At 44.4% G+C, this 70183-nt stretch overlaps 4 protein-coding genes across 7 annotated transcripts in view; 1 reads left to right on the forward strand and 3 right to left on the reverse strand.

Moving 5' to 3' along the window:
- Positions 1 to 2342: 2342 nt before the first annotated feature.
- On the forward strand, positions 2343 to 33512 carry KATNAL2 (katanin catalytic subunit A1 like 2). 4 transcript variants are annotated; one of them, XM_050328849.1, is made up of 16 exons: positions 2343 to 2466; positions 9963 to 10033; positions 10420 to 10586; positions 12634 to 12676; positions 13108 to 13228; positions 14234 to 14329; positions 14826 to 14924; positions 15535 to 15612; positions 18627 to 18725; positions 19273 to 19336; positions 20621 to 20739; positions 22832 to 22923; positions 24358 to 24468; positions 29880 to 30042; positions 31090 to 31192; positions 31522 to 33512. In XM_050328849.1, the coding sequence occupies exons 1-16, from the start codon at positions 2416 to 2418 to the stop codon at positions 31659 to 31661; spliced, it is 1617 nt and encodes a 538-aa protein (XP_050184806.1). In that variant the 5' UTR covers positions 2343 to 2415; the 3' UTR covers positions 31662 to 33512. The 4 variants fall into 4 exon arrangements, with proteins under 4 accessions (XP_050184806.1, XP_050184807.1, XP_050184808.1 ...); XM_050328850.1 differs by having other exon boundaries at positions 15535 to 15603; XM_050328851.1 differs by lacking the exon at positions 9963 to 10033 and having other exon boundaries at positions 2361 to 2466.
- Positions 33513 to 33586: 74 nt separating this feature from the next.
- Positions 33587 to 47929, reverse strand: HDHD2 (haloacid dehalogenase like hydrolase domain containing 2). The gene is made up of 8 exons (XM_050328853.1): positions 47910 to 47929; positions 47521 to 47587; positions 44937 to 45079; positions 42790 to 42998; positions 40342 to 40426; positions 36471 to 36687; positions 35649 to 35712; positions 33587 to 34695 (listed from the first exon to the last, which is right to left on the reverse strand). The coding sequence occupies exons 3-8, from the start codon at positions 45035 to 45037 to the stop codon at positions 34592 to 34594; spliced, it is 780 nt and encodes a 259-aa protein (XP_050184810.1). The 5' UTR covers positions 45038 to 45079; positions 47521 to 47587; positions 47910 to 47929; the 3' UTR covers positions 33587 to 34591.
- A 1581-nt stretch (positions 47930 to 49510) lies between these two features.
- On the reverse strand, positions 49511 to 53524 carry IER3IP1 (immediate early response 3 interacting protein 1). Its single transcript, XM_050328854.1, has 3 exons — positions 53345 to 53524; positions 51754 to 51855; positions 49511 to 50993 (listed from the first exon to the last, which is right to left on the reverse strand). The coding sequence occupies exons 1-3, from the start codon at positions 53433 to 53435 to the stop codon at positions 50938 to 50940; spliced, it is 249 nt and encodes an 82-aa protein (XP_050184811.1). The 5' UTR covers positions 53436 to 53524; the 3' UTR covers positions 49511 to 50937.
- A 15655-nt stretch (positions 53525 to 69179) lies between these two features.
- Positions 69180 to 70183, reverse strand: part of SKOR2 (SKI family transcriptional corepressor 2) — a 16252-nt gene continuing 15248 nt past the window's right edge. The window contains exon 5 of the mRNA XM_050328855.1: positions 69180 to 69931. The gene's annotated coding sequence lies outside the window, so the exon portion shown is untranslated. The remainder of the gene's footprint in view (positions 69932 to 70183) is intronic.

A 70183-nucleotide genomic window follows, 5' to 3' on the forward strand; every position in this document is an offset into this window, starting at 1 on the left:
ATGTTTAAGCGGTGGTCAGTGCCTACAACCCTCTTGTGTGAGGTCTAGAGCTGCCAAAGCACAGATTAAATACATATTTTGCTTGCCCACCCTAAAGTACCAGGGTGATACACCTATAATTTGATTATAAGGTCAACAGGGAAATATTTAAATTTTGCTACAACGTTGTTTACTTGAACATTATTATTTTTTATTTAATTATGTCTATTAACATGTGCTTAGATTTCCCAGTCTTGAACACAGCCTCACTGACTGTAGGTGGGCATTTGCCTCCATGGACAGTTCTTGTGAAAATTACCCTCAGGTTTTGTTCCGAGGATTTGAAGAATCTCTCTCTTTATCCATCAAAACAACAGAAATCCCTGTATTAAGATACCACTACTCCTTTAACACTCATGGTGGAAAACTCTCTCCAGTGGAGCACAGCCTCAAACCGAGGCTATTCCCCCGACAGTAATGATCTTGGAAACATAATTGGGATGGCTTGAATCCCAACTTTAATTGTCTTCACCTTTCTTTCAGAGCCATAAAACAGAAGCAACCAATAACGGAAACCCAAACTTATTACCCACTCTACTACCATGATAAGGGAAACTAAATTAAAAGCAAATTTCTGGTAGGAGGGAACCCGAGTTAGATGCAGGAACATTAATCTGATCCACTTTGAAAAATCTCCATGTTTTATGGGACAGATTAATAAAAGAGATACATTTAATTAGATGGGTGGAAGTACATTACATTTGCAGCACAACCATCTGAGCTGTGAACATACACCAGAGTCATGTTTTTGATTAGGAAATCCTGGGGATTGAGGCGTACTGAAAGGAGGGAGGGAAGGATTGTAAGAAGTATGTGCACTGGGAGATACTTAGTGAAGGGAGCTCAAGGGAACACAAAGCCTGTCTTGGCCTATACTGGAATGTAAGAGTTTAAGAAAAAGGCAGGGGAAACATCCTGAGTGGGAATAGAGTGGTACCACAAGGATAAGGGGCTACTGACAGTGGTACTAAGGAGTGTGTTTGGAGGAAGGTCTAGATGTCCGCAAAACATGTTTTTGAGGATGAGATGCTAAGCAAGCATTGGTATGGAATCCCAGAACAGTTTGGGTTGGAAGGAACCTTAAAGATCTCATTTCAAACCCCCTGCAGTGGGCAGGGACACTCTCCATTAGACCAGGTTGCACTGCATGGGTGTGAGAACCTGGTAGTTATGCTGTCCAAGAACAGCTGGTGAAACTGGGTAGCTGTTGGATTTGGGAATAGGGATGATAAAAGCCTTTTCCACAAAGCTGTTGGGTGCAAGGCACGCATATACCAATTCCTGTGAGTGGAAAGCACAGGATTTCTTATAAAAGATGAGTTTTGGGAGAGGTCTTGAGACAGAGCTTTAGGTTTTGTCAGCCTCTTGCAGGATCATAGGTTCTTCTCCAGCTGGACTGAAGCCGGACAGCATCCAACAGGCACAACTAATCCCTCCAATAAATCAAACCCTGAACCCTGGAAGCTGCAGCAACCAGGCAGCCAAGTTGTGCTCCAAAGAGGGTCTTTCTCTCAGCCCTGTGGACTCCCTCAGAGTGGTAGTCTCCATTTTAACACTTGTCGGCATCCTTGACGTGAGGGACCGAGTGGAGTCTTTGTCTGGTTGGACACATCTCGTCTGTGTCAGGTGAGCCTGGTGTATTTAACAGCGAGGTGGGCAGGGCTGTGCTGGTTTGGCTTGGCTTGCGATGTTCGGGGCTTCGTTTTGGCTTGGTTTGGCTCCGTTTGTGTTGCTTTTGCTTGTTTTGGGTTGGCTTGGCTTAGTTTGCGCGTTGTGGCGTGTTTTGGTGTTGGTTTGTCGTGTTTTGGGCTGGTTTGGCTTGTTTTGGGTTGCTTTGGCTTGATTTGGCATATCTTGGGATGGTTTGTCTTGTTTTGGTGTATTTTGGCATGGTTTGGGTTGGTTTCACTTGGTTTGGGTTGGTTTGTCATGTTCTGGAGTTTTTTTGATTGGCTGGGTTGGTTTCACTTGGTTTGGGTTGGTTTGTCATGTTTGGGGATGTTTTGGGTTGGTTTCGCTTGTTTTGGGTTGGTTTGTCGTGTTCTGTGGTGGTTTGGGTTGGTCCGGCCTGCTTTCTTTCCGCTCCGCTCCTTCCCCTCAGACCGATCGCCCCCGCTCCCCTCACACCCCCTGCCGCTGAGGCGAGCCCAGCGGCCATTGGTCACCACCGCTGCTAGCCCCGCCTTCCCCCACAGAGCTTCGCTTCTGATTAGTCACCTTTCCTGCCAGTCTTTCACTTTCCGGCGTTTCGATTGGCTGTGCCGGGGAGGCAGGGCGGGCCTGTTCCCCGGGGCGCCCGTGGGGCTCGGCGGGTTTGGGGCCCGGGCATTCCCGGGGGCATTCCCGGCGGCGTTCCCGCCGGCATTCCCCGCCGCCATGGAGCTCTCTTGCCAGGCCCTGAGAACCACCTACCAGGCGAGAGAAGCGGTGAGAGCCGGCAGGGCGGGTGGCCGCGCGTCGCCGTTGCCATGGCAGCGGCAGTGCGCATGCGCAGGGCGGTGCGGGGTGTCATGGCGGCGGGGCCGGTGCAGGCCGTGATGGGCAGGGACGGGCACAGATTTCCCCCCACAGCCCCTCTGTTCGTGGTCCTGGAGCGCCAGGCACAGCCAAAGCGGGCAGTCCGTGCTCCTCCCTTCCTCGACCTCTGTTTTCATCGGTCACGGCTGTATTGCGCCGCTGCGCCTCCACCCTATCAGCCCCATTCCTGGAAGTGTCCAGAGCCAGGCTGGACGGGCCTTGGAGCAGCTTGGGATTGTGGAAGGTGTCCTTGCCCATGGCAGGGGTTTGGAACTGCATGATCGTTAAAGATCCCTTTCAGCCCAAACCATTATGTTATTCTATGATTCTTCCCCCAGGAAGCCCAGAAACAGCAGGATTTAGCTAAATTTTGTAGCCTGTTCTTTTGCTTCCATCTGCTGGTCAAATGACACTGGAGTGAGGGCGACTGCAGGGATGCTAAAAGCCTTTCCTGTAGTGCTGTTGGGTGCTGTGCATGCATACACCAATCCTTGTTCCCACTGTGGCTGGAAAGCACAAGATTCCTCCAAAAATGAGCAGTTTTTCCCAAGGAGGTATTCTGGTGTCACCAAAAATCTTGAGGGGGAAGAGAAAGCCTCCAACACACCTTTTAAGTGTTGGTGAGCCAGGCATTGCTTCATTCTGGCCAGAGACACCTAGTGAATCATTCCAGCCATATAAGTCCCTTGCAGGATTTTTCACGTATTTATACATTTTAGCAAACAAAGAAAATAACGTTAATTGGTTCAAAGTTACACAATTATCTTAATTTATTTGGTCTTCTGTCCTTTGCTGTCTAATTGGATCCACATTCTTCGGTTCTCTTATCATTCTTCCTTAGACAAAAAACTCTGTAACTCTCAGGCCATAATGTCTTTGTTAATCTCCTCTGTATCTTCTCGTTAGTCCAACATATCTTAGAAGGACCATAAATTTAAAAACCCAGACATCCAATCCTCACCTCCCTCAAGCTTTGTTTATTGGAGCTCATCAGAGCTAGTTCAGAGAAACTCAAAGCTTTGGTGATTTAAAGATCAAACTGACAAATCCGTAAGGAGAAAAAAAAAAAAAAAAAAGAGGAACACAGCTAACAGCTACCATTAATTAAAGTTTTAGGAAAGTTATGTCATATTGAACACTGAGCTTTAGGTTATGTCAACCTCTTGTGGAATCACGGAACAGCCTGTGTTGGAAGAGACCCACAAGGATCATCAAGTTCTGCCCAGGACACCCCAGCAATCCCACCCTGTCCCTTTAGGGGACGTTGTTTGGCATTGTCCAAACACTCCTGTCAGCCTTGTGTCCGTGACCACTGCCCTGGAGAGCCTGTTCAGTGCCCAACCACCCTCTGGGGGAGGAATCTTTTCCTGAGATCCAGCCTAAACCTCCCCTGGCACAGCTCCAGCCGTTCCCTGTGTCCTGTCACTGGTCACCACAGAGAAGAGATCAATGCCTGCCCCTCTGCTACCTCTCCTGAGGAGGTATTAGTGGGCTATATATTTACCAGGAATGGAGTCCTCCAGCACAGTCTCTTTCTGAGCCCTGAAGTGGATTCAGGTCCCAGCCACTGGGAAAGGAGCCCTAAGGTGTGGTATTGAAACAGCAGTGAGGTGCAGGAAGAAAAGAGGAGGAAAAAGGGTCTGATGTGTAACCTCACCAGTTGGTATTTGGGTGCCCTTGGTCCCCAGGATGGTGTTGGCTACTAAATGAGGAAACGTGTGTGGGATGAGGGCCTGGAGCTCAAGCTCTGTCAGCTGTGCCTCTGGGTTTGGGTTGGTGTGCTTTGTGAGCTGGCTCCTCCACAGCCTTTTGGCAGGATGGATGTGAAGATAGCAATCTACAGTTTGGGTACAGAGGGAGTTGTTTGTGTTCCGCAGAGGAGCAGAAGTTTGGAGCCCTCTTTTTAATTAGCGACTTGAAATGAAACTGCCAAGGGGATTTTTTTTTTTGATTTGTGCTCTAAGGTTTTGCCTCCCTTCTGTGGAGGGAGCCTTGCTACTTAATGTCTGGTTTCTGAATTCCAGTATTCCAGTGGAGTATCTCTGAGTTAGACTGTTATATGTTTAATCTGTAGCAGTAAGTAATTAGTGGGATTTCTAATTCCATAGTCCTGCCCTTATCTGTACCGCATTTTTCCAGTAATCTGTTCTACAGAATGGAAATTATTGGGGAAATTCTGGGGAGAAGTGTTTTTAGAAAAATTCCTATAGGCATTGCAATTCCATAGCTGTTCACAGCTACACAGTGTAGTCTTACAGTCAAATAAATTTGTCTTGTGAGGCATTTAACTGGTGTTAATTGTAAAATATTTCCTTTGTTTGCTTTGTAAATGCCCCTTGACAAACAATATTATTGTGAACTGCAGTAGGACTTTGCAAATTCCTGCAAATGAGTGGGAGTTAATGCTTTATTGATCAATGCTTTATTGTTAATTGTTCATTAATTTGTAAATTCATCATCCTTAATGCATATAATTCACCATACTTTGTGTCCATTCATTTTTATGCGTTCATAATATGCATCACTTCAAATTAGTGAGGTCTGGGCCTCAGCAGTGTTCCTGTTAAAAGAGGGAGATTATAGTGTTCTGGAGCATGAATTAATGAAAGACAACATTGCAGTGGGGGGAGAAATTGGAAGGTTTCTGTTTTCAGTGCACCAAACTCAACCTGTAAAATATCTCATGATTTTATAACAGTCCGGGGTACATCCTACTGCTAGGACAGCCATAAGTTCTGTGGGGAGCTTGCTGTATGTCTTTAATTATGAAAGCTCTTTGTAATCCTTAAAAAACTTTGCCAGCTCTATTGTTTGCAGCAGCCGTGTGTGATTTGGAAGAGAGAAGAGGGCAAAGCGCCCTTTCTTTGTCCTGGGAAATTCTATTCAGTGGCAGCCAAGTTATACATTGTTTAAAACTCACCAGTTCCCTCCTCTGCCTGTGTTTCTCAAAAAGTACTGTCAGCAAGCCAGACAATAACTGAACATTCAGCCCTCTAAAAAGCCTGTCAAGGCTGCAAATGTCCAGCGCAATAAGGGGGAGGGAAAGCTGTGGGGATACAGGGTGGTGGAGAGGGGAGGAAAACTGGGCAAGCCCATAAAGTCTCTCTCTCCTGGCACACGGTGCCAGCTTGATCTCGAGGAACCCTGCACTTGGCAGCGTCCTGGAATCCTAAAGACAGAGAGGGAAGGGACACTGCATTTGTATCGTGGTAAATTCTTTCCCTGTGTGATGACAGCCTGAATTCCTGACCACAGATCCCTCTGAACTCATCCTATTGACTGCCCCACTTGGATGTACGTGGACACAATGCTAAAGCAGTACAGTTCTCATTTCCAAGCTCCCCAGACCATGACTTACACTGCAACCCTTTTTTTTTATCACCCTAACAAATATATTAGTGTAGAATACATAGGGGCAAAAGATAATGAAATGTTATAGAGTTAAATTAATCTTTTAGTAGGCCCATTAATTTGATGGAATTACCCAAGAGACTCGGTTGATTTATAATGTAAATGCATTTTAGTAAAAGGTGTGGAAATGACTAAACAAACAATTGCATTTAAAGATGCACAACTCTATTAGAGTTTAATTTCAAATGACTCAAAGAAAGGAGTATGTAGTGCTCTTTTGTTAAGCTAGAAATAAATAAAATAGCACTATAAATGTTGGAGCTAATTAGTTAAGTGCTCAACTATTTAGTTTTTAAAACAAGATCACATTTAAGTGCCTTAAGCTTTTATTAATTTCAGGGACCCCAAAATCCCCTATAGTAATTGAAAATTTAATTACATACATTTTTTTGTTCTTTTAAGAATGGAAGCTTATTAAACTTTAAACATTTAAACATCTATTGAAATACCAGTGGCTATAAACAACATGCAATTCTAAATACTAATTAAACAGGAAGGCTAAATCGCTATAAAGCTAAACTGAATTTTAAGTAACTTTGCACTCGTAAGCACTCCTGTTTTTTTCATGCTGTGTTAAGATTTACCATTTCCTCTCTGAGCACAACGGAAGCCCTGGGCAGTGTTAGTGTCTGTCTGTACGGTGGCCATAGTTTGTGGACATGTTTGCAGTGGGGGTCAGTCCCTGGAGGGTAAACTGGAGTTCAGGATGGCAGACCGGGGTGGGCAGAGAGCTGTTCTCTGGTGGCACTGACACCAGGCATCTGGAAAGAGTATGTGGTAAAATAGGACTGCTGAAGGCAGGAATTGGTGAAGAAAGCAGTGATCTGTGCACCACTGACTAACCAGAGGCATGATCTTGTAACAGTAACACGATGTAAGGTCCTTGATTTTCCTTTTGTAGAAACCTCACCGAATTGGGACCAGAAATGTCTCTCTTTTGTGTTTCAGATCCAACCTAATGCAAGTCTTTTTTAATGAGTTAAAGGTAGAATTAATTTAACCTTTCAGTCTAAACTCTTCTGATTTTTGGATGAGGCTCTTTCTGGATGTAAAGGTTCACTTTTCCTTCTCTTGGTCAGCACAATCAGAACATTACTATGTCAAGGTTGAAGTAAGTGTCTCATATGTAGGCACAATGCTGTACTATACCCAAAGCAAGGCTCTACACGGAGTATTTGAGATCCTGCCAATCACTGTATCACTAGTTATACTAGAACTTAAAATGCTTTAGGGATAGCAGAAGTAACCCGGAGGGATGAACAGCAGCAGAAGACATGCCAGAATGCAAACTCTTTTCAAGGGAAGTTCTGAGCATCGATAGTGAGCCCTGTCAGTTCATCAGGCAGAGGCAATTCCTCTCTTGTCAAGAGTGTCCATGTTTATTACACAAAACACTTGATGTGTTTGTCTTCTGTGGCAGCCACTGTGTTTGCATACTGTGCTTTAAGTATTCAGAGGTAGCTGTGACCTTGCCCTTTGATATGTGGGCAAACACAACAGTTAATCTTTCTCAGCATAAAAACCATCTGGAGCAATTGCATTTCGAAGAATGTGCAGGTGGGATTCTCAGCTTCCTTCTTGCACCTCCGACCGTGTTTCAGAAGATTCAGATTATCCAGGAGAAACGGTAAAACGGCCACAATTCAAAATCTGTTTTTCGAACACCGGCACCTCAAAAATTAAGAAGGAAAAGATCCTTTCATCCCAGGGTGTCAGTGTTTTCTCTCTCCTCATGACAGTTCTCAGAATTGGTTCATTTCTTGTTGCAGCAGCTCACAGGTCTGCTTCATTCAGGTGTTTCTAATCTACCAAGCATTTGCTCAGTTTTCTTTCCTCACCAAAACGGTTCAGAAAAGTTATCTTGGTACCTGCACTGAAGTGCAAACAGTATTGTAGCTTCCTTATGGACCCTGAAAAACTTCATCAAGACGGTATCGAAGTATCTAAAGGCTAGAAATGGGGTGTGGTTTCTTCAGTTTTCACCAGCCAGTTTTATTCTTCTTTATAGAAAACCGGAATGAAGAGTCTGTGAATCTTTTTAGTACTATGTGAATTGCAACTTTTGCTCTGCAGGAGGTGTTTTAAGAGCAAACCCCAGCCCTTTCTTAGTCGTGACACTAGGTGGCCCCTGAAGCAAACATCCCAGGAAATACTTGCTGTGCTGAGATACCTTTTCCCTGCTCTACCCAGTACTTTTTAGAGGCTGGCAGATTTTATTTTAAAATAAAGAAATAGCTGACTGTGCTATCCTAAGTGTTTAAATTAGCAGCAGAATGCTGTGTGATATCAACTGTACAGAGGAGAGGGAGTAGTTAAATCTAATCTGGCAAAGGAGCAGCATGCTAAAGAGGTAAATTGGTTTTGCACGACCCAAAAGCACCTTTGATTTTAGGAATAAATGATTCTCCAGTATCAGCAGTTTACTGTAATGACGTTTCCTTCCAAGAGACCCTGAAAGATAAGAGGAATTGCATGTTTGTGTTCATATTCCTTCTGTGCATATTGTGAGGTTTGAGAACATAAGCCTTGGCCAGTAGTAATTCTTTGGCATGTCAGTGTGCCAGGCACAGGCAGAGCAGCAGAAGTCACTGACACAGATGCTGGGACTCTGCAGTATGAAGGGGATGGAGATCTGTGGGTCTGTCACCTGCAGGTCACACACACAGGCTGGGCTTTTCTTGGGGATGGATGTTCAATTGGAGGCAAACTGGGGGGAAGTGGGAGCCTGTGCAGCATTACTGTGCAGTGTGATCAGGAATGTTTCTGTGCTATGCAAGAAATTGCTGCTCTTACCCCATCTGCTAAGTAAGTGCCACTCTTTCAGCTCACACTGGGTCCTTGTAAGTAATCCTAGAATCATAAAATACACAGAATATCCCAAGTTGGAATGGACCCATGAGGATCATCAACTGCATCTTCCAATGCTGAATACCAGCATCCTAAGAGAGAAAGAATTTATATCCCTAAATGTGGGTTTGGCCATATCTGCTTTTCCTGTGGTCCCAACTTGAAGTCCCAGTGAGGCCGACCAGAGTCAACTCGCTGATTTCTAGCAAAAACTCATGTAGCAAATTCAGTTATGACCCTAAAATCTCAGGGTTTCTCTGCAATCACTCAGCAGAGACAGCATGTTTCATTGGAGTTAGGCCTTGTTCCAGCATCTGGCATGATTTCTGTTTCCACCACCCCTTTTTCCCTATTTGATATTGCACCTGGTGCTCCCCCAGATGCTGCTTCACTGAATGAAGATAGAGGTGTTTTACACTGCTTTGTTTTTATTGCTGAACTTTTTGTGAATGACTTTGGGTTCTCCACTCTGTGCCAAGAAATCCATGGGACTGACTGCATATTGAAATTTCTGTGTGTTTAGACCTGGTTTTGGTTGCTCCTGTGTTAAAATCATGCAAGTTTGTTGTTACCCCAATCCACTACAATTCTACAAGTGTCTGTGTTTCACTTGCTGTGTTTATATGTCAAGCCCCATGAAACGGGAGGTGCCAAAAGTGTTACAGCTGGTCTTGGTAGTAGAGCCCTGCAAGTCCCAGACCTTGTTCTCCAGCCCCCTCCTCCAAGCACTCAGAGAACAGGTTTCTGGTTGCAAGGGAAGGACACAGCCCGGCTGGAGCACTAGATTTCCTTGCATTGCCCCTGGAGACTCTGGGCATTGATGTCTGCAAGAGTCCTGCCCTGGAATTTGCAGCAGCCTGAACATGTTGGAGATCCATAACCATAGTAAGGGAAGTAAGCTATTTGTTCAACCTCAAAGGAATTTTCTCTTCTCAAGGAAGAGGCTGCTACCCATCCAGTAGCCCTGATAATGTGTAAGAAAAATTAGATTGAAAACCACTTTCCTTGTCTTTATTAACAGTGAGTTGTTTTACAGTTCCTACATGCTGCTGTCTTAATTTGTTTGTTTCCACAGGCTACATTTAGATGCTGTTTACAGCAATAAAGAGAATATTACATTTGATCTAGAGTTCTGTCTTAATTCACAGGAGGAGATGCGAACAGAAGCTCGTCGGAAAAATCTCCTCATTCTAATTTTGCATTATTTAATGGAGGAAGGGTATGTTTTTTAAATAACAGGGCTCTGCTTTGTGGGACTGTGTGTGTCTGACCTCCTGTACTATGTCCTTCCGTTGGGTAGATCAAGAGTGTGGGCCTTTGGGCTGGTGTGAAAAGAGGTGAACTACTATTACTATCTTGGCATTTAACTTTGCTAAATTGTTTCAGTTTCTGGAACAAAAATGTCCTCTATAATTAAAAAATACTTTAGATCAACCAGCAAAGGTTTTTTTAAATAGAGTTTATACTTCTATAATACATAGAGTTGTGGACAAGTTAAAAATACCATATAGTTACTAATGCCATTGTTTGCTTTTTCTCTTAAAAATCAGAGTAAGATCATGACTCTCAGTTTTTTGATCTTTGTTCCTTTTTTTAAATTACCAGATATGTCGATGCTGCAAATGCTTTGGAAAAAGAGACAAAATTAAGTTTACGTGGCTTTGAAGTTTGTGACAACGTTGATCTTGAGACAATTTTGATGGAATATGAAAGCTATTACTTTGTAAAATTTCAAAAGTATCCTAAAATTACCAAAAGGGTGCTGGACACTGGTATGTGACTCTGTTCCAAAAAGAAAGCTTTTGTTTCCAAAGCCTAAAATGTATGTTTGCCTGCTATGCTAACAGCCCTTTTTGTGTATGTCAGCATTTAATGTTCCAACCCTTACAGTTACAGACCTATAGTTCTAGCACAGAAGACATAAGAATCGAGAGATGGGGTTTTGAGCCCTTCTCCTCTCCCTTCTCTCATTATGCAGAGTAACAAAAAAGTGGCATTCTTCTGTCTTTTAAAAACAGCTGTGATAGTGGAAAATGTCAACTGAGCACAAAGCATTATGGAATAGATATATTTATTCACTTCCTTCTCATGGAGAGAGAATAGTAAGGCTGAGGTATAAAAAAATGATACAGAACAAGGCAAGTCAGAATAGGAGCATTCTGTTATGACCCTGAGAGCCTGAATGGTTTTGCACTTGAGCACAAAAAGTAACTTAGAGAAGCTATAAGAACAACTTTGTAAAAATCAGTGATGAAGAGCTTGAAGGATACAGATTTGAACTGGATATTGGGAAAATTTCTTCATGGAGAGGGTTGTCCAGCCAGCCCTGCCACAGCTGCCCAGGGCAGTGATGGAGTCCCCGTCCCTGGAGGGATTTAAAAGCCCTGTGGAAGTGGCAATTGGGGACATGGGTTAGTGGTGGATTTGGCAGTGCTGGGGGAATGGTTGGACTTGATGGCCTTGGAGGGCTTTTCCAACCTAAAGGATTCTGTGATTATTTGCATGAAAAAGGTATGTGCATCTAGAACCTGTTGATTAGTGTTAGTACAAAAAGGAACAGCCTTGCAGGACAAAACCGAAGGGATTTGTCATGAATCAAGAGTGAAAATGTATTACAAAGCATTTGTTCACATCTTAGTCAAACTGAGTGGTAGTCAAGGCTCAATCCATGACTGAAGAGAAAAAACCCAATTCCTAGAAAGCCACTCTGGGACATTTAAAAGCTCTCAGTAAGCATTTTTTTGTCAGTAAAGCTACTCAGACTTGGAGTACTCTGGCACTACCCAAGCTCAGAGTTGTGACTGTGCTGGCAGGGAGGCATCATCGTTTTCCCCTGAAGTGTAAGCAGCCTCCTCTCATGCAGTTTGCAAGTTTGCAAGGTGCCCTAAATTGTGCCCATGGTCAGATATCTGTGTCTAAACAAAAGGCTTAGTGTGGTGCTCCTTCCTACTAAACTGTTTGCAACACTCTTGGGAAGTCCTAGAGAACTTACATGGTCACTTCCATGCTGGGTTCCAGTTGGAAGTATTACAGACAAACCCCCAGGATCAGAAGTTTATCTGTGGGCTTTGCTGCCTCTGTGTTCCCAAGCTCTTTGAGTGAAAGAGCTGTTTGGGGAGGATTATTTTATGTGAGCGTGTGAGAATCTTGAGTGGAAGAGTGTTGTACAGAAAACACTGATAGGAGACATGTTTTGGAACAACCAGGGCTGTGCTAGTAGGGCACAAACCCTCGGCTTTATGAGTTCATATCTGGGCTTTGAGAGTTTGACATTTTGTGAAAAAAAGCTTTTCTTTGGCAGAATTTGTTTCAAATTATATAAATGCAAAAAAATAGCATAGTTTAATAACCACCACTGCAATGTGACTTTTTTTCTGTCTTGTTATGTTGAACTTGATTATTATGAAGAGGAGTAAGGAAAATTCATATTTCCCAGTTCAGCAATGAAAAAATTATTAGCATTAAATAAGCATTCAGTGTGATATATTAAATTATTATGCTTAATCTAATTTCTGGTAGTGCCCATGTGAACATGATACTGGTTTTAAAATGTAAGTAGAGAAGCCAAAGACTGAATGAGCTCAACCAGAACAAGCTTGAAGCAAAACTGCTCTCACCAGTGTCAGTTTGTTTTCAAAAAGTTTTTGCAAGCTTGCAGTGCTTATATTATCATGCTGATCCTGCTTATGCATTGTTATTTCCAATGTCACTAATGTATTCTTACAAATATTTTTGAAGGGAGAAAAAAAAAAAAAGTCAAATTGCCTTTTTTTTTTCTATCCTTAATTGTTTTCCATTTCGATGTTGATTTTGCCACAGCCGAAAATAAACAACAGCTGCGAACTGGGGGAAGACCAAGAAGGTAAGAGAAACATGTGGGGTGTTTTTCTGGGCAGAAAATTTTCCTGTAAAAACAATATGCCCCCTGGTTAAAATAATGTGGTGATACCTCGGGAATATTAAAGCCCAGGGCTGTGCTGCTGACTGTGAGATGTGTTACAGGCAAATAGAGACTTGTTTCCCAAATGGAGAGGCAGGCAATTTGCAAAGTTTCTGCAGTGTGGATAAGGTAGGGTGAGGTGTTTGTAAGCAGCAAGCATTGAACTCTGCTGAGATTGAAATTGATGCCATAGCTTCAACTGGAGCAAAGTTATCCCAGAACTGCTTTAATTGAAAACTTGCCTTCTTTTGGTATTTGTAAGGAAAAAAATAAGTTGTGAAAATGTTTGTGTTGTTGTTGTTTTGTTTGTTTGTTTGGGGTTTTTGTTTGTTTGTTTGTTTTTTAAATTCTAGGGCAGCAAGCTCTTCTCAAAATATACCAAGGCTCAAGGTACAGACAGTGCACCACACTGCGTCAAAAACTTCTGGGAGTACAACAGAACCTAAATCATCTGCCAAGGAGAGCCCCAGACAGGTTTGAACATGTTTTAGCTTGATACCATTACAGTTGAAATTAATGTGATTTTATTTTTGAGAGTCTATAGGCAGCAAGTGTATGGGAGTCACACCATTAATAACTGTGCAACTAGTGGGCTTTTTTGATTATGTAATTCAAGGGTTATAGGTGAAAGACTTCAAGACTTGTTTTCTGGCTGTGAGTTGGGGGGCAAGTCACAGGCAAAAACTGGAGGAAAAGGAGTGATATAATCCAACTTACGGTGAAAGCAATCAGAGTTTTCCCATTAATATCAGCATATTCATCCTTTATTGCCAGAAAGCAAGACAAACAAGTCAAACAGAAAGTCTGGTGTGAGTTCTAAGCATCTTCACAGTGCATAAGGTGTTTGAGACTGGGGGAGTAGTTTGGTCCTGTAATTTTCAATTTTGGGAGTCTCATTTGGTTAAGGTAACTGTGAAATCCACTTTATTATCATCCCTTACAGAGGGTGGTCCAGGAATAGCAGGTTGGTGGGCAAGCACTGTGTCTGTTCCACCTTTTTTTAAGGGCTTGTCTATATTTCTGCACCAAGAGGAATTAATCTCTGACCTGTTTTTACCCCTAAAAACCCCAAAACATTACCTTTGGGATTTTACAGCAATAACTTCTGTGAAGTGAATATGTAATAGCTCCTCATCTCTGAGTTGATGTTCTATACATTACATTTGCCTGTAATTTCTACTGTTCGTAAGTGTTGCCTCTTACAACCGTATAAAGTGCAGTTTTCTGCCCTGTATATGAAATAAGTGGACTGCTAAGCTCTGGAGCTGTGGCTTTCACTGCTGTCACCAGTCAGATGAAGCCTAACTAAATGTAAGTGGTGTTGGTCTGACAAGTGTGGGATTACTCTTGGAACTTCCATGTAATGATACAGTTCACCTGGGCGTATATGAAGAGGTGGGATGATACCTATAATGTAATATCTTCAATTCATCTACTTGGCAACACGTCTTTTTAAAAATTTGTTTGGTTTTTTTTTAGAATAGTGACAGTGCAGTTACTCTGGATCAACCTGACTTTGGCTTAAGCATCTCAGCAATCAGCAAACCTGGAGGAGACAGCCCTCACCCAAGAAAGGTTGGTGGAAACCTGGTATGTGATTTATCACAGAAATATCTACGGATTAAAACCCACAAAGGTTTTAAAAAATATCAAATGTTAGCTTTCTGAGTCTATTTTTATATAAAATGTTCCTGTATAATCAGTTGAAGGGTCAATTTTATGATTTGGGTGACAATTCTTTGCATAGGAAGCTCTGTTTGCATTAAATACAACTTCAGACATACTCAAAAAGGAAGAATATTTTTGTTTTTAAAACCCAGTGGTAATACCTAAAGTTGAAGATAAATTTTGAATTCCTGAATGAGATGATAAGAGGCTCTGTAGTTAAATTGTTTCAATGGCTCAGATATGTGTTCTACTCCTGTTGCTACTGCAGATTTTGTGGTCTATTTTTTGCCGTAATTAGGACTGTATATGCAGTAAGGAGACCCTGTAACTGCAAACAAAATTTGGTCCAGTGTAGGGCTACCATCGTGGGTAGAGCCTATTACAACATTATTTTCTCCTTTAGGGCCAAGTAATTGACTTCCATGGGATGATTCAGGATGCTGTCAGAATGTCACCAAATGAAATTGCCTTGAACAGCCTTAACTGTGATCCAGATCCCTCAGTAAGTGTTTCTGTTCGTGTTTCCATCCACTAACAATAAAATGAGTTTTACATAATCGGGGGAAAAAATAAAATACTGCAACAAAGTTATCTTTGTTCCCAAGTGCTAAAGAGGGGCTTAGATTTCTGAGAGGGGTATTTCCTTCTTGAAAGGACAGTCATACATGATACTGGCTTCATTTGTTGACAGTTGCTTACTTTTTGAACATGCAACAAATAGAAATTATATCTTATGATGAAAATAATAATAATAATAATTGCAGAAACTCACAGAACTTCTGAGGGTGAAATTCTGGTTCCTTTGAATGCAGTGTGGTTTTAGCATTCACCTCAGCTGAGACAGCAGCAGAGTTTAGATGGTTGAGGTAAATTTTCAGTAATCACTCCTTGACACAAGCCAGACTTCTCAGACAGTGCACCCAGCTCACATGCCAGCCAGTCTGCCTTACTGCAAAAATGGCTTACTTCAAAATCTTCATTAATATCCAAGTTTCTGCACCTGTAACAGTTGATATTACTACCACACACCAGCTTTTAAAGAAGTATTTAATAGTTTGTCTGTCTAAAAATATTTTTGAAGTCTGACAAGAACTTATGTTCTTCTTTTTCAGGAACGATTATTGAAACCCCTTAGCGCCTTTATTGGCATGACTGGTGAGATGAGGGAGCTTGCAATGGTTGTAAGCAAAGTAAGATCAATCTCCATGTTAGTTTACTGAGGTGTTGGTTATCTTTGTCATCCGAGAATGCTGTTTTTGTTTCTTTTTACTGTCAGTGAGGGTGCTTATTCTTGAATATGCAAGCTAGTTTTCTTTCCATGCACCTCCCAACAAGTCACTTCTTTACAAGTTGTTTCTTTTTGATACACAATGGGAGTAATTGAGACCATTCCTTTCTAATAGGGAACATGTAATCTAATCATGCTATGGAGACTGTTGTGGCTTTTCCCTTTGTTCTTATTGCTACAGAAGAATTACAATTCTTCTCTGAAAAGAGAGATTTAAATATATTAGTTAATAGTAACTGTCATCTGATGTATTATTTAATTGTGATGTAATGCTGGGAAAAAACTTGAATCAAGCCTGTGGGTGCAGCTTCCATTCAAGGCATTGAGCTTTTGGCAGTGTGGCAGTGTCACATCAGTATCTGAATCTGAATGTATCTACTAAACAAAAATTATTATTAAACCCTGCTGTTCCTGCATTATTTAGAATCACAGAATCACAGAATTTTTTAGGTTGGAAGAGCCCTCTAAGACCATCAAGTCCATCTGTTCCCCCAGCACTACCAAGGCCACCACTCACCCATGTCCCCAGGTGCCACATTCATGTGGTTTTTAAATCTCTCCAGGGATGGGGACTCCAACACTACCCTGGGCAGCCTGTTCCTAGACTTGATAATGCTTTTCAGGAATAAATTTTTCCTGATGTCCAACCTAAACCTCCCCTTGTGCAACTTGAGGCCATTTCCTCTCATCCTGTCTCTTGTTCCCTGGAAGCAGAGCCCGGTCTCCTCCCAGCTCCCTGCTCTTGTCAGGGAGTTGCAGAGCCAGAAGGTCCCCCCTGAGCCTCCTTCTCTCCAGGATGAGCCCCCCCAGCTCCCTCAGCCGCTCCTGCTGCTCCAGCCCCTTCCCAGCTACGTTCCCTTCCCTGCACACGCTCCAGCCCCTCAGTGTCTCTCCTGTCTGAGGGCCCAGAACTGCCCCAGCACTGGAGGTGCCTCAGCAGGGCCAGCACAGGGACAGGCACTGCCCTGGCCCTGCTGCCACCCCACAGCTGGGACAGCCCCGGGGACATTGGCCTAGCACTGGTCCTGTGCTTTGCTTTGAGCAGCTGCATGATCTGTTCTCCTGTCTCTTCTCAGCTGGTGCAGCTGAGAGGTGCTGTAACTGCAGACTCTGTGAGCAGTGCCCTCATCCCAGCACAGGAGCTGCACGAGCAGCATCAGCGATGCACCCAGGGCAGATTGGGGATTCTTCCAGGATGGGAAGTTTGACACCATTTCATTTCGCTCGTGGGTTGAGGTGTAGTCTAACAAACAGTCCCTGGGCTGCTGGGGATCAGTGGCTACAAATCAGCTTTGCATGCATCACCTTTGGATGAGGCATTCATCCAAAAGGCTTCTTAGTATCACAGTATGTGGTAGTGTTGTGAGTCTTTCTGGATATAGTCATCAAGAATGGTATCAGCTGTTGCTCCCATGTACTTATATCACCTGTTTAAAAAAAGCCTGGAATATTTTGCTGAGTGATTTGTTCATAGCTGTGTATGGCCCAAATTCTTGGTCTGCAAGTCTTGCATTTGAAGTTTGGTAGAATTCAAGTGTTAAGAAATTTCTGACCTTAAAGTAAGAAAAGTCTCATTCATTTCAGTTCCTGTCTGGTCTTTTAATTTGTGGTAAACCTTTAAAATAGTGATGTTCCTGCTGCTGTGTTAGCAAGAAAGCAATACAGTTGCTTTCCCTCCATTATGTTATATTTTTTGCATTGTGCTTCATTATGGTATGTTCCTAGTTGCTGTGGTAATTGACACTGTATAAATCAATAAAAATAAAGAGCATGTAGTATCTATTTCATAACACAATCTAATTTAATTTGGAAACAGTTATGGAAGCCTCTACTTAATATCAGAAATCTGATTCATCTTAATTCGCTGTTAATAGAAAGGGAAAGTACAGTCTACTCTATATAAATAATTTTTTCTAATTGTATTAAATCAACTTTTCCCCTTGGATACAAGCACATAATCCTTCAGTCTGCAGGGGCTGTTATTATTGGAGAGCAGAATTTATCTTTAGTATCTGTATTGAGGATAGGATACTTTTTGCAGAACAATTAGCCTCTGGAACAGAAAGCCACAAAATATTTCTAAGGCAAATGGAAAGATTCATAGAAGATTTGGAAAGTTTGATGAATTAAATGAAATTAATTTAGTGAGTGCTTCAGGGCATAGACTAATTACCGACTATCTTTTGATAGAAGCTTGGGGGAAAATTTTCCTCCTGTTGCAGAGTTTCGCACAGCTTATAAAATCTTGCATAGTGTGGGGTAAATAGCAGTTTTTCAGTGTTACTTATAACATGAGTAATAATGTAAGTAATCGGTGCAGCCATAAAGTTACTGAGCATCAAGTTTAGAAAAACAAAAGTGTTTTCACATTGCACAGTGGTTACAGAATAAACACATTGTAAAAAGAGGGAAGAGAAATTTGCTGAAGAATGAATGTCAAAAGGTGTTTGAACTCAAAGACTAGGATGGAGTTTGAATTATTTAAGTCCTGTTGAAGTACACTTGTGGATATAAATTTGAACCAACATATCAATACTATTGCTTATACTTCTGTTTTTTAAACTTCCCATACTTGCCAGCAACAGAGGCAAAATATTAGGGTTGGTGACCCTTCATATCATGGTAGTTCTTCATATGTTGGGTGGTTATTGAGCCAAAGTAACAGAAAACATATCTGAGAGTGAGTACATTTGGCAGGAATACATCAGGGAAACTGGGGGCTGGAGGGGAAGCTTGAGGGAAATGATTGCTGTGTGTGCTTTCCTCCTGGGAAGTCCCTGGCATGTAGGGTTAAATAATACAGCTTGTATCACTTAACAGCACTTTTATTTTATCTCTGAGTCAATCCTTTTACTTTGCCAGAGGTCATTATCCTGGTGCAGGAGTTTTACTAACAAGATGTGATGTGTGTTGCAGGACATTTATCTCCATAAGCCCAACGTGAAGTGGGATGATATTATAGGGCTGGATGCAGCTAAAAGGCTGGTCAAGGAAGCAGTTGTTTATCCCATAAAGGTAAAGTCCTAAATAGTTTTGGGAAAACTGGTGTTGGGCTCCTGAGCATTTTCCTTGCAATTGCCGTGTTGTTTTAGAGTTCTTACTATTTCTGTCCTTTTGTAAGCAGTTCATGTTAGAACTACTCCTGTTCCTCTTAGAACTATTCCTGCTCCACCTGAAATTGCATTTCCTATAGAAAAATGACCTTTCGGTATTAAAATTAACACATTAAAATGTGTTAAGTCCAATTTTTTGGCACCTTTGACTATGTAAGAAGTTCTGAATTTGGCCTATATTAATTCCATGAAAAATGGCTTACAGAAGAGAATATGAAATCAGTGGCATTTGAAAAAAAATCACTTAAAACAGATTTCAAATCAGTAAAGGATTTTTATCAGTATTCAGATCATACATACTACATTGTTTGGTGTGTTTTTATGTCTCTTTTCAAATTTTGTGTGTTTCCTGAAAGTGTTAAGAGCAGTGAAGGTGGGGACTAGAATCCCTTGCAATTTGTTATAGATGATGTATTTTTAATCCCTGAATTACTTTTCTGTTTCCACAGTACCCAGAGCTGTTTACTGGCATTCTGTCCCCTTGGAAAGGGTTGTTGCTCTATGGACCACCAGGTATGGAGAGCTTAATACCATATCTCTGTGTTCATCACTGCTTCTGGTTTTGTCCCATGCATAAATCATTGATGCTAATTAGATCAAGTATGTTAGAAAAGAACCTGTTCTGTGATGTGAGTTAAAAGGAGAGAGTGTTGGATGGTTATGTCCATCTCTAGCACTCAAACCTGTCCTTTCTCGTGAGCCTTGACTATTTTTTACACCTGAATCATCCAGAAACAGTGCTTATACTAACAATTCAGAGGCCTGAAAACTCATACTCATTTTTACTCGTCTTGGACCATATTAATCAAGTCTGGCATGACCTGATCCTCTGATATGTGAATAGATCTGTCATGGACTCATATCCTCAGTGAAAATGTCCTTCCTTTCTTCTGCTTTTAGGGGTTGTTTTGGGAATAGGGTGGAAACTTTTCCCTCTGTTGGGCTAGTTGTGTGTTTTCCTGGGTGTGCCAGCACAGCTTCCCTGCTCCCTCTGCCCCTTCTTGACACAAGCACCACCACCATGAGGGTGGCTGGAAGGGGACACAGGGCATAAGAACCACTTGAGTCAGGATGCAGAGGCTGCCACTGCAGTGAACTCCATTTGTTCCTGTGAATGTTCAGATGTACTTGCCACAGAAGGCACCTGACCATATCATCACGTCCTGCTTCAGACCTTGGGAAGTGCATTTGCAGTGCTGTATTACCTGAGTTGCCCCAGAAAATCTGGAAGGGCCACAACCTGCTCCCAGGGCTGGAGCCCCTCTGCTCTGGAGCCAGGCTGGGAGAGCTGGGGGGGTTCACCTGGAGAAGAGAAGGCTCCAGGGAGACCTGAGAGCCCCTTCCAGGGCCTAAAGGGGCTCTAGGAGAGCTGGAGAGGGACTGGGGACAAGGGATGGAGGGACAGCACGAGGGGGAATGGCTCCAAACTGCCAGAGGGCAGGGTTAGATGGGATCCTGGGAAGGGATTGTTGGCTGTGAAATACTGATGCAATACTAGTGGTGAAATACTAGTGGTGAAATACTGGCACAGGTTTCCCAGGGAAGCTGTGGCTGCCCCATCTCTGGAAGTGTCCAAGGCCAGGTTGGACACAGCTTGAAGCAACCTGGTTAGTGGAAGCTGTCCTTGCTCATGGCAGTGGGTTGGAATGAGATAAGCTTCAAGATCCCTTCCAACCCAAACCATACTATGACTATTTTACTGATTTTACCTGACTGGTAGTGTGAGGAGGGGAATTATTCAAATGTTTGCATTGTCTTCCCTTAGAGAGTGAATTTCTCAAACACTGTTGTTTGTAGGTACTGGAAAAACTTTGCTTGCTAAGGCTGTTGCCACAGAATGCAACACAACGTTTTTCAACATATCAGCATCCACCATTGTCAGCAAATGGAGAGGTGATTCAGAGAAACTTGTCCGGGTAAGAATTATTCTCTCATTCATTATAATTTACAAACATCAGGTTCCCTCTTGAAGAACTGGGGTTGGACACAGAACTGGAAAGCAAATGTTCCTCTGGTGCTCATAATCTGTCCGGACTTACTTAGACAAAACATGACTTTGATCATACCTAGTTCTTAAAATGGCAGTAGCGTCACTTCTACACAAGTCTCGCAATGGATTCTTGCTGTGGCACTTCGGTTCTGTGATGTAAGATGAAGCAGATGTTCTGAAGGCAGCAAAGATCTTTGACTCAATGAAGAACAGACAGACAAGCAGAGTTCCTAACTAAAGTAGTGTTTGCTTAGTGACCCCTTCAGACCACTTCACATCCTTTTTGCAAGTGTTGTCTCCTAGGCTTCCTACAAAATGTTACCAAGTTCCCTATTATTCTTAGTCTTCATGGCACAAAATCGGCAATTCCCTTGTCACAAAGATCTTACACTCAAATGCACATGTAATGTTTTAAGGAAGGTAGTTTAATGGTAAATAAGTAAATGTATTTTTTAATATAGACTAGGAAGAAGTGTTCATAGCTCAGCTGTGGTCCAGAAAAATTCAGGTGTAGCATCCTTGCCCTGGGATACCCATCGGAATCACTCCATAATGTCCACCATTTCTGTGTAAGAAATCCACAAGCCCTTAAGACCTTCCTTTATGGTCATCTCTGATTCTGTGATCTCTTAGGCTACACCTTGGACAGATGCAGAGCTTTTGGGAATAAACAACCATAACGAATTGTACCCTGCAAGTGGCATTCCAGGCATTGTTAATCTTTCTTGAAATGCTGGCAATGTCTGCAGCACAATTATTCTTCTTGCCTTCTTGTACCTTTAAAACGACATTTTTCTCCTGACATTCCCCTCCTGTTACTGATCCTCTTGACACCTGTTTCAGCAGCTTCCTGGACTTTTCCTTTCTGGCAACAGTAGGGGTGGGACAGTCTGTTTTTCGACACCATTATCCGAAAGGTATTTGTGAACATGCCGCAGCACTTGCATTTATATTGAATTTGTGGCATTTTACCCTTAGCTGAGTTTTTGGCAGAATCAAAAAATGAAATGAGATTGTGGATCAGGAGAGCTCTAAGAAAAGTATTGTGTGTATTTATATCCCAAGATCACACGAGGCTGGTGCAGGAGTTTTCTGAAGTTGTGGGAAGGGTACGTGGGTTTTGTGGTCATTTGGAGGCATGTCCACTCATCCTGTTTTCCTCAGTTCTACACATTATTTCTGTGATTTTAAATTTTAGATTTCTAGTAAAATTGGTCATGGTCTACTTGTGACTCTGGGCAAATACTTTAAACCCTGTGTTTCATATTCAAAGTGATGAATATAATACAAATCTTTTAAAATTTGCTTTGTTTAAGTGTTCAGATTAAGAAGTGCTGGATTAATATGTATTGTTATGTGACAGTTATTTAAAAACTCAACACTTTAGTCTAGAAGAATTGGCATTGTGTTCTTAGTGCTAACACAGGCCTCTCCATGTTTATGGAAAAACATGATGAAACTTTTTCTACAAAGGGCAGATCCACATTTTTTGTCAGCTTAATAGTCCATTTTTTAAATCTTGGTTGGTCAAGCAATTTATGCTTGTTTTCACCAGAAATAAAACCAAAATAACTGCTTGATTCTTATAAAGAGAATCGGTCCATTTTCTTTCATTATGATTCAGCTGACTTATATTTTTTTCTCAAATCCTTATTTAAAAAAAAAAACTAAAATGGAGCAACAACAAAAGGCGCATGTTTAATCTCTGATAACAATTTAGGAGTTCCCAGAATCCTCTGATGGATCATTTTCTTCTATCCCATTATTCTCAGGGTACTCTGATAGGATTTAGCCAGAAAGATTTACACATAAAGACAGGATTACAAGGCTGTGTTCTTTATATCTCCTTTACAAACCTCTCAGAATTCGAGAGTATTCGGGGACCCTCAGCCTACCCAGAGGTTTTTCCCAGCAGACATCCCTTGGAACTGTGGGTGCTGTTATTTATCTTGCGTGCCAGTGGTCCTTGATGCCCTTTTGTGCCAGTTTCCTTCACATTTGCTCTTCTCTCTGAACAGGTGTTGTTCGAGCTCGCCCGCTACCACGCTCCTTCCACAATTTTCTTGGATGAGCTGGAGTCAGTTATGAGTCAAAGAGGCACTGCTCCTGGGTAACTGATGGGACCACTTTGGGGGATTTGAAGAGTGGGGTGGAAGGTTTTTTCAGTTGCAGAAGAGAAGCAAGAGTGAAAGGCAGGTTGTGTGAGGATGAGCAAGGGGCTAGGGGGGCAGCAAGTGTGTATAACCAGTGCTGCTGTATTTTAAAATCAGGGATTTGGAGTGGAAATAAAGGCAGTGGTGGGGGAAACAACAGATGAATTGTCAGGTGATTTTTTTACACTTTAGACAAGCGTAGGCATAGCAGAGTAATATGGAGTGTACACACTGGAATGGCATTTTCATTAATGGAACAGATTTTGGTGGCATTGTCAGAACTTCCAGTTGCAGGAATGGTTGGATATTACTATTTTCACCCAAGGCATAGACAGTTTATAGTTAAAAAACTGATTGAAAAGGTTAGGGATGGGAAAGGAGCAGGAGAAATGTAAAAGTGTTGTTATAACCGTTAGGAACCCATTACAGTGGATTTTATGTACAGTGAATTACATACTCAGTTTATATTATATTTCTTGTTTGCCATTTATAAATAGAATATGCCCTATTTTAAAGATACTACTTCTAATCATTCTCAGTTAATAGATACTAATTATGACCCAAATTTTGCCTTCCTAGATGTATTTTTACATATCCTTATTAAATACTGACTTGGCACTGATGTGTGGATGCCTTTGCAGAAATAAGCCATTAAACCTGAAGCGCAGCTCTTGCCATCTAAGGCCCTGATGTTTTCCCTGGGCTCAATCCAGGAGCTTCCAAGAGTTCCACATCTGGAACCAAGAGTTCCAGCTGGTTTTCTACAAAACTGATTACCTGGATCAGGGCCAGAACTCTTAGGGCTTTGCTTAAGTTCTCCTTTTTTTTTTGAGGAAGGATCCTTTCTGTGTGGTCTCTGCCCCATTTTTAAATTCATGTCATTGAGGCATATTTTCCTGCTTGCTCTTGGTAGAACATTTTGCAGCATGCTGAACTCAGTAGTTAGTGTGTCTTCTTGTGGACACTTAATATTCACTCACAGAAAAATGCCACCCTGAATAGGTAGGCGTGTTAGTTATTTAAATGGCAACTATCACATTGTAAAAATTCCCTTGTATAGATCAGTTAATCAATCAATCAAAGCCTTAGCTGTTGTCCAGTAAACGTCAGTGTTGAGTGGAGATTAATATGAAGGGAAAAAAATAAAAATTAATATTTTCTTTGGATTCAGTAATAGTGAATTCACCTCACTTTAATGCACTGAAAAGAGTCCATTTAAGTAATCATTAGAAAGCTTGATTTTAATGCTTAGATGTTAGCTAATGGAGCTTAATCATGCTTTGAACTGGGGCAAAACTGTGACGGGGCTCAGTTGCTGTGAATGACACTGTATAAATAAAGATGATTACTTTAATGCACTGAGCAAATAATATTTCTCTGAATCTTGGTAGTGGTGAACATGAAGGAAGTCGGCGGATGAAAACAGAATTACTGGTGCAGATGGATGGCTTGGCCCGATCTGATGATCTTGTATTTGTTTTAGCAGCTTCCAATCTGCCATGGTAAGAGATCCAGAGAGTACATTTTGAATACATTTTCATGAGCTTCTAAGCACAGATAAAGATTTTATTTAGACTTCTGCAGGAAAAGCCTTGATATTTGGTTAAAGCATTTAAAGATTAATTTGGAGCTTTTACTTTTAAACTCTTCAATTCTTGCTATTTGTGTCACATGAGAATAATCCATAATAAAGTCAACATATGCTGGTCCTACAGCTGCTAATATTTAAAATGGAGTATTTGAATTTATAGGCAAGTTATTTACTATGTTTTAAGCTAAGAAGGGTTTCAGCCTGGAACTCTAAGGTGCTTAAAACATCTGGTGCTTAGAAGGATACTCCATAAATAGGAATGTTGGATTTTATTGATATGAAAAGGGACTTTTCAAAGTTGAGGGGCACAATTCCTCAGTTTTCTTAACATAATTTAGTATAGAAGAATAAACAATTTGAGACTGGAACTAGGGCATTTCATCATGTTGGTTCTCAAACTGTGCTCAAAGGCACACAGACATATTCCCGTATCCAGTGCAGAGCTATGAGCTGGGAGTCAGAAAAGGAGAAAACAGCAGTCCTGTTTCCAGGGAACTTCAAACCATGGTCTGGGAGAAGTTTGGGGTGGCCCAGTGGAAGGTGTTCCCAGGAATGACCTGTGTGAACAGTGGATCAGCAGCTTTTCAAGTGGCAACACTTGGAATTTGACATTAAAGGCACTTTGTTTGTTGAGGTGACACCCAGTTCTGCCCTGTGACAGCCACAGAACAGGGCACCCAAAACCAGCTGGGAACCAGGCCAGAAGGGGCACTGCACCCACAAACCACAGGCTTCATTCATGGATAGTTTTTCATGATTAGTGATTTTTGGCTCATTCTTAGGGGGTTGCCATAGGGAGAAATGCTGGAAAAGCCTCTCTTCGTGACTGGAGGGCTCTGGGCTCTGAGCAGTCTGATGGGTGTGTCTGAGTCTGAGTGACACAGAGCATGTATCCACATCTTGCTTTTGAATACTTCAACTCCTAGTGCATTTTATTGTATTTTATTTGTTTTTTATTTTATTTTATTTTGTCTAGGACACAGTTTTACCTGTCAGTTACGACACACCACCTGATGTTCTCTCACAATGTCTGTGCTAATATTTTATTCCTCTCCTCAGCTGATCCCCTTTTTGTCAGGCCTGGATGAAAGGCCCAGGGAAGAGGAAAAGAAAGTTAAAACAACAGAAATGATGTTGGTGCCTGAGAATTGAGGCCCAGAGGTAGTATTTTCCATCAGTCCCATGTGGCCTGTAAGCTTGGCCTGTTGGGGCTGAGAAGCCTCAGTCCTTCAGAGAAGCAGGAGGATGTGGATCCCAATTCAAGTGCCAAATGGCAGCATATTCAGAGGCTGCCCCTCTGTCTGTGGTTTGCCCGAAGCATTTAGGGCTCTTTAAGTGGTAGAATGGCTGTGTGGACACCTAAATTTTGTGTAGAAATTAGATGTACAAGTTGGGCTGGTTCCTACCCAACAGTGTGAGTACACAGCCATAATAGCTGAGTCTGTGTGCTGGTTTGGGGGATTTATGCCTTGGACAAACTCATGAATTTAAATCAGTACAAAATCCACCCCATTTTGTGTTTCAGTATCTACGTGAAAGGAACAGAACAGAATTCTAATTGTGTTCCAGTTATGTAGGAAAATGCGGGAAAAGAAATAACTGGACAGTTAAGTTTGAAAGAGAATTAAGACATTAATATACGTTAATAATCCATTACACACATTAATAATTTTGTATCTTTATGGTTTGTTACTAATACACTGTAAATATTTATGTTACTGCAGCATCATTGCCCTTTTAGAAGGAGAAACTCTGAGCAGTGCATTGCACCTTTCCACGGACTGAACTTAATCCTGTGAGATAATTATTCATGCATAGCGATTCCTGCATGAGTCTTGTTAGCCTGTGTCTGCCTTACACAAGCAATAAACTCTTCCTGGGAAGTCATGCAGAAACTACAGAGTTCAGTTTTGAGTGTTTTACACGTTTGATTTGGGATCATTTTTACAATACTGAAGTGCAAATGTCTGCAAAATTGCTTCTTTGAAACAGCTAAATTGACACAGCATTTTTTTTTTCAGGTCGATCCAAAATAACAAGACTTCTATTTTGCAGGAACTGCCCCAAAACAAAGCAAGCAGTCTGTGGCAGCTGAGATGTTGTGAGAAGCCAGCTCTCACTTCTGAAAGTTTTACCTGAGAGCTTAGAACTTCCTTTTGGACTTTCTCTCTTTTGGGCAGGTTGGATTTTGCTCTTCCTTAAGCAAATCCAAACTATGAATGTACTGACGAGGTTGTCTGGCAGAAATGTCCCTACCACAGAGAAAATGCATTAAGGAGTGGCTGAATGTGTGCTTAGCAAGGTGTCTTAGGGGGATGGAAAGCTAGTGAAAGTCATGAGCATCTTACATCATCACTGGGCTCAAGGAACTTGGGAGTATCTGCCTCCAGAGAGGTCAGCAGGGATTGAACCTCTCTTCAGATCTCAACTATATATATATTTACAGATTGGTTTTATGAGTAATAGATGACATTGAGTCCCACTGTCAGACCCAGAATTCAGCTCCACAAGAATATTTAACAACAAAGTTTCAAAACACCTAGTCCCACCGTGGGAGGTTGTGTCTTCACAGCACAGCCGTGTGCTCTTGCAAACATTTGGTGCTGAGCTGGATTTCAGGAGATTTGTTTAACTTGGATATTTATTGATCATGGAAAAAATTGGTACCAAGCTGCTTTTAGACAAATGAAAAGAAGCCTAAACAAAGCTCTTTACGCTGTCCTAAGCTGCACTGCAGCTATTGATCTTCCTCTTTAGCCTCTCCTTGCTGCCCAACCCCACTTTCAGCTACTTGTCAGCAGAGCATTCCTATTGACAAATAACTTGCTGAAATGATTCAGTGCAATTAAATAAAATAAAGGCCTCATTAGTGAAGGAATAAAAGGATCCTTAATCATGTAGTGAATGTTTCCTAATGAATTAGCACATTTAATTCAACTTCCATTGCAGTGCTGCTTTCTCCTCCCTCCCCACCCTCGGGCTGGGTGGTTTTGGGGTGGGCTGACAGACTCTTCCCTTCCAACCCAAACGGTTCCATGATCCTGTGATGCCTCCTAATGTTAACCTGGGGGAGTTCTGAAAAGTCACTGAGTCTTATGGGTCCTGTAGAACTTTGAGTACCTTTTCAGGAGCGACTCTCAGTACTTTCATTGGCTGTTGTTGCAGAGAATATTTTGGTTGGCTCAGTGCTTATTATTCTACTCTGGTTAATGTCACTTAACTTGGCCTAACAAAACAATTTAGCAAACAACCTAAACACTTAAGATAACAAAAATACTATTTCTTTATTTTTCTCTTTAGCCAACAAGCCAGGTCACTGTAACCTTTCTGGATAAACAGAATCACAGAATGGTGTAGGTTGCAATGGACCTTAAACTCATCTTGTTTCAACCCCCTGCCATGGGCAGGAACACCTTCCAGTAGATCAGGTTGCTCCAAGCCCTGTCCAACCTGACCTTGGACATTTCCAGGCATCCAGGGGCAGCCACAGCTTCTCTGGGAAAAAAAAGAGCAACTTCGTGTTTACAGAACATCAATAGAGAGCTCATAAAACTGTGATCTTTTGGGGGAAGCAGGAGGAGTCATGGAAAACTTCATCACTTGGAGGATTTTCAGGGTATTTGCAGAGACTGGCTGTGGTTGTTCTTTGCCTACACGTGCTTTTCAGAGTACCTGTGTGGGCACCTCTGAAACCTTGAGAACTTTTGCCCTCTGTACACAGAGGATGTTAATATGGGTGAATGACTGCAAAGGGGTTGGTCAGCCAGAGCAGTTACTTCCAGTCAAATAAGCAAATTTCCATCCAAGAAAAGCAATTTTGGTAATATGGGTAGAAAAATGCATTTGGAAGGTGAACAGGTGAGTGTGGTTCTTTGTGGGACCCTGTGCTATTGCACTGGATGTTGGACAGCATCTGAAACAGACTAAAAATATCAATAATAATATTAATATACTGATAGCCATTGATGAACAAATTCTGGTATTTACTCCTGTGGCCTTGACTAGAAGTAGTGGGGTGGATCTGAGCAAACTCCTGTTGCCCTCTGGGTTCCTGTTGGTCTGGTTTTCTGATCTTTGTGTTCATTGCCCTTGGCTCAGTGCACGTTTAACAAGGTCTCCCAAACTGAGATATCCTTTCTGGTGAGAGGGACATTGCTGCTCCTGCTGAGCTGAGACCCAGCCCCTATACAGAGTTTTGAGAGGCCCCTTTTGGGTTCCTTTATCATGTGCTATGCCACTAGAAGACATTTGCTCTTAAAAAAAGAAGGAAAAGTCACCAAATGTGACAGAAACAAACTCTGTCAGTGTGCTACAGATCCATCTTGAGCTGGCTTTGAGCTCCCTGTAAATTAAAGGGAGTTTCATACAAAGAACTCCATTCATAGCCTGAATGTTGACTCTCCTGGCAAAAATATTTCACCCAGGGAATTGGGAAAGGTAGAGGCAGGTTTATTTAAGTGTATTTACAGTCCCAGGTTGCAGGTACAACCCTCCAACAGCTGGTTCCTTCCACTCAGCCGGCACGGGTGGAAATGGTGGTTATGGCTCCTGTTCTTCTGTCTGCACAAGGCACATTGAAGTGAATTTCCCCTAGATGAAAGTTTCTTGGCAGGTAGGAGGACTGAATTATATTTTAAACTGGAATAATGAGTCTGTGACTGAATGGGGCCAGTAGAGAAAGATTGGTACAGAAGCTTTTTCTTTCTTTTTTTTTTTTTTAAGGCAAACCATCTTTATCGGTTTTGATGTTCACAGAATCGTGGTTTTTGGCTCACTGACACATTTATCCAGCCTGTCCACCCTTCACAAGATCCTTTTTATAAGGATAATATGCTTTGTGAGTGCATTATTTACAATTTGTATTGCAGGGGCAGTCCCAGATCGGCGTCTTGTTCTGCCGTAATACATGGCCTCACATCCAAGACCTTCAGTCTGGATTTTATACCTACTGAGCATCCCTTACTAAGTAGCAATTAATTAGTCCTGACAGTGCCCCAGACAGACAATTTGTACTGTCTCCTTAATAGCAGAGGGAGAAAGGGAGAGGTTGTTACTGATGAGACATGCAGCAGATGAGCACCAGAGCCAGGGACGGAAACTGCAAGTTCTCATTGTTATTGCTAATCCTCAGTGTCACAAGCCAGCGCATCACTGACATGCTGAACAGGAACACACTGGATAATTAACCCTTTTTTTTTTTTAATTTTGGCACAGTTACAGGTGGGGCTGAAATGCCAGTCCCTGCAGCGAGGACCTTGCTGTCAAGGTCAGGTCTCCCCAGCAAGACCCACTGAGATGTTCCCTCTCCCTCTTTACTCGCAGGGAGTTGGACTCTGCCATGCTGCGGCGGCTGGAGAAGAGGATTCTGGTGGACCTGCCCAGTAAAGAGGCACGGCAGGTGATGATCCAGCACTGGCTGCCCCCTCTGAGCAACAGCGGGGGTGTGGCGCTGAGGACAGATCTGGATTACAGCTTGCTGAGCCAGGTGGGAAGCACTGTGACAGGCACAGTGCCTACTGGAGGCATTTCTGGGCCAGAACTGTGAACAAGAGTTGGGACAGCACTTTGGTGTATGGCAGCTGTGGCACAGAGAGCTGGGGAAGGACCTCAGCTCAGTGTGAGGCTCCAAAGGGAGACCGGCAGGACGCGGCGCTGAGCGTGTCACAGGCACGTGGAAATCGCTGTTTTCACACAGCTCTGCCTGCAAAACGGTGCATTCTGGTCCTCTCTGTTGGGCCAACTCTTCAGCCTTAAATACAGGGACACTTCCAGCAACAGCACATTTTATTGCTGTTCTCACCAAGCTGGGAGCACTTCCAATTCATCGGGGTAATGAACAGTTAATTGTGTAGGGAAGGTTTGTCACCACTCCACTGCTGTGGGAGAAAAGAGCATTCGACAGTGAAAAGATTCACTGGATACCCAGGCTCTCTTCATTTAGCCCTTTGTCACTTCCTGAATTCTTCGGACACAGAACCACAGAATCCTAGAATGCTTTAGGTTGAAAGGGACCTTAAAGATCATCCAGTTCCAACTCCCTGCCATGGGCAGAGATGCCACTCACTAGACAAGTTTGCTCAAGGACTCAATGCCTAAATATTTTACAGTTTACCCAGTTGACTCGTTTTACATCTGTTCACGGAGAAACACTGCTCAGTTTTGGGTTTATAAGTCCTAATAAGGAAATACAGTTATTTTGTTAACAGGAAAGATGGGGGATGAACACAGAAAGGTGGGGTTTATTTGACCTACAGAAAATTGCAGTTTAAAGAGAAAATTCCCAGTGTTTTCCTTGCTCCTACAAGGTATTGTGGGCATTCAAAAGAAGAACAAGCAGCATAATTTCAAGAAGAAATTATAAAAATAGATAGGGGTGTGTGTGTGTCTGTGAGTATACATATACAAACAGATATTTCAGACAACAATAGACTTCACAAAGATTTTCTGTAAATACACAGACAATATATATGCCTGTAAATGCCATTCCTGTCCAATTTGTGAGCTGTAATGCATCATTCTGATCCCATCACAGGAAACAGATGGATACTCTGGCTCAGACATAAAACTCGTGTGCAAGGAAGCAGCCATGAGACCAGTGAGGAAAATATTTGATGCTCTTGAAAATCACCAGCCAGGTACCTCAGCTGTGAGCAGGGAATGTGAACTGGCAAATGCTGATCTCCTGCTGTAACTCTAGGAACGATCATGTTAACCCCAGCAGGTGGAGCTCTGATATCTGCCTGGAAAAGTTCTAAACTCTACAGGTCTAAAACATCCAAATTTCTGAAAATCAGGCCTTCTTTTAAATCTGTCAGTATGTGTGCTTTCTGCATAAATACAATTTTTTTTAATCTCACTACATTTATTCTGTTGTTTCCCTATATTAAGTGTTGCTTTAGGCAGGGACATAAAAGAATGTCTTTTGGTAACCATAACAGTATTTATTCAATTCTCTTCTCTTTAGGTAACAGTAAGCTGCCCGTGATCCAGCTGGACACGATCACAACAGCTGATTTCCTGGATGTGATCACCCACACCAAGCCATCAGCAAAGAACCTAAGCAGGAAGTACATGGCTTGGCAGAGGGAATTTGAGTCAGTCTGACAGAAAACACCAAGAAACTTCCAAGACTTCCAAAGTGGCATGTCCTTGCTCCAAAGGATCAGGTGGTGATGGGGAGGGAAATGCTGATATCTCAGGGAAGAGAAAGCAGTGACAAGTGTCAGAGGGAAATCTTTACTTCCAAAATTTAAGGGTGGGTGGGAGAGTGGTGGTTATTCTTTATTAACCATTTTAATGACCATTCAAAAAACATTCTTCATGGAAATAATGTGATGGCAGCTCCTATGCAACAAGGCCTCCAGCCTTAATTTTATGCATAAAGATTTAAAAGATTGATTGCTTCTCAGTCTTTATTCATGACAGCTGCATATAGGTTTGAGGTAGAACTGGAGCAGAAGGCTTAAGAAAGGTTAGACAATCAGTGTAATTCTCCATTCCCAAGACCCACTAGAGCATCACAGTCAGTGTAGCTGTACCAGCAGAGACCTGCATGTTTCTTAATGAGACATGAAACAGGGGTTTTCAGTGAAATTCAGGACCTTAGCAACGCTTTGTAGTTGAGGTTAGTTTGTCATCATTTCAATGATGAGCTGAGTTCAAAGCCTTGATGTGCCAAGTGTGTTACTTTCCTGTTGGTTTGGAGTATTTCCAAGGTGGAAAAGGCAAGGAATTAAGAGGGAGAGTGTAGAAAATCAGCATGTTTAGGCTAATTAACCAGAAACTTTATTGGTGGTTACCCACTGGTTCACATCCAGCCATAAAACAGAATCACAGAATCCCAAGTGGCTCAGGTTGGAAGGGACCACAGTGGGTCACCTGGTCCCACCTCCTTGTTCCAGCAGGGCCATCCCAGAGCACATGGCACAGGATTGTGCCCAGATTTTCTGGGATATCAACCAGTGAGGGAGACTCCACACCTCTTCAGTGCTCAGTCACTGCACAGCAAGGAAGTTCTTCCTCACGTTCAGATGGAATTTCCCAGGCATCAGTTTGTGCCTCTTCCTCTTGTCCCATTGCTGGGCACCCCCGAGCAGAGCCTGGTCCATGCTCTGACCCCTCTCTGCAGACACTGACAGACATCAGCGAGGCTGAACAGCCCCATCTTCCTCAGCCTTTCCTCCTCACAGAGATGCTCCAGTCCATCACCTGTGTCACCCTCCGCTGGACCCAGTGGAGTTTTGCAGTGTCTTTGCAGTGCAGTGTTAAATACCAGACATGCTGGAGACTGTTCCTGCACACACAGCCAGATGAGCAGTCAGCACTGCCACCTCTTTGCACCACCAGTTCTAACAAGTCACTCTTTCAGATCTCATTGCTGCCCTTCTCTTACCCTCCTCCTTCCCCGGCAAGACACTTCCCGTCTTTGCAGTTCTCCCAGTGTTTTCCTTGGGCTTGTGTGCATCTGCATTCCGAGTGCCAGGGCTGTGCATGCTTTCCAGCACGTCCCAGGACCTCTGAGGCACTGACAGTCCCTCTTAGTTCCAGCATCACTCACGTCAGGAGTCTCCATGGGAAATGTCTTCACAGCATTTGGCTTATAGCTCTCCCACCTCCTGAACCTGACTCTGGCTTCTGTTCCTGAGGGGTCTCTGCTCCCAGGTAGCAAGTGAAACCAGGAGAAACAGCCTCAAGTTGTGCCAGAGGAGGTTCAGGTTGGATATTTGGAATAATTTCTTCACTGAAAGGGCTGTCCTGCTCTGCACAGGCTGCCCAGGGCAGTGTTGGAGTCCCCCTCCCTGGAGGGATTTAAAACCCTGTGGATGTGGCACCTGGGTACCTGGTTAGTGGTGACCTTGGCAGTGCTGGGGGAATGGATGAACTCGATGATCTTAAAGGGCTTTTCAAACCTAAATGATTCTGGGTTTGTACTGCAAAATCTGCAAAATCCATCCACACGTTCTGTCTGTGACAGAGATTAAATCTGAATGTAGTAACCACCCACCAAGTGAGGCTGCAGAGAGACGCTGTCACATGTCAGGAAATTCATTCATCACGATGATTTTGTTTAACAGGAACGAGCATGGCTCATTAACACAAAACTGTATTTTCAATAAGGTTAATACTCCAGTAATGCATAATTACAATCTAATAATTTAACACTCAGGAGCACTGTAAAACAACTGTAAAGGACTTTGATTATTAGAGTTTGCAAATAGACCAGAAAAGCCATTTACCATCATTACAAAGTTGGTTCATATTGGGGGATGTAGAACATAGGAAAAGCATTGCATGATACAGAATTAAATTTCATTTTACAGCTCTGCTAACCAACTGTAAAAACTGGAATGTGTCCCCATGGCTCGTGAAGGATTTTTCCCATAGCATGAAAAAGAAACAAAAAAATCCCCAACAACAAAGAAATTTTGCAACTGTAGCACTAATAGGACCCTGCTGAAGCCTAATTTTAAAAAGTCACAGTCTCTAAGGCATTTAATACCAGAGTTTTGTTTCTGTATCATTCTTTTTAATAACAGCATCTAATTAAAACATCTGTAAAATGCTGACAGTTTTTAATTTTATGTAAAATTTGAAAAACAAAGAACAGGATCTGCTGTAATGAGAGCAAAGACAGCCACAGCAGTTATTATTAAGCAATAGTGGTATTTTAATTTAAAAGTCACTTCTAAATGTGCACAATCTCTACCTTTAAGTAAGAGCTCAGTGAAATCACTACAGGCCAACTAAGGCTCTGTTACTGTTGGTATTTTCAGTGCATGCTTTCAGAATAGGTGACACTTTCCAGGCAGGGCTTTTCATCAGGTGTTTCCTGAAAACTGAAGATGAGCAGAACTCAGCCTCACTCCCTGTGTGCAGTGACTGTGCTGGGCCCACGGGGACCCTCTGCCCCTCACACCACGGGCTGGTTTCTGATGCCACACATGCATCGACTGATCTTGGGACCTTAATTTTTGAAGCAAAAATGAAGGAAATTACATGAAGCAGATGGTTCTCCAAACCAACTGCTCCGTGTCTCACAGCATACTCTTCAGGATGTGTTCCACTGCCTCTGGGAAGCTCTCACAGGTTAAGTAGGGAGCCGGGTTGATTTTGTCTTCATCTGCTGGTCGATATTTACCTGTAACAGATTAACAAAAAGATCCATTTACCAAGTTCCTCTGAGTTGTTTTTTTTTTTTTTTTTTTTTGTCGCCCTGAAAATTAGAGCCTCCTCAAATCAACACCAACCAGGTAGGAGGAATGCCCATCTGGGGTTCTCCTGCAACAAACTTCCCACAAGGCTTCCCTAACATACACTGAAGATTCCTGCAGGGGCAGCTCTGGCTCTAAATTACTGTTACCTATGCACTGGTTCACAATGCAGTACTGGCACTGTTCTCTCACTGACTGTTCATAGCTCCATGTTGAAGGTTCTTGAAATATTAATGTTATTTTCACTTTTATAGAATCACAGAACCCTGGAATGGTTTGGGTTGGAAGGGACCTCAACGCTCGTCTTGTTCCACCCCCTGCCATGGGCAGGGACACTTTCCACTATCCCAGGTTGCTCCAAGCCCTGTCCAGCCTGGCCTTGGACACTTCCAGGGATCCAGGGGCAGCCACAGCTTCTCTGGGCTGCCAGGGCCTGCCCACCCTCACAGCCAAGAACTTCCTCCTCATATCTCTAACCTGAATTTCATCTTTTTCAATCTGAACCTGTTACTCCTTGTTCTATCACCACAGTTCCTGATGATAAGTGCCTCTCTGAAGACTCTTCCAAGGAACAGCAGGATTACTTCCTTTCATGTTCAACATAACAGTGTCGCACAAGGAGCTGCCACCTCAAAAAGGCCTCACCCAGTCCACGGTACCATCAGCAACATTGTCAGTCCCTTCAGGTTCCTCTTTTACCCAAAGCAACAATTATGCTTATAATGACCACTGTAATTCCTAGGTGGGCTGTTACAAAGCACCAGGGCTGGCCCCAGGGCTCTCTGTGCCTTCACTCTGGGCCCAGGGGTTGCCAGTACCCAGAGTGAGATGACTGAAAGCACCACCAACTCCTGAAATGACCGATCCGTGGACTCCTTACCTGTCCTCACCAAAATCCCACGCATGCCCGCGTCCTGGGCACCACCAACATCATCCCTGCAGTCCTGGGGCAGAACAGAGAGCAACTGGTTGGTGGGCATGGACACTGCCAGAACCATTTCTGCTTTGCACATCACTTAAAAGCAGCGACATGGAATCGAAATCTTTCAGCTGCCTGTCAGTGGAACTGTCACAGGAGTGGTTTGCTGAGTGCTTTTTGCCCCGCCAAAGAGTGAGTGAAGTAAGAGAACCCACCCCAGGTATTACCCACTAAATCCTGTGAGTTTTCATGGAGATGTTTAGGCTGGGAATGACCTCAAAGATCGTCAAGTCCAACCATTCCCCCCACACTGCCAAGGCCAGCACTGACCCGTGTCCCCAGGTGCCACATCACTCAGCTTTTAAATCCCTCCAGGGATGGGGACTCCACCACTGTCCTGGACAGCTGTGCCAGGGCTGGACAACCCTTTCCATGAGGAAAATTTTCCCAATATCCAATCTAAACGTCCCCTGACACAGCCTGAGGCCATTTTGCCTCATCCTGTCCCTCGTTCCCTGGAAGCAGAGCCCAACACCCGCCCCTGGCTCCCCCCTCCTGTCAGGGAGTTGCAGAGCCAGAAGGTCCCCCTGAGGCTCCTTCTCTCCAGGATGAGCCTCCCCAGCTCCCTCAGCTGCTCCAGACCCTTCCCCAGCTCTGCTCCCTTCCCTGCACACACAAAGGGGTGATTCCAAAGGGCAGAACCATCCCTTTGCAAGCAGTGCTCCCAGCGGAGATGAGCACTGTGTCAGCGGGCAGGTGATGAGGGTGTTGGTCCCCACGTACATCTCCAATCATGACGGCCTCCTCTGGGGCACAGCCAGTCCCCCTCAGGGCTTCCAGGAAGAAGGTTTTCTCTGGCTTCCCCACCACCGTCGCTTTGGTGTCCGTCGCGTATTCCAGCCCTGTCACAAAAGGCCCAGGTCCCAGAGACAGCCCATCTTTCTTCTTGAAATACCTGGCTTTATGAATTGCTATAAGAGGAGCCCCGTCCAAAATCAACCTAGAGAATGAATGAAGGAGAAAGTACAAAATGTTAAAGAAGTTATATTTAACAGCTGAAGGCCTCAAAGGCTTTCACAGAAAGGTTTGGGTGGGAAGGGACCTTAAAGCTCATCTTGTTCCAACCCCTGCCACGGGCAGGGACACCTTCCACTATCCCAGGTTACTCCAAGCCCCCTCCAACCCGGCCTTGGACATTTCCAGGGATCCAGGAGCAGCCACAGCTTCTCTGGGCAACCTGTGCCAGGGCCTCCCCACCCTCACATGGAAAAATTTTTAACAGGTACAGGATAAATCATTTAACTTTGTATTGTTACATCGAAGGAATTACAGTAACAAGTTACATAGCCCACAAAGCTGTTTGATGCATTCATGTCCCACTGGATTCCCCCGTTAACAGTGCTGTTACTGAGCCTGCCAGGAACAAAGCTGGATGGGAGCTCCTTGCTTTTCCTCACATCAGACAGAGCAGCTCCCTGCCCCGAAGGGAAGGGCAGCCTGTGTGGCTGCGGCACTGCAGGAACCCTCCTGGACCACCAAGCACAGCCATGTTACTGCAGTGCTCCCCTCCCCACGTTTCAGGGCAACAAGAGCCCCCCAGACAGCATCTGTAAAAGCTGATATAATGACTGCCAAATGCTCCCCCTTCCACGCTACGCCTTCTCCTGGTACTTCAGGTCATTCCAGTCTGTATCACAACAGGTAGGAGTAAGGAGCAAAGCTGGAGGACAGAGGAGAAACACTGGTTGTTATCCTCGGGGCAGAAGGGAGGATTCCTTTCCCTCTTAACCCCACATGATTTACAAAACAAAACAAAAAAGCCTGTAAGAAAAATAACAAAATCCTGGCGTGCCCCTGTTGCTTGAGGCTGGCTGAGGTGAGCTGGATGCTCCCTGGAGGAGGTCTGCTCCTTCCTGCCTGCTTGCAGAGCAGCCTGGCTACTCTGAGCAGTGCATAAATGAAAATACTTCCTTTCACTTCATTATCACAAAACACCTCTGTTAAATCAATGCATTCCAAAGCAAGCTCAAACAGAAGAGAGCTGGTGTGTGTTATCTGTGAGCAGCCAGACACTGTTCACGATGGGAGGATGCCTCTAGGACACAGGAAAATTTAATTTGACAGCAGCACCACAACCACTGCATCCAGCAGTTTGCAGGGAAGATCTCACCTGAGAGAATTCTTTTAAACGTGGCGTCAAAGTCCCACGTATACAAAAAGAGAAATTTAGTCTCAGTCATTTCAAATGGTGCCTGGAGAACAGCCTTACTCTGTGCACCTAGTCTGGGGACTCATGTTGGGTTAGATTTACCTAATGTTGGGTGTCAGTGGAATAGCTGCCTACCAGGTAATTAGTCAGCCTGGGCTCTTCACAGCCAGTGCGGAGGAAAATGCACTTCTAGGGCACAGTTCAACTGTCCTATTTTGAGCACTACTAAGGGAAAAACGCCTTACAAGTGCCTCCTCCTCCCTCCAGAGCCCAGGCACCTGCACTGTAGATACCTGCATTTAATCAGATTCCCTTCAAAGTTTTGCAATCCCAGTGCAATTCCACTTGCAGTGCAAATCCCAACTGACTTAAATCACCTGAGCAGTAAAGGAGAAGGAATATGGACACGGCCCAAGGCTCAATAAGAAGAGAATGTGGCCAATGGTTAGTATTTCCATCAGGCCAGATAGAACTGACAACAGCAAAAGTTTACCCTCGATAAGGGACTGGGGAAAACACCCAGAACAAGTCAGTGAGGTCTTACAGACCAGCCAAAGCCAGTCCTAGGGCCTCTGCAAAGCCTGAAACACAGAAAAACACCAGGCAGAGCCAGGACAGGTTCACAGAGGATGAAACCTTCCTCCAGGCAGACAAGCCAGGAGTGGCTGGGAATGTGTCTGCACAAGGCAAGGGGAGCTGAAGGACTCAGCCTTGCCCAACTCTCAGCCACACCACCCAGGCAGTGCTGGGTGCAGGGTGCCCTAAATACCTCTCCCATGGGCACCAAGGCCATGCTGCACCCACTGCCCTCCGCAGGGGACTGGATCTGGCCTTCAGCACTTTCCTTCCACCACCAGAGCTAGTGTCCAATCCTGTGCCTAATGCATAAATCCCAAATCCAGCCTGGGACAGCCTCACCCACCCCCACAGGGCCAGTTCCAGGGGCATTCCCATATAACCTGGGAGCCTGGAACCCTCAAGAGACTCTCCATGCCACCACTGGTTTCTTGTTTTAAATGCCCTGATCTCCAGCCCCAGGCAGCGAATGGATTTGATTCAACAGCTAATACACTCAGGACAGAAATATCAATAAATGAAATGATGTGAGCCCCAGGACACACAAGGGGTTAAGCTCATGCAGTTGTGAAATTGGAGTCCACTCATGACTGCACTGTAAAACTCCAAAATCAATGCCTTTGGCAACATGCACTAACGAGGCAGAGGCAGTCTGGGTCAGTATGTGGTGTTCTGACACATAATTGGCAGCAGATAAGCACAGCACTGGCCTCCCAGCCCAAGGAACCTCCCTAAGATACTGGTCAGTGGTAATTCATACTCCCTTTTTGGGTTTTGTGGTTTTAAGGGCAGATCAAAGTGCTTGAGGTCAGGGTTTTGACCAGATTTCAAGGTGCAAAACTGTGTGGTAGCCACCATCCCACAAGCAAAGAGCGGAGAGGACTCATCACATCCATCACCCAGGCTACACTCGGCAACGGGCTCACACTCAAGTCTCTTCAAGCTGAAGGTTTTTGGAGTTAAAAATCCAGAGTATTGGCGTCAAGCTAGAACCAGAGAGAAGGAAGCAAGGCTCTGCACACACTACTGCGGGCCTGGCTCATGGATGGTGACAAGCAAATTTAGTCTGATTTACCCTTTAGTCTACAGACAAAACAAAGAGTTTTAAAAATAAGACACACTGGATCAGCTCCATAGTTCGCCTCACCCGCATTGTGCTGGCCCCTCCTGAACAGAAGGTGATTCAGAAGATATTGCAGGACATCCTGCATTATGTGGGTAAGGAATAATCTGCCCTAAGCACTGGATTTCGTTCCCTATAATATTTGGGATCTGAAGGCTGGGCTTGGACAAGAGGAAATGGCCTCAAGCTGTGCCAGGGGAGGGTCAGGTTGGACATGAGGAGGAATTTCTTCCTGGAAAGGGTGGTCAGGCATTGGAAGGGGCTGCCCCAGGAGGTGGTGGAGTCCCCACCCCTGGAGGTGTCCAAGGAACGCCTGGACATGGCACTCAGTGCTCTGGGCTGGGGGAGAAGGTGAGGATGAGGCACAGGTTGGACTCGGTGATCTTGGAGGGCTTTTCCATCCTATCTGATTCTGTGATTCTGTGATTGCTTCCCTACATCCTTGCTTTTCTGTATTTCCTCTTGAGGCATTGCTGACTTTCCCCCCTCCCAGTCACAGTGGTGACTGTACTTCTGCAGTTTATTTACAGACTGAAAGCTGTGAAAATGAGGTTCTGGGCTGCCTGAAGCCCATGGTGACGGCCCCAAATTCATGATGGATGAGTGGCTCTCTCACACCCTGCACAACAGTGATATTCCTACCACCCTCTTCTTCCCACAGGAGAAGGAATTCCCTTGCACATGCAGAGGTTCAGGGCCCAGCACAAGACAGACACCAACCAAAAACCCATGAGGGGCTGCCTTACCGAAATGCCCTGTTCATCATCTCATAGTGGAAGTGCTCAGGAGCCAGTCCGACCACCACTGCATTGGGGTCATCAGTGCCTATCCCTGGAAAACCAGAACACGACTCTGAGCGAGCAGAATTTGGTTCACACTTAGCAGCACACAGTCAGCAAGTGCATTTAATTGCTTTACAGCAAAAATGAGCGTTTTCAGACATAGAGCATCAAAGAGACTGGTTTTTATACCTTCCAAGAATGAAGAAAGCATTGTGGAAAAGGTGTTGGTCTATCCAGACTCTGCAATCCTCCACGACCAACACAGCTCTGGAGCTGAACAGTCTTAAAAAAACAACTGCTGAATGATTCTCTCACTGCCTCCCCTGAAATGCAGCAGACCACACAAATCCCTCTTTTAACTGAATGAAGTTATTTGAGTCTGTTATTTGATAGTCCCTCTCTACATATATTTATCTGCTTTGTAAGACAAGCAAACCAGGAAGACTAGTAAATTTCACCCGGTTCTTCTATTCCCTTTTGTCCCATAAAACTTCACTGAGGGTCTAAAACCTGTCTGTTGTTCCATTATCAAATTATTTATTTGCTGTCTGGTTATGACAGCAAAGATGGGACTGCAGCAAGGCCTAGAAGTTCTCACTTGAGGTTAGTGTGGGCTCTTCTGGAAGGTCTGTTTTTTAATGTGGATTTAGGTCCCCTGAGAACAACCCCTTTGTCCTCCACTGCTCCCGAGGAGCAGGACTGTTTTCACATGGCAGCGCCGCCTCTGAACAGACAGCAATGGAAGCAGAGCAGCATCAACAGGAGAAACAGTTTCATTAATGACACATCACCAGCTGCACCCTGCACTTGCTGTGGGTTTTGTTCCACCTTCAAACGTACCAGAGTTGCCACGTGGATCTGTGACACCAGCCAGAAGCACCTGGGTCCTTTAACCAAGAGTGGATTACACTCATCCATCTGTGACCAGCTTTGTAGAGAGACTGGCCAAGAACAGCTCAGTAGGAGCCAACAACAGGAATTTGCAGCATTCTGCACTGTACTTAAATGTTTCAAGAGCAGCACTGAATTTGAGCCAAACCCCTTGTAGCAAAAAGAAACAAAACAATCCACTGCACACCCAGGCAACACCAAGGTACCCAAATGACATCTCTGTCTCTGCCATCTTTTACAAAACTAGCCTCAGCGACTGCAAAACCGATGGAAAGGTCCCCAGAACCACGGAGATTAAACTGATTTAAACACTTCCAGCGAAAGAGCTGCTGTCTCTGCTGTTTCTGACCCAAGAAAGCCTTCCTGAGAACACAAACACAGAGCATTGCTGGGGGCATATTCCTCTGCGTACGATGTCAGGTAGAGCAGATTATCAGGTTTCACTGCTCTCAGGGCCCGCAGAGGCTCTTCCCCTGAACACCGATCTACCTGGAGATTACTGACTGTGGCACTAAAATTTTAACAGGAAATTTCCAGATCCTAGCGAGATTAGAACCTACTGAAATGACGCAGCCAGAGGGATTTCAGTTTTGTAAGACAAGGGGCAAGGAGCAGTGATAAACCACCACCCACATTTCTGCTGCCTGGACTTTAAACGAAAAACTGAGTATAAATACACAGTTTTTCAACTCCTGAGTATGTTAAAAACACGGGTATCTTCACAACTCTTGAAACTATGTGGGTCTAACTTCAGGCCCCTGCCAGACATGTGAAAACATACCATCTTCTACTCCCCCTGCTGCTGAGGGAGGGAAAGCAAAGCAGGTTTCAACCCGGTCTTGGGAAATGACAATCTAGAGACGTAGGGGTGGTGAACCTCCTGCCACCAGTGAGGGTATCCAAGCACAGGGGGTGAGACCCAGATGTTCAACACAAGATAAGCAACAGTAACTATCTGGAGATTTTGCATTTAATAATAACCTGTGAAGAGAGAAACAGCCTCCTGCATGGCCTAGACACATTTTTTTCAGCTTTATTCGAGAAAAGCCTCTGTTGGAAATCAGGTGTTGCACAACCTGACACATCCTTGCTATAAAAAAACCCCCAGCACTGGTAGGTGCAATAAATCTCCAATAACCTTCTGCTAACTATTACTGGGTTTGTTGCTTTGTTTTGGTTTTTTTACACTGGAAATTAATGGAAAGTATTGAGTTTTACCCAAACGACCCTGAGATAAGCTCAGTTGTTTGGAGCATGGTGCTAACACCACCAAGGTTGTGGGTTTGATTCCTCTATGGGACATTCACTTAACAGTCGGACCTGATGATCTTCGTGGATCCAACTCAAAATATTCTGTGATTCTGTTTGGAGGCCTCGGCTGCCACTTCCCACTGGTCCTTCAAGAAGCTATGACTTCAGGCTGTTTAATTTAAAAGGAGGACAGGTCTACGCATGACAGAGGGCACTGTGCTTCCTCAGCTGTTCCCTAATTTCCCCCGTTCAGTTTGGCGAGCCCCTCACCTGTGAAGTCAGGCAGGGCCTTGTCGTCCACCAGGAGCAGAGGCCGCACGTGTTTCTGCTCCAGGAGGTTCCTGGCTGCTGTCAGGGACGTGAAGATCTCGTTCTCTGCAATGTCAAAGCCCAGCCTCGTCAGCCTCTCCAGCAGGTCCCTCTTGCTCTCCTTGGTGGTGTTGGTCACGAACCGGATGGCGACAGGGGCACTGCGCAGCCTGCGGGGGGAACAGCACGCCCAGAGTGGGCAGCAATCCTTCTGTTTGCACGCCTGTGCTTCTCTGTGGGGCTAAAAAAGTGCCACCTGTGGCTGCAGAGGAAAACACCACAGCACTGGTGCCACACAAGAACTTCCGTGGGCTGGAGGGCAGCGTGAAACAGACAGCAAAGAATTACAGCTGCCGGGGCAAAAACAGGTCTTCCCCAAACTCCGCTCCCCCTTCTCCCACAAAAATTCCAGAGGTAAAGTGGTGATTCCAAGCTCCACCTTCACAGCAGTGGCAAACACATCCGTGATCAACAACTAGTTTGAAAGGCCTTTAAATTCAAACTGGGTAACAAACAAACGAGCCCCACATTTTCGATCAACAGCACCCCGAACCAGAAAAAAACAAACCAAAGACACTTGCTGCTAAATTCATACACTGAACTCCACGTGGTGGGTGAATTCCCAGCAGCTCTGGCTCACTCTGAGGTGGAGGATGCTCCAGGAGCCTGTGTTACCTCGATGGTGGTTTTATGTCAGCTTTTGCAGCCACTTCTCCCCTTCCTCAGGAACACCAGGATCACATAAACCCACGTTATTGCCCTGCACTGACAGTACATGCTACCGAACAACCAAATAATTGGAAGTGACAGTTTCAACAGCATTCCCTTTAATTATTCCCCCACCATCACTTTCTCTGTTGCTATAGGAACAAACACTGGCACCGGGACTGCACGGAGAACATCAGAATGAAGTTGGTCAGTGCTGGAGACTCCGCCTGCACCCACCACTTGTTTGTCAGATACACTGACCCTGCACAGGTATGACCTGACCAAAAAGCCCCCTGGTTGGTGCTAAAATAAAAATTGATACTGTTTTTTCCTGTGGACCTCAACACTGGGAAGAAATCCTAAAAGTGGCATCTCTCCATTTGTTCCAACGTCAGTCATTCCAGCTTCTCTTCAGGAAGCACAGGGACATGGATTAGCAGAAAAGAGCATGAGAAAAGAATTTTTTTTTTTTTCAAACCTCTAAGGAAAAAGACCCGAATCTTAAGGTGTCCTCCCTCATTCACTACAACAGCATATACCACTCCGTGGCTCCATTGCAAGACGTCTTCTCCAGGAAAACAGTGCTGTAACACAGTACAAATACTCCTGGGATTGTGCATCCTATTTCACCACTGACTTGGTCAAATTAAATCATTTTGCTATGCCTCAGTTTCTTCAGGCACCCTTTCATCACAAGAGCAAGAGGTGTTTAATCCTCCTTTTTATTAATATATTGAAATTCCTACAGAAGATGATGAGCTGTAGTATTAAACCTTTTTCAAACTAAAAAATTACTAGGTTGTTTACCTAGAAGAAAGAAACTTTAATAATAATAATAATAATAATAATAATAATAATAATAATAATAATAATAATAAAGTAGTCTTGTCTGAATGAAATGAGAACTCTGCAGAGCCTGCCCTGCTCAAGAGGCCAAACTTTTCTGCTATTCCATTTTAGCTCAGCACAGACCTAAGGGCTCTGACACGGGATCAGGCTCCTGTAGTTACACAAAACCTCGAGGAACAGCTCAGCTGAAATGATTTTGTGTAAGTGGGGTAATTCAGGCGAACTCAACTACTCTCCACTTTGGCTAAAGCTGTAGTCAGATGTGAATTAGCAGAAACACCTCGAACACTGAGGTGTTTCTACCTGGAAAAGGCTTAGGAAACACACAGAGAGCCACGCAGGAAAGCTGAATTGTCTGAGTTGCCTTGGAATTAATGCAGGTGTAAATAAAAGCAGAATTTGGCCAAGCCTTTGCTCACCACAACAGCGTGAACAGAGCAGAAGCTCCAGGCTCACCTGCAGAAGAGACTCTGTGCAAACAGCACTGACACAACCTGCCAAAGGAAATTAAAAAAAAACAAACAAACAAGAAAACGAGAGGTAAAACTTGCCTTTTGAGAGCCTCCTGGGCGCCTGGCACAGCCGAGTCCTCCACGTGAAGTGTTCCATTGAGATCCACCAGGACGGCTTTGAGCGCCCGCCGCGCTGCCATCGCCCCTCCCTTGGGGCACGGGAGAACGAATGAAACCACAGACTGAGAAACAGAGACAATGGGCAATAAAAACAAGGAGCTCAGTTAAGCGCCTCATTTGTGCCAAGCCCGGTATTACTCACAACATTACTCGCAGCGCTGAATGGGCCCCTTTAGACTTGGGGGGGGGGGGCGTGAGGAAATAAGAGGCGGCGTTAAAAAAAAATAACAAAACACAACAAAAATACCAAAAACCCAACATAATTGATGGGGTGGTGGTTTCTTTTCTCCAAAAGACTCTATATATGGAAATCAGGTGCTGTTTGGTCTTTTAAGTGCCTTTATTTGTGCGTCAAAAGGGGGAAAAAAAAAATAAATAAAAATTCTCTGAACAGCTCAAGAGCGCTGGGAAGAAGAGGATCATTAGGTCTGGTATTGCTGGTTCAAGGCTTCAGCAAGTGCCACCTACGCCCGACGGCGCTGCTGAAGTGAAAATAAATACCCAGTGCTCTGGTTGTAAAGCTCAAAACGCTCCGCCAGAGTGGACATCGCTAATTTTTACTTTTGTAAGCAAGATCGAGGGTGATCCAGCCCAAACCACGGCTCGGGAACCCTGACTTGGAGGCTTTTTGGTGGTGACAGGGTGGAACTTGCAGGTTGTTAGACCCATCAGCATGGTCGAGTCCAACTCCTGGCCCTGCACAGGACACCCCAAGAATTATTTCTTTTTCTATTACTATTATCATCATCATTATCATTATTTAATATAATTTACTATTATTTTATCTTTTCCCTTCAAATTAATATAATTAGTCATAGTTATTATTTTATTACATTTTTAAATTACTGTTATTGTATTATCTTTTACCCAAGATCTCCATGGGTTCTCCTATTCAAAGGGCATTTATCTAGAAAATATGCAAGTTGTCTGCAGACGAGCCAGCTTTCAGCACAGCCTAATTTTAAAGATATCACTCACAGCCTGGCAAGGAAGTCCCAGGAAAAAAACCTCCAGAACCTCGGTTTTCATAATCACAGCCCTAAGAAAACTCACCTGGTCAGGAAAAAGGGACCCCCCCCCCAAGCCCAGCTCCCTCCTGGTCTCCGGGCTCGTGGATACCCAGCAACCCAAAGGGCTGGTCCCTGTTCTCCCAAAGGGGACAGCCAGCCAGGTTTTTTTTTTACTAGGAGCTTCTGGGTCACACAAAAAGGTACAAGAGACTCAGCCCATGCTAAGAGCCAGCATTTGAAGGGTAAAGGCACGGGGGAAGGAGACAGCAGCCACCTGGATAAAATCCACTCTTCAGAAACAACTCCCTTCTCCTCACACTGCAAGCGCTGCCTTTTGCTCCAAAAGCAAGTCCTGCTGTTTCTCAGAGAATGTCCAATACAGACACACACACTCTCCTGTTCGTTAGGCAATAACAACTGCTGGGAAGGCTGGGAGAAATGGGATTGTTCAGCCACATGGGGAAGAGAAGCTTCGGGGTGACCTAATTGTGGCCTGGAGGGAGCCAACAAGAAACATGGAGAGAGACGATTTCCGAGGGCCTGGAGGACAAGGGGGAATGGCTTCCCACTGCCAGAGGGCAGGGTTAGGTGGGATATTGGGAAGGAATTCCTGTCTGTGAGGGTGGTGAGGCCCTGGCACAGGTTGCCCAGAGAAGCTGTGGCTGCCCCTGGATCCCTGGAAGTGTCCAAGGCCAGGATGGATGAGACTTGGCGCAACCTGGGATAGTAGAAGGTGTTCCTGCCCATGGCAGGGGGTGGAATGGATGAGCTTTAGGGTCCCTTCCACCCCAAACCACTCCGTGAAATCTGTGACCTGTCACCACTAGCGAGGGAGTCACGGCTGTTGTGTTGAGCTGTTTTGGTTACAGACGGCACATAACACGCTTGTACTTCTAAAACACACACAGAATCGTCACTGCCATGGTTAGAACCCGCCTGAATAAATCTAAATTTCCCTCCACAGTTCCACCAGTGATCATGCGAAGTCGACGTCCCAGCTACAAGACACACACACACACAAAGAGAAAACTTTGAGACCCTACTTTCCTTTTTCCCTGCTGATTCTCTGCAGTAAGAAAATAAATGAAAAAGCCTCTTTTACAGTGTTCTCTGTTGTTACAAAGGGACAAAGTTAAACGCTTACGATACAAACCTGGCACCAGAGCTCCTAAAGGAGCCTCGTCAGCTCCATGGGGAAAGGGGGCACCCCAAGAATAAATAATTCTTGTCGTTCTTCTCCCGTTATTGCTAGTAATATATTTAGCTATTTTATAGCTACTTTATTTTTAATTACTGTTATTTTACTGTCTTTTACCCTAGATCTCCATGGGTTCTCCTGTTCACAGGGTATTTATCCAGAAAATAAGCAGTTATTTGGAGAGCCAGTTTTCGACACAGCCTAATTCCAAGGATAACGCCCACGGCCTGGCAAAAGAAGTCCTAAAACACCCCAGAACCTCATTTTTCACCATCTCATCCCAACCAAAACTCACCTGGTCAGGGCAAAGGGACCCCTCGGCCCAGCTCTGGGACAAGGACACGAGGGACACAAGGCGCGACCTAAGGGAAAGAGGGGTATATCATATAATTATATACGTGATTATATACTTGGGAAGGATGCTGAGGGCACAGGCGTGTCCCCGCCGCTCCACACAACACCCACGAGCACCCCCGCCCCAGAGGATGGTACCGCCTCTCCCCGCCAGCGCACAACGGGCAGGCGGGCCGGCCCATTCTCCACCGGGGGAATCCCGAGCGCGGCGGACTCCCCTCTTCGTGCCGCGGGTGGTTCCGCCCGCCCGTTGGGGGCCCAAGGGCGGCGGGCGCGCCCACTCTGAGGAGGGGGGGGAGCGGCCCGACCCCCCCCCCAAACGGCACTGACCCGGTCCCGCCGCCGCCGCCGCGCTCGGCCCCACACACCGCGGGGCCCTCGAGAGCCGGGGCCGCCCTGCCCAACGCCGGGGCCGCCCGCGGCCGGCACGCCGTGTAAAAATTATAATGCCATTATTAATGATGTAAATAAACACCGACCGAGGCTCTCAGGGAGCGGTGTCGCCGGTCGGCGCCTGGCAGTCGCGACAGGCAGCGCGGCGGGCAGCCCACGGGGCCCTGAGGGCCCGGGCCGCCTTACAATATGGATGTTTTTATAAATTATATAAATGGCATTAATTGCCTCAATTGTGGACATTACGCCCGTATTATTATACCCAATGCTTATCTTTTTTATCCGATGTCCTGTTTATATTCATATCCTATGTGGATACGACAGTAAATTATATGAATTTTATCCTACATGGATATGATAATAAATTATATAAGTTATACCCATTATCTCCTATATGGATACGACTATACCCATATCCATACACTACGGATATCCATAACTCTATTATTAACATATCCATAATCCATATGTTATGGATATTTTATAACCCATATATTACGGATATATTTCATCCTATATGGACATTACACACAACAATGTACCCATATACAGATACTATGATTATATACAATTGCGTAAAATATATAAAATAATATATTATTATGCCCATAGATGGGTATATCTGTAACTATAAAAACATATATATGGTACTGTGTTTTATATATATATATTTAAAAGCTCTAACTCCAGCTGCTGCCTCACTTTGAATCTTGCATCTCTCAGGTAAAACTTCCAAGTTTTTGCCTCAAATGAAGGATTTCTTGCATTTCCTGCTGCTCCTTCTCCCTGCAAGTGCCTCACCAGTTTGGAAGGGATCTGCCCACGTGCCCTGAGCCACACACTGCAACTTCACCCCTTCTGGAAGGACAAGAAGATGGGGAAAATCAGCTTTTACCCGTTTTTAAATCTGCTTCTTGTCGCATTTGGCGCTGGCTTTTATTTTAGTATTTTAACGGTCAATAGATATATAAAAATTAAACGATACACAAGCAGCGCCTCAAATCACTCAGCACTACAATGGAACAGCAGTGGGAACATCAACCACTGCTTTTCTTTCCAAAAATTTTACAGCGTTTTATCATTTTGATCCACTATTTTATCAGTTCCACAAACAGGCTGCCCGTTTTCCATGACAGACAGGTATATATTAAAAAACTGAGGCGGCCTGTACCCTCTTCACCTCTGAATTACACAAAGATTGTATTAAAGAAATGCTTTCTAACAGGTCCACCTACTCCCGAACTTAAAAGATCGTCCTCTGCCTCAGGCCAACGTTGCCACGGCTCATTAGGTTTGCTACATAAACCAAAATACAGCTTCACAGTCAAGAGATATTTGTATCACAGGGATGAGGGGAAAAAAAAAAAAAGTATTTCCTGTGAGAACAGTAACTCTGATATCTGCAACAGGATGAAGACAGATTTGAGATAATCCCACCGTACACAGGTAGAAAGTGAGTTAGGAAAGAGAGTGTTCGACTTAGAAATTCAGAATTTATTTACAAAAATCACTAAAAAAAGAAGGAAACAACACAAAACTCTACTCCTGGATATATTTTACTCTGACAAAACACTGCAACCGAAAGATTATTAAATGCATTCACACATTTTACAGATTCATATTCATATACAACAGCGTATGCTTTAGTCATCAAGGCATCAGGAGAAGAGATTACAAACTAAGCTGCTTTAAAATAACGAAACTGCCAGGTTTCCCCTTGGCATCCCCTCATCAAAATTAAGGTAAAACACTTTAGCAGAGAAACAGACACGAGAATTCTAACTTTTCTGAAAAGGTACATGAGAACGTGCCTTCCTTAATTCAGAGATAACTCAGCAGACGAATTGAAACCTGTACCAAAGCAATTATCAATATTCTCTGCGACAGAACTGCAAAGTCATTTCCACAGTTTCACTTTCAGAGCTGTTAATTTAACAAATGAAGATGGAGGGTGGGGGGAGGAGCAGTAACAGAAGAGGCTGCAAATTCGGGGGGGTTTTTAAACAAAGAACTGCATTTGAAAAGGGCATCATATTCCCCCTCTCCCATGGTATTTCCCCTCCTCCCACATTTCCCAGGAACTGCAGAATAGAAATGGTTCCCCAATTCGACCACACTAATCACCATGAAGAAAAACTTTAAAACACATTTAAAAAACTCTAATACCCCTTGACAGAAGAGTAACAAATGCTAATCACTAATATCCCCTGCTAGGCTAAATTAATACAGAGTCGCCCAGCTTCAGGTACAGAATTTTTTTTTTTTTTTTTTTTTTTTGCACAGCAATTGCATTTATTTTCAAATGACTTCACCATAAGCATGAACTACTGAAGAGATCTGAAGAGAAAAATCGTGCTCTCAATCAAACCAGGAAAATTCTACTTTCAATGTGAGCCAGAATGAGAACTTTACCCAGTTGGTTTTATCTCCATATCACAGCTGGACTTCAATCCCCTATAACATGAACTTGAATTCTTGATAATAACATGTTTTCAGAGCCTAGTTCACATTCCATGAAATAGTGCTGTGGTAGTAACTGAAATTAAAAAAAAAAAAAGAAAAGAAAAAAAAAAGCCACACCAAAACACTGTTGTTTTCCTCAATTTAAAAACAAATTGGAAAGCGTACTGAAGGAAATTCATCCCTGAGTAACAAGACACTTAAAAACTGCATCCTATATTAACAGTCACTGCAATATTTTATGACATCAACACTATGAAACAGGCAGCAACAGAACTTGTCACAGTCCAACATATTTGCAGCATTGTTGAATTGATCCCCGTGATCTTGGTTAGTGAAACCAAAAGGGAACATCGGGAAATAGGATGAGTAGAAATAGTGTCTTTATTATTTTAAGTTGGAGGTCAAATTGGGAGCTAAACTGTGCTGGATGCCAGAAAACTCAGAGCAGTGATGGTCAACAACCGGCTTCTTTGGATGTCCAGAGGATTTTCACCAGGTGTCTTCAGCCAAACAAAAGGAGGAGGACGATTGTAATGGAGTTCAGTGCTATTAAGGGCACTGCAGAGGGAAAAAGAAAAGATTAATTGTGAAATCCTTCCTTTCCACGTCACTGAATGACAGAACTTCAGAGAGTACCTTGGGAGAAGGAGCAGAGTTCCATCAAAAATTTAAAAAATACACTGAAATTTTCCTGTGCAAAATCGGGACTAGTGGAAGGAGCCAGGCTTGAAGCCCAAGATACTAAAAATTAGTAGGAAGCAACAGCAGAAATATTCTTCTATGGCCTGTTTTAACTTTAACCCAGAAAGCTGTGTTCTGTTTTAACTTTAACCCAAATAACTCTTTCTCCAAATGAAATTAAACCGTCTCAACATCAGTTTCTGTCCTTGGCTTTACTATGATTTAGAATAAATGTGGTTTTTGTTGTTTTTCACTCAGTGGTGGGCCTGAGAGGTAATATTTGTTACTTCTTCTCTATCATCACATAAAAAAAGAACTTTTGTGTGCTTTATAACAAAAAAACTATCAATAACTTGCAAATAAAGCGTATTTCCCCCCCAATCTTTTGAGGCACTTAAGCCTGGCTTACCTTTCAGAATCCCTAAAATTACATTTCTGTCACCAGGTACTTGCCATAAAACTGAATTTAGACAAGGAGAAGCTAATTGCACACTCTGATTGAGCACTGAGCTTCTCCCCAGCCCCCAGACTCCAAGGGAAGACAAAACTCAGAATGGTAACAACAAACATCAAGATAATATTAATAATAATAATAATAATAATAATAATAATAATAATAATAATGTGGTCCCCTTACCTCTCATAACAGTTCGTACTGATCGAATAAGGTTCATGAGCTGTGCTTTAATTCCTGGTTCCTCTCCAAATCCTCCAATCCCTTGGTCAGTTCCCCAGCCAACTGTGTCACATAAAAACAGGCAAACACTTTAGGAGAAAAAAAAACCCCAAAACCATGAAACAAATAGTGTAATACTAATGAGCAATCCATCCTGAATATGGTTTACACTAACACTGAAAGGCAAACCACCAATTAGCTTTATTTCATGATCAGATTTTCACAGAATAGACTGAAAACTGTTAAACCTGATGTTAAGAAACGACAGATCGACGTCCCTGTAAAGGACAACCTCAACTTTTCAACACACTACTAATCCCCAAGTACCCAGAGAAACACCGGAATTCATTCGGGCTTTAAAAAGGTAGCTGCCAAAATTAACCCAAACCAACCACAAACTGTTCACAGGTCTGAAAATAAAGCAGCAAATAACTGGACATGGGTGTGAAGCGATGAGGCCTCGGTGCCGAGAAAGATGCTACACGATAGAAAATCAGCCAGCACAGCTTCAAAAGTCAGGATGACGACTTTGTAACCGCTATTTAAAAAAAAAGAGAACTTTTGGGGGAAAAAATGGGAACTTTTCCGAGCAGGACCTAAGTCCTGAAGGCTTACAAAGCTCTCCAAGGGAGTCCCGACCCTCTGCAGGGAGGCACAGCTACAGGATCAGGGAGGTGTCCAGGGATTCCTGAGACCTGCTGGGCACAGCCCTTGCCATTTTGGGGGCCAGCGGGGCATGGAGCCTTTCAGTATTCCAGTTCCAATGCCCAACCTGCAGGTTCCTGTTCCCCAGGGACAGTTTTTGCAGGATTTCTCCTCTCGCCCCCTTGTCTCCCTGGTCCAGCTGGCACCAGGATGAGGGTGGTGTGTCCTCTCCCTCACCTGCCCCGCCAGGTGCTGCTTCACACCTGGATAAGCTCGGAGCTATTCCCAAGTCTCCCGAGGCCGACAAGTGGCTTCACCCACCCCCTTAATCCCCACATCCCCCTTTTCCCGCAGCTGCTGCTCATCAGGAAAGCATAAGGAAGCCCCAAACCCACACCGAGCAGATCCCTCGTAGCGATTCCAACTGGGATCACCCTTTGCACGCTCCTGCCAAGAATCCCAGCTCAGCCTGACGTGGGGAAAAGTCAGGATTCTCCAGATCAGGGAAGTGGACCATTGGTAATTTTTTTCCATGGCTTTGCAGATCTATGATGGATATACCCTGTTTTGTAGGAGGTTGAAGGACAAGGATGCCCAGCCCTGGGGACCCCGATGGGCCGAGAAGCGCCATCTCATCAAGAAACCAGGCGCGGCCAGAGGAAGGAAAACCTTTGCACGACACCAAACATCCCGACGGGCGTGGAACAGCGGGAGAGGGCAGGGAAAAAACACAATTACGGGGAAAAAACCCAAAACAAATATCAAAAAAGAGAGAGAGAAAGAGAGAGGGGGAGAGCGAGAGAGAAAGAGAGACAAAGCTACGACGGGAGCGGCCAGGAACCCATCCCCAAATCCCAGGCGAATTCCCAGCTCCCTCCCCCGGGGCCGCGCGGCCCTCCCGGCTCACCGTGCCGCAGGAAGCGCTCCTCGTGCAGCACGGCCACGGCGTTCACGATGAGCAGCGAGGCCTGCAGCAGCGAGTACAGCGTGAACGCCATGGCCCGGCGGGGCGGGGCCGGGATTAGGACCGGGATCAGGATCGGGATCGGGATCGGGAGCGGAGCCCGAGCGGGACGTGGCGCGGGGGCGGGGGCTTAGCGGGGGCGGGGTTTACGGGGGTGGGCGTGGCCCCGATGCAGCGGGCGGGGGCGGGGCGGGGGCGGGGCTTCCCCCTCAGGGCGGCCGCGCCCGGGCGCTGGGATCGCCCGGGGATCCCGCGGGTCTGCGGATTCCTCAGATCCATGGATCCCTTGGAGCCTCGTGGGTCCCCCGGCTCTGTGGGTCTCTCGGAGCCCCGTGGATCCCTCGAAGCTCCGTGGGTCCCTGCGATCCATGGATCCCTCAGAATGCCGTGGGTCCCTTGGAGCCCCCCCTGAACCCTTCGGGTCTGTAAATCCCTTGGAGCCCCCTGGATCCTTCGGATCTGTGGATCCCTGGGGTCTTTGGCTCCCTCGAGTCCCTCGGGTCCATGGATTCTTCAGATCCATGCATCCTTGGAGCCTCATGGATCCCTCAGGTCTGTGGGTCCCTCGGAGCTGTGGATTCCTCATGTCCGTGGATCCCTCAGGTCTGTGGATCCCTCGGAGCTGTGGATTCCTCATGTCCATGGATCCCTCAGGTCTGTGGATCCCTCGGAGCTGTGGATTCCTCATGTCTGGGGATCACTCGGATCTGTGGATCCCTTGGAGTCCCGTGGGTCCCTCATGTCCACGGGTCCCTCGTGTCCGTAGATCCCGTGGATCTGTGGATCCTTTGGAACCCTGTGGGTCCCTCAGAACCCCCTGAATCCCTTGGGTCTGTAAATCCTTTGGAGCCCCCTGGATTCCTCGGAGCCACGTGGATCCCTCGTGTCCGTGGGTCGCTCAGGTCTGCGGGTCCCTCGGGTCCACAGATCCCTCAGATCCATGGATTCCCTTGGAGCCTCGTGGGGCCCTGGAGTCTGTAGGGTCTCTGCGAGCCCCACGGATCCCTTTGGAACCCTTGGTGTCCAGCAGGGAGACATCCCCCTTCGCAGGGCAGCCCCCGTGGCCACCTCTATCAGCGGAATTAATCAAAAACATATGCAAAAATACGTGGGTTTATATTTTTTATTTAGTCTCACCGACGGCATTTCCCCTTCCTCGATGTATATTGATTTTTGTTATGTCCCCGGCTAAGGGTTCTAGCAGGAAATCAGCCCGGATCCCAAACGTCGTTTGCCCAACGTGTAAATGATGCAGAACCCCAGAACAAAACAATTATCTTTTATGTTGGATTGATCAGGGCTTCTGGGCGGTTCTGCAGTCAAATAACAAAAATAATAGCAACTGGAGCTCGGGGATACTGTATTGAGGGATATTGTTAGTGAGGCACAAATAGGCATTTTTTTCTCCTTGCATCCCTCAGTCCGATTGGCTGAGGGGGGTGATTTGCATAATCACTCCGATTTTATTTCTCAGTAATCGTACAATGCACAAACCCCTTAACTCCGGATGGTTGATAGCTTTTATTGCTCAATCAGGGTACAATGATTTGCATAATCACTGCGCTTTGATTGTTATTAGACCCATTCACTGCAACAGAAATCATAACTTTGTGCTTAGCGTGCTGGACTGGAGAGACCCCGACCTTGGCAGTTTCCTCTGCCACAGATTTCTGATCTGGGCAAATTATTCACCATTTATCAATATTACATCTCCATGTTAAGACCCACTCACCAGCAAACGTGAGATGATCTGATACTTTTCAGCACGTAAGTAAGTGTTGGGAGCAAATAATCAATAGATGCTCAGACACCACCTGGAAAAACTCACACCTCAGCTGCTTCTTGTCTTCATCTTTCCTTTCCAGAACACTCACTTTGGTACGGTCAGTGGCATAATATTATACATCTCAATAAACATCACTATTAAATAACATCACATTTTAATAAATGGAACGGAAGGCAAGAGAGAGCACCTCATCATCGAAGCTGTAGCATATTTTGTTACTAATTTACCCCTAAAATCAAGTACTATGAAATAAGAGATATAGAACAGGGAACAAAAGCAAATGTATCCATCAGAGTTTTGTCATCTGGTCAAAAGCATTTGTCACTTCAGCCTCAAGGAGGAATATAATCTCAATTCAGGTAAACTAGTAAAACCCATTGCACTTGCAGTGAGATCAATATTATTTAAGCATACAGTGGCATTTTCAGACATATGAAAGCTCAAATTATTCCCATAATCTGGCAGTTCAGATTCTGCAAACTCTTATGTGTGTGATTAACTTCACATATGTCAGCAGCTAGTGGGGATACTCGAGTGTACTGGCACTTGCAAGCTCAAAAATTCCAACCTAACTTCTTTATTTCCCATCTAGATTTCAAAATTTGGTGTAACTGCAAAGCTCCTAATAACTCTCCATGCAATGTTTTTCATGGAGCCACTTCTAGGTGTCCAGGGCGCCCCAAAATTTGACCAAAATTTGGGGGTTTTATTATTCAAGCCATCTTTTTCCATCCATAAATAATAAAATAAAGGCTGATCTTGAATTTTACCAAGCTCCATACATGTCAATATTGGGCTGAAAAGATTTCATCCCAGAGGCCATCACCATTTTTTAAGAAGTTGCGAGTGGTGGCATATAATGGTCTCACAAATAAAGCTGTCTTTTGTTCTCAGGTACAACTTAGGGCATTATGGCAGTAATTCTATAATTAAATACAGATAAATTGGGGGGGATGTCAGTAAGAGGCTTGTCTAATAACCACCATCATCAAGTTGCATTTCCTGGGCTACCTCCTTGCAGTATCCAACCTATAAATAATTGCTAACCTCAGTGAAGAGCTAATGCTTAGAACTACGGCAGTGGAAAAAAAAAAAAAAAAGAGGTTTTTATAATAACTGTACAAGTTATGGTTTAGTATTTTTTACCCATAATTAAGATGTATTTCCAAACAGGAGCTGCTGTCAAGCTTACATAAACTTGACATGATTTTCCCCTTTGTAAAATCCATCATGGCAACTTAACAACCACAGAGTCTTATCTCTGAATCATCATGTTGCGTGGCTGAAGGGAAAAACAGATTAAGTTGTTTGCATTAAAAGGAAAGGGTTTTTCCCCTCCCTCCCCCCCCTTTATTAAGGTGTTACGTTTCAGTGCAGTAAATTCCTGTGGTGTCATCTGCAGGGTGCAGGCAATCACCATAAAGGAGATTTTTAAACTTCAGTCTGGTTAAGTATTGTGAAGACCTTGTGAAGACCATTCAGTATCATCAGACAGAGCACATCTCACTGGGTCTCGCTGTCCCCTACAGAGAACTGGGCTTGTTGCTTGTGAGCTTTCAGGATTACACGGTTTATACCTGGTGAGCAAATACCAGGCCAGAGGAAGACTTGTCATGGCTTCAAACCTTGCCACCACCATCCTCTGAGTTTATTTTCTGAAACGGCTTTAGCTATTTAGATGTCCTTCTTTAGATATTTTGCATAACCAGACATATTCAGTAAGGGCATTTCTGAGACGCAGGAAAGGCTGGAAATCGGCCCAAACCATCCCAAGCCGAAAGTGAAGAAACGTGTTTTGTTAACGGCAACTTTCTTACCAACTTCTACCGTGAGTAACTCCATTAACCAAAAAAAACTGTGCATGTCAAAAACTGAGGTTCTGTGGCTCAGTCAGCTGCTCTAAATAAATCCCATTGCTACATTTCACAGTGAAACTAAAGGCTTTGACAACCCTTACTCATCACACCTATAGCACTGTCAAACTGCTGTAAAGGTTAATGATGCATCCGACCGATGTAACACGTCTCTTGGAAGCACAAACTGAGTAGCTGATTTAATGTCCAGACGACGGTTTTAACCACCAAAGCTGGGAATGCAACAAGATTTTGTGCATTTGAGAGAATGTGTATCCGGTTCTCACCCTTCAGCAACTACGCACAGGAAAGGTCCTTGTCTTGTCCATGACTCACGGGTCTTCCCTTTCCTTGCTAGCTTGGGAAGTGAGGAGCCACTCCCTTCAAAAACCTTAAAGATTGACTCTGTGACATTACCTTCTTCTGTGATTATTGGCACCGTTTGTGTTGTGTTTTCGCTGGAATACACCAGTCCAGAGCCAAATCCTGTGATGCTCAGTACCAGATATTTTACAGAGCTGACAGGTGTCAGAATTTTACAGTCGATGTCTCAGCTAGAAGACAGTGGATATCAAAAGCAGACTAACATGGGGAGCAGGGCAGCAAGGAAACAAACAGACTTTGTCAGAGAGTTAAAAGTCTGTGGTCAGACCGACCTCCCTGCTGACAGGCAGGCAGGATTTGTAGGTGCTGAGACAACAGCAGGTCTTAGGGAGGGATTTAGAGGATGAGGAAACAGCTCCATGAATTTTGAAAGGGAGTGGATTTTGTCCTTTTGAAGAAGAAGCTGGGATATTACAGAGAGCAAAGGGAAGGGATGTCTGAGGTTGGTGTTAGCAGCAGACAGGCAGGAGCAGCTCCCTCAACACAGGTATGGAAAGAGGGAAACCCAAGTGGATCAAATTCTCATGGGCACGGAGTTGGTGTTTGCCACCACAGACTTGTGTTTCCATTGGATGATGGGAAATGGTGTGAGTAGCAGTGTTTTGAATGGGAATGTGGCTAAAGGATCATGTAATCTCATCAAAGGATCCTGCTGTGGCTGAGCATCCACCAGGGATGGCTGACATGTGCCTGCAGCTTCAGAATCAGGTCTGGCTTCCACCTCTGCTAATAGAAAAGTTACTGAAACTGCCCTTTTAGGGCAAACCTAGAGTAGTTTCAGTGGAGATCAAAGTCCACCTGCCTCTGTGGCACAGATTTTCATTCAGGTCTGTGAAATGCCCATGTGTCCCTGTGCAGGGCAGCCTCATCTTCCTGCGCCTACTCCAAGTCCCTCTTTTGACAAGTACTGTATGCAGGAACTCAAACAAGTGTGTTGGTGTCCCAGAGTGTCCTGCTGGGGCCAGACTCTCCACCAGCAGCTTTCCCAATGAGCCACTCGCCCCACCTAAGCCTGGAAGAGGAGGAAATTCATAGGCTGTAAGCCATGGGTTCCTAGCAGCAGTTAGCAAAGGGCAAGAAGTTGGAATAGTCTGGCCAGATGCAGGTCCCTCTCGGTGCGAGGTCCCAGCCTAACCTAATCCCTGTATCTGCCACCTGAATGGGGAGAACAGCCAGGCTTGTTCTCAGTAGGCTGGTGTCATGCCAGAGGCAGAGGTCATCAGTGATGGGGAAGTTGCAGCACTAATTAAAGATTAATAGACGGTCTCTTCCTTCAGGCTGTAAAAGGGGGCAGGTAAAAAAACAAATCACAGACTTGGTGACTTCAGAGGATCACAGAATATGCTGAGATGGAAGGGACCCGCAAGGATCATCGGGTCCAACCCTCAGCCCCGCACAGGACCATCCCCAAGGGTCACCTCCTGTGCCCCAGAGGGTCATCCAAACACTCCTCGGGCTCTGTCAACCTTGGGGCTGTGCCCACTGCCCTGGGGAGCCTGTTCAGTGCCAGCCACCCTCTGGGGGAAGAACCTTTTCCTGAGATCCAACCTGACCCTGCCCTGACACAACCTCAGCCCATTCCCTCGACTTCAGAGACTGCAGCCTGTCAGTAATGTTAGCAGAGCCACGGAGTCCTGCAGTTACTCGGAAACCACCTGCAAAATGTTAGGCCCCTGCACAGCATCTGTGAGTCAGAGGGATTGGGAAATCTTTGTAAAAATAACCAGGAATCCCCCCCATATTTTATTCCTATGACTCATCCCACAGGAAGAGACAAGACGGGAAGTTGTAAATCTCTACAGTAAATTTTTAACACAACACATCACAGAGATAAGGTACATGTATCCATGCTTTTTCTCCACTTCCATTTAAAAAAAAAAAAAGAAGTAATTTTCCTGCATTTTCTAATACTTTTGAGGTACGAGTTCACAGTCCAGCGCTATGGTGGAGAAAACAAAGTGCACCATGTCAGTCCATCCACTCACTAGCACATATCCCTGAGCCCTTTATCCCCTTTTCTCTCCACAAGAAAGCTGCAGACGGAAGAACTTGCGGGCCATCGTCACTTCTGGCACTGCAATCGGGGGTGTTTTCGCAGAAGAAGCAAAGAAGAACAGCAGCTCAAAAATGGAAATCATCTCTTCAGAGATGGTAGACTCTGGCTGGGGGTGCATTTTGCTTGTCAGGAAGGTAATTTACACACATTGGGCCAGTCAAATCCACCGTCGAGATCTTTTCAGAGCTGCTCCTTGTCACGGTAATGTTCTCTGCCACCACAGGTGTCCTGAGGTTTCTGGAGGAATAATTCGATGTGCAGTGCCTGGCAAACAGAAATGGGGAACAAACAAACTGTTGGGTGTCCTATCAGCATGAGGAGCTGCTGGTATTTTGAACCCAATCCAACTAATAACAGGATGTAACTAATGGCAGTACAGAACTGATAGCTGAGATAGAGCTGATTTATTTAATTATGGAGGTGGCCTTTTCCTCTCCCCTCAATCTTCTGCCCTTCAAAAAAACACATGACCTCATTGCACTCCTTAATTTGGCTAGATGCATTCAAACTAAAACTGAACAAAATTTTATTTTGGAGAGACTTCTCAAAACATACAATTTACTTTCTCATTATAGAGACAAACATCACAAGGAATGTCCCTCTTTTTGTGGCTGCAGGTCATTTGAAAAAATGAAAATGTTGGCAGTGGAGAGAATTAGCGGCTTGGGTCTCTTAATTTTCCTTAATTGAATTTTAAGACATACATGCACACACACACATATATATGTATATAATACATGCAAAATCTGGGAATGAGGAGAAAAATTTGGGCCAGATATAAATTGGTGCTACACAGGCACCCACCCCTAGTGATTCTCCAGACACTGTTATTGCTGACAAAGGAGCCTGGGAAGACCCCAGGAAGCTGTAGGGCTTGGCAGGCTCTTCCCATGGGCTCCCTGATCACTCCTGGCTCATGCAGGAATTCATCCCTGCACACATTGCCTCGGTGACTCTGGGTCCTCTCCTACTTCCCCGGCACTCACCTCCGGAGAACATTTATTGCTACGCTGATGGCGACCAGCAGCAAGAGGCTCCCACTGAGAGACACCATGACAATGGCATAAGTGGAGGGTGGTGAACCTTGAAAAGAACGTGGAAATCACAGGTGAGTTTTGCCAACAAAGAGCTTTAAGAAACGCAGCGAAACGACCCCATTTGTGAAACGACCCCAGGGTTGTTTTGTTACAGGCTGCAGATGCTGATCCTTCTGCTGCAAGCCACGGGGTAGCCAGCTCTGTGTTAGGAGGGTGTGCCTGAGAACTACTTTTTGCACAAAAATCTCACAGTTCAGTTACTAACTTGTGGGTCTTTATCTACCAAAGAACAAGGCAAAGCTGCTTTTCAGGGCTGGGGCTGAAATGCAGCCCTATGGATTCAGGGTGGAAGAGTCTGCCCTGCACTGTTAGACCGCAGAGTTATTCCACATATTATCCACCTGTTCACAGTAAAGCCACAGCAGGATCCTGGCTCTTACTGCCTCTCTAGCCAGCACTTGCCATCCACCTTCACCCTTTTCAATCTGCTCTCATCTCTTTTGCTCCTGTATTTAATTTCAAACATAAAGGAGTGAAATTTTTCTCCTGTCTCCCACCTAGTTCTGCCTCCAAGTCCTCCTCTTGTCTGCTGCAACACCTCCTTTTATTTGCACCATTCTTCCCACGCTAAAAACCCAACAGAAATGGCTCTACCATGGCTGATTCATCGATTCCTTTTGAGCCCATTCAACACTCTGTATCTGCCTTCTTACATACTTGATAACACTCCCAGCAGTGTCCCCACACAAATAAACACTGCCAAGCTTATTTAAAGGTTCTAATGGAAACAGACAGGAGAGTAAAATACCTTCTTCCTCAAAAACCATCACGTCATGGAAACCTTCGCCACCAGAAAGGGCCATCCTGAAAAATTAAGCAAACAAACAAGACATTCAGAATGCTGTTTAATGTTCAAACCCAGCACATTCATTTTAGCTTCCCTTAGGACATCTGACCATTTCACTGTCTTTAATGGGCATTATCTTTATGACTGACTTAGGAGACAGATTCTGCTATCACTGTTCTGCAGACTGGAGATGAAAGCAGGATGGGTTAATGGACAGATCCAACAGGCAGAAGTTAATCCGACCCCCCAAAAATGAATCTTTTTGTTAAGGCAATGAGCTTGACTTGATGTTTGTCTACAGCATCTAATATTTATGGAATCACAGAATCCTAAAATGGTTTGGGTTGGAAGGGATCTTAAAGCCTGTGTAGTTCCAACCCCCTGCCATGGGCAGGGACACCTTCCACTAGACCAGGCTGCTCCAAACCCCATCCAACCTGGCCTTGAGCATTTCCAGGGGTGGAATCTTGGCACGGACAAGAATGCTGGCATCATGCACTCCAGCACACCTAGCAGACACCTTTATCTAATCCCAGCCAGTTTGCCTCAGGACACAGAGCAGAGGTCACACCTTTTCTTTTACTGCCTCTGGAAGTGGACAGCTTAACTGCTGTAAGAAATCTCAGCCACCACGTAAGAAAACAACTAGGAATGGTCAACAGGTAGATGGAAAAGGTGACAGGGGCCCAAAATACAGTGTCTTGCTTTGTGGCAAAGAACATTACCTTGCCACAGCAATACCAAAACCCTCAGCCAAACAACAAGTTTCTCAAAATGATGAGCAGAACTTTCTTTGGGCAGAGGTGTATCATTAACCAAATTTCAAGTGAAACTGAGGCTAACCATGAGTCTTACATGTGCCAGACAGTCTTCTTCATGGATGGGAGTCCCAAGGACCTCTCCCGACTCTTGATTTTATGATTGATATTCCACTTGGTGAAACTTAAAACTATGACACCCCTTATTACTGGAAAAGTATAATGTGTAAAAAGCAAGTGTTCGGGTCAGATTCAGGTGTCACCCTGTACGAATACTGGCACAGAATCACAGACAAACACATAAGCACACACATATTTCCAAACATTATTTTGTTCTATTCTAGTTCCTTTTTCTGGAATAGAAAGAAAATGTGGAGTCCCAGGACATATCCAGTTAATAGTACAAAATAAATGGTCTGGCAATATGCTCTCAGGCCTAAAATTTCCACATAGAATGGGACCTCCAAAGGTCATCTAGTTCCAACCCCACTGCCATGAGCAAGGACACCTTCCACTAGACCAGTCTGGAACTTGCTCCAGCCCTATCCAACCTGACCTTGGATGTCTCCAGGGATGGACCATCCACAAGTTTCCTGGGCAACCTGTGACAGTGCCTCATCACCCTTATCCTAAACAATTTCTTCCTTCTATCTAGTCTGTTCCCCTTATTTAGTTTAAAACCAACAGCACTTTATCCTATCACTACAGCCTACCAACATGAACCAGAGTGACCTGCAGCTCCTACTTTTTTCAAGCTTGGACAGCAAAACCAGGCAGCATAATTGTGTGAATTGCACCCAGGTTGTTACAGGCTGCAAATACTGATGGTCCAGGCTTTGCCTCTTGCCCATTAATGCAGATGAATAGACTGAAATGTTGGCCCAGAATCTGTGTCAGGATCTCGTGAAATCTCCCCTGGTGCACGGAGAACTGGGCTGAGTGATACTGAGAATGGAAAACCAACCTGATTGCTAGAGAGTCCTCTGGCCCCCCAAGATACAATCTGTTTTTGTCACTTCAGTAAGACGTCCTAAGGAGAACCTTGAGCTTGAAAAAACTCAAGAAAATACACTACAGTAATTAAAATACAGAGCAGAATGAGATCACAAATTTCTGGATTACCTTGTGACTGCTGGAGATCCCTGTGTCAGCATCCTACTGTTCAGACCTTGCCTGAAAATAAAGCTGCTCCGAAGGGTTTCGGGCTAATTGCTCACTTCATTTGCCTCTGTTGATTGCTTCCTTCTCTCCGAGGCTTTTATGAGGGCAGGATAATCTCTTCCTTGTGTGGACAATCAATAAAGTGTGGAGGTGGATCAAACAGAGGGTTTACTCACCGTCCTTTTGTTAAGCAATTCCTTTCACAATCTTTCTGGTGGAGCAGGAGGCACAGCTGGACTCCACCCAGGAGCCCGCCAGGGCTTCCGCTGGGCACGGGACCCTCTCTGATGTGCACAAACTCCTGCAGGAAAGCTGCCTCTGTAGCCTGTGCTCAGGAGTCACTCCAGGAACTTGCCATGTCCCAAGAGGGGTGCCTTTGAGTCTCCTTCAGAAAGCTGAGTGGAGAAGGCAGGGTTTGGGTGCTCTCCAGGCAACGAAACCCCATCATCTGTGAATCTGGGACCGTAGCAAGCCTGAGCCCCATCCTTGCTCTCTGGGTGTTACACAGCCTGACCTGGCTCTTTGCTCTGAAAGGAGCAAGGCAGGAATTTAAGGAGATGTTGTTGAGCTGACCAGTGGAGAGAGCCAGTTCAGGGTTTCAAGTGTGGTTCATTGTGGTGTTTCTTGCAGCCTGGCTTCACTGCACCATGGGCAGGAGGGGAGCATCGATGTGTCTCTGCAGTACCCACCTTTTCCCATGCCTCAGTTTGGGGGATTCTCATCTCCACAGCTCTGCCAAAGCCCCCATTCCCTGCTCCAGACTGAAGCTGAGCTGGCAACTGCACCAAGTTATCTCGTGAAAAGCTGTGGTTACCTGTGCTTTGTGGTCCAAGAGGGAGTGGTGCTCTAGGGTGGAGGCTCCTTTTTTGTTAATACAGGCACAAAGAAAACATTAATAAACCCCACATCGGCAGGCCTTTCAAAACAGTAGAGATTGACAGGTTTTTCTGCTGTGCTTAGATAAATAACTGCACAACAACTTCAGCGCCTCTTACGTCACAGGACCAAACAGGACCAAAGCACCTCTCCAAGTCCCCTGGAGATTGTTTGGAAGGTGTCCACACTCCCAAGTCACTGTGCACAACCACAGCTGTGGCTTAAGGACACAGTAAATTAACAACATTAAACAGATTTCACAGAGATGAACAGCAGAAAGTGGGCCTGCAGATACATTTTTTGTTAAGCCACACATCAACTATCCATTCTGTGTCACCCACAGAGGAGAACACTGGGTGTGTAGGTACCTTCTCTTCCTTCCTCCAGGGGATCACTGACCTTTTGTTTGGCTTTAAGACAGAACAAGTGTTTTGTTAAAATAGTTCCTGTGTTGCACATGGCACAAAAGAGTTCCTGAGTAGGGAGGACTTTGTATTCTGGCAAGTGCTGGTGCTTTCCTGCTTTATCAGACTAAGAGAAAGTTCAAATCAAAACTGAGATGATTGCTTTGTGGAAACCATTTGTGATTTTTGAGTCTGATCCAAAGGTCACCAGAGTTAATGGGAGTCTCTTCACTGATTTCTGTGGTATTCAGATCGTGTCCCACGGGGAAAAGCTGCTAAATACAGAGCTGGCCTCACTCCTGCAAGCTACTGAACATATGGTAGATCTCCATCCCTTGTATGTGCCCAGTGTGAAGATGTGATGGAAGAAACTGGGACGTGTTCTCCACAAATTTCTAGTATAAACGGAAATTCACTTTCACTGAAGTTTCAAAGACATTGAGGAAAAAACAATGGATGCTCTGAATATTCCTGAAGGGGAATACTCTTAATTTTTTATTTATTTAATACATATTATTATTTTATTTTTTTTAATCCCAGTATCCCACTCACTTCAAACTCAGTTTTGTGGAGAAACTTGAAATCAGAGAGCAGGGAGCTGTGGTGGAGGAGGCATCTCTTTCCCGCAGAAACATCTTATCTCACGTGGATTGGGTGCAGTCCACCACTGCAAACTGCCAGCAGAGATAAAACAGTCCCACTGAGACCAGGGGAACCAGCCAAGTGTGTCCAAGGCCACAGAAGTGGCACAACACAGGGCACAGGCTACATGCAAGGCCAGACCTTCTTCTACCACTGTAGGTTATTTACCTGCTCTGGGATTTACTAGTGAATTGTTGGGTATCAGTTTGGAAATAAAACACTTCGTAGATGAGGGTAGGTATCAAAGAAAATCTTAACATAATTAAATGAAAATCCCTCTCAAAATTGTACTGAATAATCCAAGACAGTTAAGTAAATTGTGTTGAAATATATTTAGGATCATAGAATCACAGAACTATTTGGCTTGGAGGGGGACCTTAAATATCATCTAGTTTCAGTTCCTAGGCATGCTCATCTAGGCACAGACTCATGGACAAACCCTTCAGAGGACGCAAAAAGCTACAGGAGATGACACAAAAACAGTAAAATGTCCTACAGGAGCTCTCCCAACAGTTTTGCTGAGCAAAGTGATTCAACCCTAAAAGCCAGTGGGGTAAAACTGGTTATCCAAGAGGGTCAGCAAATACTACACTTTGTTTTTGTTAATTCCATATTGGTATAGCCTAAAAAAAGGTTTGCTGAGGAGGTGCTATCTTTTTACACTGCAAAATTTATACAAAAGTCTTGGCATAGTTGCCTTGAGGTTTTACATTAAAATTATGTAAAAGGAAAAATAACTTGAAGAAATCCGAGCTGTCACAGAAGACAAAAGGCTTCAGGAATTGATCAGTAATAAAATTAAAAAAAAACCCACACTTTTTTTTTTAGTATTAATTATCAGGGTCTTAACCTGCTTGCCATACATAGTGCAGACAAAAACTTCTGTATGTTTACTGTAGCACCTTTGATTGGCCAATTTTGGCAGAGTCAACTTTTTTTTTTTTTTTTAATCATCAAGGCATTTATTCATCAGTGGGATCGATCTCAAGAGCGATAAATGCTCAGTCTGCTTCAAATGGCTTGTTCACAACTCACAAGGCCAGCATGGGCAGAGCTCTGAGCAACCTGGTCTAGTGGAAGGCGTCCCTGCCCACGGGAGGGGGTGGAATGAGACGGGCTTTAAGGTCCCTTCCAACCCAAACTGCTCCAGGATTCTGTGGATTGCACCTGCCAGTTCAGAACAAGGCCAACAAAAGGTTGGATTTTGAAGAGGGGGGATTTTGAAGAACAAAAGACTACGGCTAACGTCTGTTAGACAGCTATCACCTTTTGCCTCTCTTGTGATAACAGCTGTGGAAGCGATTATTTGGTCGCCTACGCAGGTTTCTTCAAGGTGTCGACAAGCTGAACGTCATCTGTCAGAAAAGCTGAATGTTTATTTTCCACGCCAACATGTCACTCATTTTGCGTTAAGGGCAGCCAAGAGTGCGTGCTGTTCCATGTGACTAAACGAACTGTGGCTTGGGAGTTGGGGATCCCACGTGGCACTGAAGGGCTTCATCCACCCAGCATGACATTCATTACCCTTTAGCTCGGGGTGGCCACCTCCAAACCACCTCGGGAGAAGCTGCAGGGCTGGGCTGAGTCCCCATCCGCGCTGGGAAGTGCTCCCCTGGACTCCAGTGGGTGAAAACACAACCCTGCCAGGGGCCACGGCAGTGATTTATCCAAGTTCAAACACAGTGGAGCATTTGTGTAGACACAACCTTAGGGTGTGTGCGCTGCACAAAGAACCGTATCAACCACTGGGTAAATCTTCCAATATCCTTTTTTTTTTTTTTTTAACCTTCTCTCTATGATGCCAGCTGGTGGAAACATTTGAGGGTTGAGTCCCTGAAACACCGACATTTAATGGGATCCTTGTCACTTTTAACGCGTACAAACTTTAGCATGAGGGGAAGGCAAACAAAAAGCAACCGGTGATAAGAAGCTTCCCTGGTTATTTATCAAGGTAGATTTGTTTAGGTGGTAACTGCTCTTTGTTCGTTTTCTAGGATCACATTAATTAGCACAAGGAATGATTTTTTTAATTCAGAACACCCCATTCATGCTGGACTCTTGATACACATGTTGCACTGCAGCATTTGCTGTTGTGCCCTGTGAATCGCTTACAACCCGGGCCAAGTGGTGTTTCCATTTCCTGAGTGGGGAGCTGAGAGCAAATAACCAAGTGGAAATTAGACATTTCAAGCTTGAACATTCAATTTGAATCCTATTTGTTGCTTATTCAACCTGTCATTTGTGTGAACTGTGCATTTAATGCAGTTTCACAGCTCCAACGACGTGTACAGGGGCTGCTTACTTGCTGTGGGAAGTCCCTGGGGAACACGATGGCCTCAACACTGCTGAGCTGGCAGTAGAAAACAAATAAATCTGCTGAGGATGCTTTGTGTCTGCTCCTGGGCCTGAACAGGCTGGTTCTCAAATGGTGTGGGACAACAGGTTACTCTGCAGGCCTGACCACATCCAGGAGCTCTGCCACTCAGAAGCCATTAGGGAGGTAATTTCTTACTAAGCAAAGGGATTGCTTTATGTCTGGGCAAAATTTTTGATCCACGGTGGTAAGAGATTTTACCGCCACGCTGCAGCCAGGTCCATTCATCACGGAAAACAGCACTGTGTCACTCTGTACAATAATCTATCTAGCATCCTGCACCCTGAATATCCTGTGCAGCTAGTTCTCCATCTCACAAAGGATGCAGGGTGACTGGGAAAAGGTTCACACGAAGGCTACAAAGCTGTGGGACTGCTTGTGTTGGAAGGATGACTACAACTCAACAGGGAAAAAAAAGAGAACCTGGAAGTTTCAGAGATGCCCGTGAAATCGTGAATGATACGCAAAAGGTGGAGAGGGATTGCCAGTAGTCAACAGGCAGCTGGTCTCGTCCAGTATAAGGACCCCAGGGCACACACTGAGTCTACATTTGGCAGCTCCAAACATCAGAAACTGGTTTTCTTTTTCCCCACAGCCTGTATTTAAGCTGTGGAGCTCACTGCCGCAGAATGCTCTCAGCTGCTGAGAAGTGTGCCTAGGTTTTAAAAAGTCACCGGTCGTGTTCATGGAAGAAAAAAAATCCATTGAGGGTTATTAAAAACACGACATCGTGTCTAGGTCAGAAAAGGCACCAGCAGTAAATCATGAGTAGCTAAAACAATATTCTGGGACTGTTCTCTCTCACTGCTCATGTGCTTTCATGAAGTTTCTGCTCTGACCTGTAACTGGGAACAGGGCATTGGCACGGATGGAACTTTTGGTCTGACCCGGTCCAGCTTTTCTGGTGCTTTTGTTGCTTTTTTTCCATGCTGCCAGTTCAGCAGTATGTCAGCTCACCTACTACCAGAGCCTGTGTAAGGAAAGGGCACAGGAACAGGCTGTGCTCTTCCTCCCCTGGCTTCCAGATCTTCTGGCTGCACTAAGGAGCTCTAAAACCTGATGGTTTAATCTCCCAGGCCTTTGCTGGGAATGAGGAGAATACCAGAAGAGCAGCTCTACAACATATCCAGATGCTGGGGATGGCCAAAACCACTTTGGGGTGCTGGTGGTGCTGTACTGGGGTGGGAGATCTTCTGGATCAGGGATTACAGTGTCTGGGACTGAGACCTTCAGCATGGAGATGAATTCACTCAGGAAAGCCCTGGCAATCAGGGTGTTGCACACCACCAGGAAAAGACCCAGAGGGCTATGCCTGCAGTCTCAGCAGTCAACCCTGGCATGTTTCCCTTTATTTCTGTGGATACACAAGGCACTTCCTGAAATTCTACTTGACCTACTTCCAAACGTTTTCAAAATAACCAGAGGCAGAGAATTTCCGCCCTGAAACACTTCAACATGTTATTTGTGAATTAAAAAACTCACACAAGGATATTCTTGGGGATAAATTTCCCGGTTGTTTGCTTTAGTGGAGTAAGCATAGCATTAAATTACAGGGAAGCGCAACTATTACCTTATAGTTTTCTTTTTTTTATTATAGACTTTTTATGCACATGAATGATAAAGAAACTACAACAGAGTTAAATACCTTTTTTGATAACAGTGATTATATTCTTAATTACACTCAATATTAAACTGTAAAATATTTCCAGAGGAGTACAATCGTAATTCGTACAGCAGGCAAAGTACCAGGGGAGGGAAGGGGCGAGGGAGAGGGGGGTGAGAATCTCCAGTTTGCTTTTAAAAAGCACTGTGTATGGCTAACGCTGCTCTATCCATCCATCCATCCGTCCGTCCGTCCGTCCACCCAAATCTGGTTCTGGCCCATCTGGTGAGACGTTCACTTCTTTCCAAAAAACCACCACCATCCCAAAAGCAAGAGATGAACTGGCAGATGTTGTCAAGTGTCTGTGGCGCTGAAAGGACCAGCGGTTCCTTTCACAGCTTATCTGCATGACTCGTCAAAAGCATTTTCTCTATCAACTTCAACAGTCCTTCTAAAAACACAAAGACTTAAACTTTGGTACCACCAAAAAAAAAAAAAAAAAAAAAAAAAGATCAAGGACAGGCATTTTTTTTTTTGTGGTTTTGTGTTTACTAATAAATGGCTGCTACATTCTATTTGACATGGTTGTCCATGATACTATGAGGTCACTTGTCCTTAGGTTCAGAGGAACCTGATTTTTTTTTTGTTATTTAGATCCCCAAACACTTCCATTTCACAGTCTATATACAAGTCAGGTTTCTGACTGGGTTATAACTTATAAGGTAACAGCTGCAAAAACTCTTGTGCCTCTGAGAATTTAAAAAAAAAAAGAAAAAGGAAAGAGGGAGAGAAAGAGAGAGAGAGAAAAGTGTTACCGACATTAAGTCCAAGTTTGAAATACTCACAGAATTATGACACTTATTTGCAATCTTTGAAAAAGGGACACACATAGGTCGCCTGGTCTAGGAGCATCCTTTGAGAGTCCACTAGTGAGTATCCGCAGGGTCTTGTGGAAACAAAGACGGAATTAATGATGAAGTGCCAAGTTTTAACTGACTGCA

Source organism: Myiozetetes cayanensis, unplaced genomic scaffold (genome assembly GCF_022539395.1).
Source record: "Myiozetetes cayanensis isolate MyiCay16 unplaced genomic scaffold, myiCay2020 scf4, whole genome shotgun sequence".
Lineage (NCBI taxonomy): Eukaryota > Metazoa > Chordata > Aves > Passeriformes > Tyrannidae > Myiozetetes > Myiozetetes cayanensis.

Excerpts from the sequence above, each read along its gene's own strand:
- KATNAL2 (XM_050328849.1), top strand. The coding sequence starts at position 2,416 with ATGGAGCTCTCTTGCCAGGCCCTGAGAACCACCTACCAGGCGAGAGAA. Across the intron at positions 15,613-18,626 it reads TTGCAATGGTTGTAAGCAAA|GACATTTATCTCCATAAGCC; the intron begins GTAAGATCAATC and ends TGTGTGTTGCAG. Across the intron at positions 19,337-20,620 it reads GTTGCTCTATGGACCACCAG|GTACTGGAAAAACTTTGCTT; the intron begins GTATGGAGAGCT and ends TGTTGTTTGTAG.
- IER3IP1 (XM_050328854.1), bottom strand. The coding sequence starts at position 53,435 with ATGGCGTTCACGCTGTACTCGCTGCTGCAGGCCTCGCTGCTCATCGTG. Across the intron at positions 51,856-53,344 it reads GGAGCGCTTCCTGCGGCACG|TTGGCTGGGGAACTGACCAA; the intron begins GTGAGCCGGGAG and ends TATGTGACACAG. Across the intron at positions 50,994-51,753 it reads AGTACGAACTGTTATGAGAG|TGCCCTTAATAGCACTGAAC; the intron begins GTAAGGGGACCA and ends TTCCCTCTGCAG.
- HDHD2 (XM_050328853.1), bottom strand. The coding sequence starts at position 45,037 with ATGGCAGCGCGGCGGGCGCTCAAAGCCGTCCTGGTGGATCTCAATGGA. Across the intron at positions 36,688-40,341 it reads ATGATGAACAGGGCATTTCG|GTTGATTTTGGACGGGGCTC; the intron begins GTAAGGCAGCCC and ends TTCATTCTCTAG. Across the intron at positions 35,713-36,470 it reads AGGCCGTCATGATTGGAGAT|GACTGCAGGGATGATGTTGG; the intron begins GTACGTGGGGAC and ends GTTCTGCCCCAG.